Below are 57602 nucleotides of genomic sequence, written 5' to 3'. Positions count from 1 at the left end.
TATGACCACTAGAGGGATCTGTCTCCATTGAAATACACTACCTCATAATCCCAATAAATCAGACATTCCACTAGTTATTAGACAAAAGGGCCATTTTAGATATTAAGTTGATGGTATGTTCACTAAGTGTCTTGTCACATTTCTTTGATTTTGTTGTATATAAAATTTCTCATGCTAGCTTGTGAATGGCTAGTGAGCTATCGCTAGCCATTCCATCGATGCTTGCGTCTCTCCCTCCAGCTCGTTGGGGTGTTTCCATGGCAGCTGATCTCTCGTGGATCCCGAGCTACTGTTTTGCCTGACAGCCTACACCCAACAGTAGTTGCAGTTAAAAAAGCTGCCACACCGCGCTCCGCTCGTTGTTAGCTGCTATCCCGTCCCGAGTCAACTTGAACACTACACTGGCCGTGGCTGCGGGGGTTTTTTTTTTTTAATCATTGCTAACATTGCGCCAGATATATCTATTATGTATGTAGATCACTGCACGAGAGGGAACATTTACTTAGTTAACGTTATTATCTGAATCTTTCAGGTAACATCCTCACTCTAAAAAACATTACATATACTGCAGGTGAAAAAAGAATGAGAGGGAGGAGGAAAATGACATGTACACGGTTATTGATTTTCCTAAATGGTTATGATTTGTTATCCGTGTACATGTTTACACGTGTAGACGTTGACACCCCTAGTTCACATAACGTTTGACATGTGGAGAATAAATTAGAACAAAATGAGGTCAAACTGTTCAATACTGTAAACCAGGGCTCTCCAACCCTGTTCCTGGAGGGCCCCTATCCAGCATGTTTTCCTTCTTTCCCTGTTTCAAACACACCTGCTGGCATCAACGGGCTCGTGACTGGGCTTTGCTCTATGCTTGGTGATTAGAGAATAATTAGATTCAGGTGTGTTGAAGCAGGGCGGGAACTAAAACATGCTGGAGGGGCTCTCCAGGAACAGGGTTGGAGACCCCTGCTGTAAACTGTTTTGTAGCATTTAAATGTTCTGACAGAGTCCTGAGAGTCTGTGCTACACCGGGCTACACAAACCTGCACCAGGCTACACCAGGCTGCACTGTAAACATAAAGCCGTTATCAGGCTAAGATCTGCAAGCGTCAGGCTGCACCAGGGCTCACCAGGCTTCATCAGGCTACACGAGGCCTCACCAGGGCTCACCAGGCTTCATCAGGCTACACGAGGCCTCACCAGGCCTCACCAGGCTTCACCAGGCCTCACCACGCCTCACCAGGCTACATGAGGCTTCACCACGCCTCACCAGGCTTCACCACGCCTCACCAGGCCTCACCAGGCTTCACCACGCCTCACCAGGCCTCATCAGCCCTCACCAGGCCTCACCACGCCTCACCACGCCTCACCAGGCCTCACCAGGCCTCACCAGGCCTCACCAGGCCTCACCAGGCCTCACCAGGCCTCACCAGGCCTCACCACGCCTTACCACGCCTCACCAGGCCTCACCAGGCCTCACCAGGCTTCATCAGCCCTCACCACGCCTCACCACGCCTCACCACGCCTCACCACGCCTCACCAGGCCTCACCAGGCCTCACCAGGCCTCACCAGCCCTCACCAGGCCTCACCAGCCCTCACCAGGCCTCACCAGGCTTCACCACGCCTCACCACGCCTCACCACGCCTCACCACGCCTCACCAGGCTTCACCAGGCTTCCAGTGTGTAATGTTACAAGCCTCAGTGTGCAATAAACCCATGTTGGAAAAACTGTTTGATTCATCCACCCATCCATTTTCTAAACCGCTCCTCCTTCTCAGGGTCAGGGTGGCTAGACAGGTTGCCGGTCCGTTGCAGGGTTAACACGTATAGACAACCATTCACACTCCTAGGGGCAATTTAGGGTGGCCAGTTAACCTGACGTGCATGTTTTTGGACCGTGGGAGGAAGCTGGAGTACCCGGGGGGAACCCACACACACATGGGGAGGACATGCAAACTCCACACACAAAGGCCCAGCCGGTAATTGAACCCAGGACCTTCCTGCTGTGAGGCAAGAGCACTAACCACTGTCCCTCCGCGCAGCCCTTTGCTTCATTTGAAATGCAAACCCTGAAACATGAAGTTTGGCTCCAAGTGCTGCTAACAAGTGAGGGCTGTATGGAACCAGCCTTCCAGCGTTGCTCTGAAGGAACCGTCTCCTGTGGCTCTCCCTCCTGTCCTGAAACATGGGCAGTACCACTGAAACCCTCATTCGAATGTAGCTGAAGCGTTAGAACACACCAAACATATCTCAGAATGCTTCTGTAGACAAAACACACTTTAGTCATGTTTCACACTCTTCTCCAGACATGTGCTGAAAGGTTTGTGTTTCAAACACTTGAAATATGTAAACAACACATATTTCAATGCTTACCCTGTGACAGATTTGGGGTTCAAACCATGTACCAATGTGTGGCGCTCCAGTCCTGACGCTCCAACACACCAGCATGAAGCCTTCACCTTTATTCCAGAGCAGAACGGAAATGGCCCCTTTCCTTTCAAGGTAAAAGCCTCCATGTCAGTTCACATGCAGCCCACTGACGAGAGCAGTCCACTGCATTCTGATGTATGTGCATGCTGGTGAAAGTTCAGCTTGTGCTGAATGGAATGTGATGCCGGTGTGTGAGGGCAAAATCCCGTCACGATTGAACCTGATTGATTAGCTGTTCTGAGTTCAGATGATCCTGAGGAGACACGTCACGCTCCACAAAGTGCTGCTCATCCAATAACTCATGGAAACAAGAACCAGCCACCACTTTAACACATTTTATAGTCGACATGTTCTCCCTGTGTGTCTGCTGAACACGAGGATGTGACAGAGAAGGAAAACTACTCAGTAAAGTGAAAGTGAACTGGACTGAACATGGTTCATCTCCAGCTGCAGCTCACTCACAGGCACAGCAGCAAACAGCTCCACCCATCTCACACCAAAACAGCATCAGTCACACCTCTTCAGGTACAGTCACACTGTCTGGTCCTGGAGACCGACCACAGCTGGTCCAGGTCCAGCTCACACCAGGACCATGACTGATGATCCACCACCACATTTCCACGTGTTTCACTTCAAAAAAACCAAAAGTTGAAACACTTGACTTTATCCTGCATCCAAGGATGCGAAGGTGGAGTTACAACTGAATGCTGCAAATTAGCATGGTCAGCTAGCAACAACACAGCTAGCTAACAAAACAGTGAGAACAAGAGGGTGATGGGGGGAAGACAGAGGGATGTGGAGGGTGATGGAGGGTGATGAGGATGATGGAAGGATATAGAGGGGTGTTGGAGGGGTAAGGGTGGGAAATGGAGGGATATGGAGGGATGATAAAGAGGTAACGGAGGGATGTGGAGGGTGATGGAGGGATGGGCAGAGTGATGGAGGGATAAGGGGGTGAGGGAGGAATATGAATATGACAAGATATTACCAGATGACGGACAGGTGACAGAGGGATATTTAGGGGTGACGGAGAGATATGGAGGGATGATGAAGAGGTGACAGAGGGATATGGAGGAGTGATGGAGGGGATAGAGGGTGATGGAGATATGGAGGGTGATGGAGGGATAAGGGTGGGATATGGAGGGACGAGGGACAGAGGGATTTGTAGGGGTGATGGAGGGACGTGGAGGAGTGATGGAGATACATGAATACAAACAGATGTTACCAGCAAAGACGTCTAGAGCCCCTCCACCCCCAGGCCCAGAGCCTTGCTACCCCCCTCCTATGCCCCAGGCTCCTCCAGGCCCCTCCACCCCCGGGCCCAGGCTGGCCCCTCTGCGCCGGTGGCAGCAGCCCGAGCAGGGGAGATGCTGCAGGTGTGTCGGTGGTGGGCCACACCGGGGGCAGAACAGCCCCCCCCCCCCCCCCCCCCCCCCCCCCCCGCGCCATGTCCTGTCGCCATCCTCCCTGCAGCTCTGTGGAAATCCAATGAGTCACGGGGTGAAGCGGGAAGACAGCAGGGGACTCGAACCATGCTTCCTCAGTGAGGCCCCGGCAGAGCTGCGCCCATCCCGCGCCTTCCACACGTTAGCGGCGGGCGGCGGGCGGCGTGCGGCCGGAGGACGGCTGCAGCCCCGCGGAGCGAGCTGCAGCGGACACGAGCCGGCCATCACTCACCTCAGGTGGCGTGTCGAACCGAGTCCCGCGGAGCAGCCATGTTAAGAATCCACACGAAGCGAGCCCCCTCCCCGGGGTCAGCCGCCCCTCTCCGCGGGGCCGATCCAGCAGGTAGAATCCAGCGGAGGGCAGCTCCCCGAGCGGCCGCGCACCTCGCTCTGTTCCCCGGAGCTGTGGCAGCGGGCTGTCGGGAGGACTGATTGCCGGCGCGACAGCTAGCCGTGCCCGAAGGGAAGAGGGCAGCCCGCCGTCTCCGCCGCGAACGCCGCAAACAGAACCCTGTGGTCGGTCAGCTTCATCGACTTCACCCGCCGGACGACCGCCGCGGGGCCGCTTCCACGGGCGATCCCGTCGGATCCCGATGGAGCTCGGCGGCCAGCCGCGGCTAGCTGGGAGCGAGCATGCTGCACCCGGAGGAAGACAGTCCGCACACCGGAGGCGCAGGCCGGCGACCGAGTCCGCCTACAGGCGCAAGAGGAGCCGCGGGGCGGCCGGCTGGAGGCAGCTCTGCCCCCCCGTGGAGCTCATACCGGTCCGGGAAGAGGGGCAGCGGTGGGGCGGCGGCGGAGCGGCGCGAGCGGACAGGCTGCAATCAGCGCGCACTCCCGACACCCAGCGAGTGTGGCCCGGCGCGTTCTGGAGAAATATCCCACAAAATGGCTGCCAAAACAAATTCACTGCATACACACACACACACACACACACACACACACACACACACACACACACACACACGGACGGACGGAGAGAGAGAGGGGCTGAGAGAGAAAGAGAGGAGCTGAGAGAGGGAGAGGAGCTGAGAGAGGGAGAGGAGCTGAGAGAGAGGGGCTGCGAGAGAGAGAGGAGCTGAGAGAGGGAGAGGAGCTGAGAGAGAGACAGGAGCTGAGAGAGAGAGAGGAGCTGAGAGAGAGAGAGGAGCTGAGAGAGGGAGAGGGGCTGAGAGAGAAAGAAGCAGAGAGAGAGAGGAGCTGAGAGAGGGGCTGAGAGAGACAGGAGCTGAGAGAGGGAGAGGGGCTGAGAGAGAGACAGGAGCTGAGAGAGGGAGAGGGGCTGAGAGAGAGACAGGAGCTGGGAGAGGGGCTGAGAGAAAGGAGCTGAGAGAGAGAGGAGCTGAGAGAGGGAGGAGCTGAGAGGAGGTGGGAGAGGGGCTGAGAGAGAGAGGAGCTGGGAGGGAGAGGGGCTGAGAGAGAGACAGGAGCTGAGAGAGGGAGAGGGGCTGAGAGAGGGAGGAGCTGAGAGAGGGAGAGGGGCTGAGAGAGGGAGGAGCTGGGAGGGAGAGGGGCTGAGAGAGAGACAGGAGCTGAGAGGGGCTGAGAGAGAGACAGGAGCTGAGAGAGGGAGAGGAGCTGAGAGAGGGAGGACCTGAGAGGAGCTGAGAGAGGGAGAGGGGCTGAGAGAGGGAGGAGCTGAGAGGAGCTGAGAGAGGGAGAGGAGCTGAGAGACAGGAGCTGAGAGAGGGAGAGGGGCTGAGAGACAGGAGCTGAGAGAGGGAGAGGGGCTGAGAGAGAGAGAGGAGCTGAGAGGGAGAGGAGCTGAGAGAGAGAGAGGAGCTGAGAGGGAGAGGAGCTGAGAGGAGGTGGGAGAGGGGCTGAGAGAGAGAGACAGGAGCTGAGAGAGGGAGAGGAGCTGAGAGACAGGAGCTGAGAGAGGGAGAGGGGCTGAGAGACAGGAGCTGAGAGAGGGAGAGGAGCTGAGAGACAGGAGCTGAGAGAGGGAGAGGGGCTGAGAGAGAGACAGGAGCTGAGAGAGAGAGAGGAGCTGAGAGAGAGAGAGGAGCTGAGAGAGGGAGAGGGGCTGAGAGAGAAAGAAGCAGAGAGAGAGAGGAGCTGAGAGAGGGGCTGAGAGAGACAGGAGCTGAGAGAGGGAGGAGCTGAGAGGAGGTGGGAGAGGGGCTGAGAGAGAGAGGAGCTGGGAGGGAGAGGGGCTGAGAGAGAGACAGGAGCTGAGAGAGGGAGAGGGGCTGAGAGAGGGAGGAGCTGGGAGGGAGAGGGGCTGGGAGGGAGACAGGAGCTGAGAGAGGGAGAGGAGCTGAGAGAGGGAGGACCTGAGAGGAGCTGAGAGAGGGAGAGGGGCTGAGAGACAGGAGCTGAGAGAGGGAGAGGGGCTGAGAGAGAGAGAGGAGCTGAGAGGGAGAGGAGCTGAGAGAGAGAGAGGAGCTGAGAGAGAGGAGCTGAGAGGAGGTGGGAGAGGGGCTGAGAGAGAGATAGGAGCTGAGAGAGGGAGAGGAGCTGAGAGACAGGAGCTGAGAGAGGGAGAGGGGCTGAGAGAGGGAGAGGGGCTGAGAGACAGGAGCTGAGAGAGGGAGAGGGGCTGAGAGAGAGACAGGAGCTGAGAGAGAGAGGAGCTGAGAGGAGGTGGGAGAGGGGCTGAGAGAGAGGAGCTGGGAGGGAGAGGGGCTGAGAGAGAGACAGGAGCTGAGAGGAGCTGAGAGAGGGAGAGGAGCTGAGAGAGGAGGTGGGAGAGGGGCTGAGAGAGAGGAGCTGGGAGGGAGAGGGGCTGAGAGAGAGACAGGAGCTGAGAGGAGCTGAGAGAGGGAGATGAGCTGAGAGAGGGAGAGGGGCTGAGAAAGCGGGGCTGAGAGAGGGAGAGAGGCTGAGAGAGGGAGAGAGGCTGAGAGAGGGAGAGAGGCTGAGGGACAGAAAGAGCAAGTGAGAGAGGGGATGAGAGGGAGATGCAAAGTAAGAACAAGACACATGGTCAGTGAGTGTGATGTTGGGTTGGGAGTGTGCTGGTCCTCAGTGTTTGGAGGTTCAGTCCCTCAACAAGCGCTAAGAAGTTTAGAAGCAACAGAAACAAGATGACTTTATTCAAAGTGTTTATGAAACAGAAACCCACAGCCTGCGTCCAGACTCACTGTTCTGACAGCTACTAAAAACTACTACAAAAACTGGCTATACAAAGCCTCTGCGCTGAGAGAACACAGGCTGCTTAAGTGGAAGGCCTCAGCGGTCATGTGCTGGGGCAGAGCCACATACGAGTCCGTCTCTGAAGACCAGTCCAGATGGACATGGTCCTAGATGTTCAAAACATGTGGAACAGGAGCATCATTTGAAGGGTTGGGTGAATCAGAGGCAAAGAAAACCAACGCTTGAGGCTGGGCGCAGGTCAGCTGATGGGTCACGGGACAACAGAACGCAGACAGGGTCACAAAGGTCATGTCCACAGCTCACTTCTTCTGCTTAGGAGGAGGCCTGAAAGAGGGGAAAACACCTTCAGACCACATGAAGACTCGTGTCATCAAGTCCAGTAACCGAGAGGGATCTAGCTGCAGACCTCCACTGTCAGCCGGCTAATGGCTGCTCCACTGTCAAACGGATGTGACGTCAATCTTTTTTTTTTTTTTTCCAGTATTACGCATCTTATTGGCTCTTTCACTTCCAGCTCCTCCTCCTTTTCTCAGAGGAGTGTCTATCTACAGACCTCCACTCTCAGCCAAACCGTCATTTTTTTCCTGTTTTTTCCCCACCGTTTATTGAAAACAGCAATGTATACATAACATTTTTGGTGTCGTATCCAAAGTCATTCCACAGTGTTTCAAGTATATTTTTTTACACTTTCGTGCAATAAAGAGATGAAGGAGGAAACAAAGAGGACAGTAAAGAAAGGAAAGGGGTGAAATATGCCACATATCGCTAGGGGGAGTCACAGGTCAAACAAAAACGTCCAAAGCAGTGTGAGTGTTCAGCCGAACCGTCTTGGAGAAACTACACCTCCACCGTCAGAAGGAAGCGACGTATTACTACGTCAACTAAATGAAAACGCTCCAGATTATTGATTTAAACGTTAATTTGGGCAGACAAGTATTTTTCAGCGTATTTGTTACCTTGGTTTCCTTGATTCATTAGTTATGTTGCATTAAAATAGGAATTAAAATGCAGGTTATCAGCAGAGCAACATCAGTGCGTGGGCTCCTCCGTTTCATGTAATGATCTAGAGCGTTTTCATTTCCGAGAGAGAGACACACAATTGTTTTATTTGCCTGACAGTCCTATCATAACCTTTGTTTTTACATTTACTGCTGTTTTAACCGTACAACGGAGATAGCAGCATCAACTCAAGTTTTAAAGATATTAATTTATCATACGCAACACAGGTAACATAATTTCCAGTCTGTTTCAAAATCACTCTTTATGGAAATTAGTTATAGTTATTATGTGATGGTGATTAGAGTAATTCCAAAAATCAAAAATAATCTTCTTAGCCAAAGTTCAAGACGTTTGGGCAGGTACACTTTATCAAATGCTATTGGTGTTAACGACTTTTAATCTCTTATTATGCAAAAGAGTGCTGTTTAAATAGGATTTACAAAAACAGGGACTTGAAGTTTAAGATTTTACTGGGAAGATGTCATATGTTCTCATAATTATGCTCATGTGCAATAAAACTATGCTGAGTGTGAGAGATATGGACAGTTTGTGCCATTTTAACGAGTGGCTGAACCATTGTTAATGTTTTTTGCTGTTCGTAGGCACCCCACATTTGCTTAATTCATATCCTGTGTTTTTGTTTTATTTTATTTCATGGTTTCTGGAAGCACTGAGTGTCCTTGAATGCCTCACAGAAAAACGAGCTGTCTTTGAACTAGACACTAGGAGTGTCGGAAAAAGCAGTTGAAGCTGACGAGGCACGTTATGAAGCTGGATTGGAACCAAAAAATAAAATCTATTAGAAATCCATCCCGTGGATCTTCATTGCCGGGGACTACGGGAGCAACATAACCTAACCAGAAAGTTTTTTTTTTTTTGTTTTGTTTTACCCCAGTACTCAAAAATAGACCTCAATTAATATATTCGCAAAAAAAAAAATAAAAAAAATTAAAGATTTGGGGCAGCCTTGAGCCGGCTGACAGTGGAGGTCTGCAGCTGGACCCTCTTGCAGTAACCCCCCCCCCGTACCTGTAGATGCCCACCACCACAGCGTGGTCCCTCTCATAGGGCTCCAGCGTCAGCTGCTCCTGGGGCTTCATGTTCTCTGCGCTCATCTTCTTCACTTCGGAGGCAAACACGGCTTCCGGAGCTGCCGTGGAGTCGATGCAGTTCGCCTGGAAGACAAAGAACACAACATTTCAGAGCCGCTGACCCCAACCCCCACCCACAGCAAACGCCACTCCGTGAGCCCCTCCAACCTCTGCTTCATCCAGTCAGCAGTGTGTGTGTGTGTGTGTGTGTGTGTGTGTGTGTGTGTGTGTGTGTGTGTGTGTGTGTGTGTGTGGGGGGGGGGGGGGGGGGGGGGCCCCAGACTGAAAAGTCTGGCAGAAACCCTGCCTTACATATCTGTAATTTGAAGAACTGGGTCCAGCTAACATCAGTGAACTAATTCAGCGCTCCAAACCTTTCTTGTGCCACAGAACAGTTTATAAGCCTAAACTTTCGGTGGAGCAGAACGGAGCACTGAAACACCTCGACCCAGCAGTGACTGAAGCTCTCACCCATAGATTGTATATAAATGGACAGACCTTTCGTGATGTCACCCATAGAGTTCCCAACCGCCGTTCTGAAGACTTTACCGAGTCCAGCAGGACGTCTCCACATTGAATATTTGAAACCGGATGTAATGTGATTGGTCCAGCCCGTCACGTGACCGCATCACGTGGACAGAGGAGGTGCTGTGATAGGGCCATTTATGCAAAACTTTAACTAGTAATATAAAATCAACAGATGATTTATGTGAAAACCAGAGTCTGGTGAAGCAGCAGGTTGTAGAAACCAGTGATAGAGACCAGAACCTGTCCTGAAACCGGGCGCTTTATATGTTTATTTGCACTCTGACAATCGGCATTTTTGAATGGGTTCCAATGAGACCGGGGCTCTTTTTGAAACGAGCATCATCGCCCCCTGCTGGAATCTCTCCGGAATTACAGCTTTTTTGCACTTCGGCATTATCTTCATGTTTTATGAGTGGAGGTTGGCGCCTGCTTTCACCCCCAATTTCCACCGCCGCCGTCTTGTTCCTAAAGTCAAAGCACACTGGAAGTGCAGCGCGGCGCCGCCTGGAGGGGGAGGGCTGCTCCTCAGAGAGGCGCTCGTCTCTCCATGTCACACAACACTTGATATAAACAGAAAACAAATAAAAACACCTCATTTCACTTCTACGAGGGGGGACCCAAAAGTTTCCGGACTGATTCTATTAATAAAAAAATACAATGAATTTCCGACTTTGGCCACTAGATGTCGCTACAGGATAGCCTCATGCGTAACTGTGCCAGGTTTGGTCTTCCCCCATGCAGTCAGCTGACAGTCACTGTTTGTGTTGACAGAGTTACACCCCGCTCTTCGGTTTTTCAAGATGGCGGATACCCACTGACAGGCGCTCTGTCAAAACATTTTGTTTTTTATTGGGAGAAACACTCACCATGTTGCAGACATTCTTCAAGAAGGATTCTTAGGGTGTCTGAGTGGTTTGGGCCCTTTAAGAGTAATCAGATTACATCACGAAGACCAGGCACGCAGAGGACAACAATCCACTTCCAGAACAGAGGAAAACGTCACAAAAACTGAAGAAGACGTCCTGGTAGATCCACGCAGGACTTTTGATGACATTGCAGATGTGATGGGAGTATTGTAGAGATCCAGACAGATCATCCTCAGGCGGTTATTAGAAGCAGTGAGACGAAGGCTCCCGGAAATGGCCGCATCATAGCAGACAGCAGACCACAGGACGCCCCGTTACGCACAGAAATAGCACCAGATGTTGTGCGTAAAGCATATTTTTTGACTAAAACCGTGACCAGCCAGCCTCCCCACCGCCATATTCCCCTGATCTGGCCCCGGGCGACGGCTTTTTGTTGTCACAGATGAAACTGGAGCGGCAGCGGAGAGGTAAGGCAGGCATACAGGCGGGGGAGGGAAAATCGAAGTTCTATCTTATCGGCACAGTTACGCACGGTCATGGCGACTCTTCTGAACAGTGAAAATCTCGGGTGCAACGTTGTATTCAAGCCAAAGGAGAGGATTTTGAAGGTGACAATTTCAAAAAATTGCGAAGATTAAAAAATAAAAAGTTATAACCAGAGTCCGGGAACTTTTGGGTCCCCCCTCGTACAAGTGGGCTCTGCTCGTTCAGCCACACTGCTCTGTGATTTATAGTTCTAGCATGGTGAGGACATGATTTATGTTTAGATCTCAAACGAGTGTTTTTCTTTATCCAATAGTTATTTTTGTGTAAAGAACTGCTGTCTGGGACCCGGTTGACCTGATGCTCGTGCCTCCCGACGCGGCATAATAACAGCATATAGGAAAAAATTTACATCTGAGAGGTCATGCATCGTGTTTTATTTTGAATGTTCTGGTATAACTTCCTGTCTGGTGCTTTCTCAACAACACGAAAATTTACAAGGTTTTGAAGCGGCGGCGCAGAAAATGGACCTGCAGCGAATCACCGGCACTGAGCGCCGGCGCTTCAGGGACACAGCGCGGCACGACGCTTTGGCGTGCGGTGGAAATTGGGGGTGAAGTTTCAGTTTGATTTTGCACTGAAACAATCTGTCACTTGGTGATGAAGGCACCATATTTGGAACACAGTGCTTCAGGACCTTCTCTCGAAGTACGCTATCCCCTTGAAAACAAAAATAAAGAAGCCACCAGTTTTCAAGATGGCTCACATTCAAAGCATTTTTTTAACTGGATTTTCTGTGAATAATCTCATTCTGATGCTCTATACATCTAAAATTTAGAGAGGAGAAATTTAAATTAAATATTTTGACGATCCGATGAGTTTTTTTCTCTGATATATAGGACAAAGTTAATTTTGACCGCGTTTTACAAACAATGTAAAAGAAACTGGCTCGTGTGTTGGTTGAGTCTGGAAACAGCTTTCTGCTGACACAGCTTCCATTGGTTCTTTTCGTCCTGACTTTTGCAGACAGCAGTGTTGAAGCAATACCTTTAAAGCCGCGTTCACACTAAACACGATTTTGCATCAAAAATCGCAACAACACGAGAAGTTGAACGCGCGTCAATTTTGAGGTCCGACCATGAACAACGCGGTGCGTCTGTGGTGGGAAGGCGGGACTTCCAGCCTTTTACTGTGTTAGCTTAGCATCATGGCTGACCCTGTTGAGCGAGTGGTATATGCTTAATAAAGCCAGACGACGACGCCGTGCCTGGTGCACGATGTGATCCACAGACGGTTGGAGTTTTGCGAGTGTCACCATTCGCTCCAGGAGCTGCGCCAGAGTCGCTTTCCCCGGCCCCGCCCCCTGACGTCACCATGGACACGTTCTGACTGGTTTGCCGCAAAATCGCGACTCGTCAAAAGTTCAGATTTCTCAACTTCAGCGTCAGCCACAGAATCGCGTCACTGACGCGAGAACGCCCCGACGCGAAGCGAAAAAGCATCCGACGCGTCACGTTTCGTCGCCGGTAGAACGGCGCGTTCCCCATTGTTTTCAATTACATTTAGATGCAAAACGCGGAAATCATTTGGCGGTGTGAATGCAGCGTAACCGTCAGTCTGGCAGCTGTCCTCAGGTCTGAGCAACGAGAACCTGCTCTGCCTCAACATCTTTCTGCCAGTCCCAGTTTCCAACAGGACCGGGACGTGCTCCATGGTGGACTGGACTCCAGCCCGTCACACATGCTGATAAACTTCAAGGTAGTTGAAGTCCGCATCGTCTGTGACAGGTGAGAAGTAACTCGACGCTTCAGACCAAAACTCTCATGCTTGCCATGCAGTTTTCTTGCCTTTACCACAAAAAGCTGATGCAGCATCACAGTCAGTGAAGGTGAGAACGAACAACGTACCACTGGATTTTTCTGGGCCAAGATTCATCGCAATATCATGAACTGACAACCTAATGGCCTGACCCTGACCAAATTCAACCCAAATCACTTCTAACCTTCAACCTGAAGAGTAGCCAAAACCTTTACTGCAGCAACAATTAGAGATGTTCCGATTCCGATACCAGTATCGGAAATTGCGCCGATACTTTTCTGAAAATTCTGGCATCGGTATCGGTGAGTCCTGGAGTCCAGGCACCGATCCGAGACCATGTCATTAATTAAATTAGTAATCTATTTACTGGTCAGCTCCGTTAGCTCAGTTAGCTCCTTTAGCTCCGTTAGCACTGACACTTCTTCTTCTGCAATGTTATACGGCAGCTAGCATCCCATTGGTTGCACTACCGCCATCTGCTGGTCGTTAGCTCTGACACAGTTCTTTGCCGTGCCACTGCTGCAACTTGCTGTTCTTGAGAAGAGGAAGAAGAATGGATCAGGTGACAGACGCACAGCGCCGTTAAAGAAGCCTATTGTTTTGTTTAGAGTGCAGCTTCTGCAGCTGCAGCTTTGGATTTTTATTTTTTAAATGTAACTTCATAGGTTGGTTTTGGACGATAACATTTTGGAAAGTAATCTTTTAAGTTGCTGGTTGAACTATTTTTTTACTGTTCTATTTAAATGCCCTGTTCATTTTACTATGTTATGTTTGCACCCTAATTTAAAAAAAACTGTAGATTTGTTTATTAAGTTACTGTTGCACTGCTGTTATTTATACTGTTTTATCTAAATGCCTTCCTTTTACCATATTGTGTCTGCACTTCCATTTAAAGGGGCACAGCGCAGTTTTAAATATTAAATTATCAATTATTCACACCCACACACGTTTGTACCTTTGCCTGATGGGCAGCAAGAGCTATTTTTGCAAGATCACAGTCGCTCCTATTGTCCTGTGCAGGGCACTGAAGGCACAGCAATATGAGTGATTCGGGTACGAATCGCTCTGAGCCTGATGTAATGCGCCTCCCGCTGGCCTGGTAATCCTTAAGTTTCGATTTGTCCGCCATTACTCCACCAGACGCTTAGCAGCAACAACTGAGCAGTACTGAGGATGAAGCTTCCAGAAGTAAGAACAGACCGGCTTCTAGCACTGCCTCAGCTCCACACAGACCCACCAGGCAGAAGAAACTTACATTTTACTCGAGCGCTGCTAAAAGAGCGAGGAAGGAGTTCCCCTCTTCTGTGCACGTACATGGGCACAAGCCACAGACACGAGCTTTTCACTAAGCTACAGTTACGCCTAAGGCCTGCAGGGGGCGCTGTTTCACATAGAACGAGCAAACTGCGCTGTGCTCCTTTAAAAATGCAACAACATATTTGTAGATTTATTGAAATTGTTGTTGTACCACTGTTTTATATTGTTCTATTTAAATTCCCTTTAATTTAAAAATATTGGGGCTGCACTTTTAGTTATTGAAAATAGTTATTCCGAGATTGATTTAGTTCAGTTGTATTTGCACTGCTGTTTTTTATCCTGTTCTATTTAAAAATAAATGGCTTGAATTTGCTGTATTGATTCATGTTAGAGGGTTTCACCTGAGCCGGGCCTCACCACAGTGATGATCATGTGACAGTCCTGCAGGCGAGGCATGGTGTTATTTTATAATATACTGGTATCAGATCGGTACTCGGTATCGGCCGATACCCACAGTAAAAGTATCGGAATCGGTATCGGGAGGCAAAAAATGGTATCGGAACATCTCTGGCAACAATGTGTGTGTCACATGCCTTTATCGACACACTCAATGTGTTGATCTGCATGAACACAGTCAGCTTCTTCAAGAAAGGACTTCAGCCTTCAGGGCTGATGGGATTGTTTGAAAGAGCCTGCTCTCCTACTGGACAACTACTGCATTGCTGGGATGTGCGGCGACTCTCGTCAGCTTGGAACCCAGTCTTGTTGTCGCTGTGCCACAGGAACCTTTTAGTTTGGTTCTGTCTGTAACTCTACATCAATCTCATTTACCACTACTACAACCAGTTAAACTATTATTTGAGATATATACAGGGGCTTACCAGAGAGCATTTGGGACACTTAACTACACTACAAACTACAGTGAGTGCACCATGACAGCGCCAATGTCACCGGCGAGCCCAGCTTGTGTTGACATCACTCTTATAAAACAACACTCACCAATTGCACCTGACCACAACATTTTAATGACCATGGATTTAGTCCTTAAACCTAATGCACATCTGTCAGACAGCTTCTCAAAACTGGAATTCTGGGTCTTGTAATAGCTGCTACGTTGAAAATTGGGAGACATATTGGAATTTAATTTGACAACCACTTTTTCAGTCACACCACATTCATTTTGAAGTTTGGATCATCAATATATTTCTCTTCATTCAAGTTCTACCTTGAAAGTAGGACTGGGTGGTATGACCTTAAACTCACATCACAGTATAAACAGGCTCTATGCACAACTCAACCACTTCCTGAACTTCAGGAGGCTCCTTGTTCCCTGTCTTTCATGATAGGATGAGCTGAATAATGCAGGTGTGTCTGAAGCTGTTCCAGAGGTCAGACACACCTGCATTAATCAGCTCGTCCTATCATGAAAGACAGGAAACGAGGAGCCTCCTGAAGTTCAGGAAGTGGTGAAGTTGTGCGTAGAGTCCATTAAGTCCTTTCACAGTGACGGAATATATCGCGGTATAAATGTTGGCGTGTAAAACCTATAATGAAGCGTTTCTGAATGGGTTTGTAGTCGTTTAATTCACCTGCATTTGCACTTCATGCCACTAGGGGTGCTGTTTACATGTTCAACCTTATTTTCACACAGACACCACAGAAGAAGGATGGCCCCTGAAGCCAGGCTCTCTCTGCATGTTGGTAGAAAGAGTGTTTAGCAGGAAAGGTGACCAGAAGAAGCTGGAACGTGTTCAATGATGCGTTGCTCCGTTTTTCAGTAAAACAAAGGATTGAGCATCGTTCTGCACATTTTATTTACGTAGTAGCAGTTAAACTGTATCAGGGGAGATGACGGTATGACAGCAGAGCGCAAATCTACCGTGGCCAAATTTATATTGTTTCTACCGTCATACTGCGTATGGCACGCAGCCCTACTTGAAAGATATTTATTTTTTCCATTTAATGCAGCGGCTATATGGGATTTTTAGCTCGATTACATACTTTCCCTTAAAGGTGCTGTAGGCAAGATTTTGCTAGTCAATGCTAATTTTTCTGTTTTCTTTGGATTAAATGTCAGTATCCATTGATAATCCTTTAGGAGTAGGGCTGAACGATATAGGGAAAATATTGAATTGCAATATTTTCCCTCAATATTGCAATTGCGATATAGAATGCGATATTTAATTTAATCTGTTTTAATTATTTGTTTCAAAGTTTAAACATTTCTTTCCCATAGGTTAGTTCTATTTGTTTGAATTAAATATAATGATGTATGACTTGTAACAAAGTGAACTTTATTAGAACTCTCATTTAAAAAACAGAACAAAATCTGTAACTTCAAAATGCAAAAGTCACTAAAAAAAACAACTTAAGACACCTGGAATTAAGCACCTGTGAAATGGCTTTGGCCTGTGCCAGCACTCTAGCGATCATTTTTTCTTTTGATCCCATCATGTTGGGCTCTCTGTAACGAGGTTCTGCTCAGGGATGCTGATCCCTCTGTGTCTCAGTCAGAGCTCTTCTTTTTCCAACTGTGGGAAAAGTGTCCCACCAGCTTCCTGCACATCCTGTTGCCCCTGAGACTCTTCCATCTTTAAGTACATTTTCTAAAATATAAATATGAATAATCACATTTTTGTCATAGGAGGCTACATCAACATAAAACCCTCACATTCTGTCCTGACCACACTGGCTATGTTTACATGCAGTTTACATGCAGGGTTCAGGTCAATATTCTGGTTTCTGAAATATTTGGAAAAACCCGTCTACCTGCTGAAACAGACAGTTATTCCTGTTTACATGATCAGGATCTCCCCATTCAAACCACCACCACAGACATCATGACTGCATTTGCACTTCATGCCACTAGGTGTGCTGTTTGCATGTCCAACCTTATTTTACACAGACACCACAGAAGAAGAAGGGCTGCAGGCGCTGTGCAGGCTCTCTCTGCATGTTGTTTGAAAAAAAAAAAAAGTAAGCAATAAGACATGATGCGATGCACCTTTTTTCAGTAAAAGAAGAACTGAACGATCGTTTCCGCACATTTTATTTACTTAGTAGCAGCTAAAATGGATCACGAGCAGTTCCTGTCCTCAAAAGACAAGGATTCCTTGCGGATAGAAGATGCGCAGAGCAGTATTTAATGTGCCTTTCGACCGGGATATTCCTCTCTGTCTCCCTCTCTCTCACACACATGCGCACGTGCGCACGGAGCACAGCATTCCTTGCAGAGGACGTGTTGCTGTTCCACATCTTTTTTAAATCCGCTGCCATTGTGCAAAACTAGGTTCGGTGATCACGCTGCTGGTACCTTGTTAAACAAGCAGTCTGCATGGCGCGCTCTGATGTAAATTTGCGTCACGTCCTATCGTGTACCTTGCGATATGCAAATCGCGTTTTGTAATATCGCGAGATTATCGCAAATGCAATACATCGTTCAGCCCTATTTAGGAGTGTAGCATAACTGCTCTACCGCGAGGGCGCAGCGTTTCCATCTGTCTCTGTTCTGAGCTGAAAAGGAATCTCGACAGCTCCAGGTATCTTTGACCAATCAGAAGAGCCCATGAGGCTCTAACCGTGATTGGTCGAGGGGTGTTGGTCGCACGTTCTTGTGGGAGGAGCTTAACTTGTGTAAGGGCGTGATGTCAGAGAAAACAGGACAGGATTGGCTGTGCTGGGTTTCAAATCGCCATCTTGCCGAGGTAACCCTAAGCAAGATGGCGGAGATGCGGAATCCTGCCTACAGCACCTTTAACAGTACATCCCAAACTTCATTTTCACCAAGTTTGGTGCTTGTATCGCCAAGTGACAGATTCTTCAGGCATATTGTCATCTGCTTCACTAAAAGGACATTTGGAGGCAGTGGTCGGAGACAGGATGTGTCTCGGGATGCAGCAGCACCGTGACTCACCTTGATGGAGATGACAAAGTGTCCTCCATTCTTCAGGAAGTTGTGAGCATTCAAAGCCACGATCCTTGTCTGGTCAGGCTGAGCCACATCCGCAAAGATGACGTCCACCATACCTGCAGGAAGAAACACCGTCAGCACCCAGCGGAGCTGTGGAGGGCCTGCACAAGGTGGGCTGGGGGAGGGAGACAAGCTAGTTCTGCTCTGGCTTGGTGACGACTTCCGATTCTCTGAGAACCAGACCTACGTACCAACCAACATGCGGTACTTGTGAGGATGACGAGCATCTTCAATGATTGGGATGATATTGGTGCGTTTTTTAGCCACATTGAGAAGGTCCCGGCCAGACCGATGGGAAAACTCCACAGCGTAGACCAGTCCGTCCTACACACACACACACACACACACACACACACACACACACACACACACACACACACACACACACACACACACACACACACACACAGTTAGTGCACGTCAGCCCCTCCACCACACAGCACGTCTGTCCACAGTACTTACTGGTCCCACGATGTCAGACACATGGGACACGGTGGTCCCTGACGCAGCTCCCAGGTACATCACCTTCGCGCCGGGCTTGATGTGGATCTGGTCCACACCTCCCAAGATGGCCGCTGCCAGTTTGGAGCGGAAAGGATTCCAGGCTCTGTATTCAATCTTCGTCTCTCCCTCCTGAGAAAACAGTACCACTCAGGAACAGACAGACTTCTTCACACCAGAGCTCGGTCCAGTCCGCCTGGGTCTGTGTTCGCTGTGGTGCGGTCCACAATGTGAAAGCACAGTGGACTATCTGGCAGACCAAGACAGAGGGCGTGAAGTAGAGTGCAATGCATTATGGGTAGTAAACACAGCTCTCAGCAGGAATGTGATCAAACAGACATGAAGCAGAGAAAAACTTGGCAAATGCCTGGACAGACGGAGAGCAGTCAGGAAGTGCAGGCACTCAACAGGCCACATGTGACTTGTGGCTAACCATTAGCCACCAGCCAGCTAAAGGGACGGGATTTCCATCGTCATTCTGGACCAATCAACGAGCCGTGGTGCTGCTGTTCATTTCAGGTGAAAGTAGGGATGTGCGAGTACCGATACCAGGTATCGGGCCGATACTGGCTTATTTCAAAGTATCGAGTACTCGTGAAGGCTACCGATACCAGCCGCCGATACTCAAGGCAAGAAAATCCCAGGCGCAGTGATCCCTCCTCACCAGCAGATGGCGGTAGTGCAACCGAATGGGATGCAAGCTGCCGTTAAACATGAACGAGGAAGAAGCCCTACTCCAGGAGCTGGCCTGACGGGCGCTGAGCTACACTGCAGCAGGTTGATTCTCCATGAGTCTCATCCAGAGCAGAGACAACAGGATGAATCCAGAACGGCTGCTCGTCACCAACACTTCAGTGGAAATTATTTAATATAAAACAAAAATGTTTGCAGAATGCTAACTCTACAATGCTAAAATAGCTAGAGGAGGTGGCCATCTTGTTCATTTGCCACTAGTAATTTGTTGAAACACCTCAGGGCGAAGCCTGTGGACGAGAGGCTGGCGCTGCTGTGCTGGAAAAAAAAAAGTCCTGCAGCCAACTCGACAGCAAACTCTGCAGAAGACCGAGAAACTGAAGAGCACAGATCCAAGAGCAGCACAAAGAACACCAGCAACTCTTACAGCAACTATTTAAAGGTGCATTAAGGAGTTTTTCAACTTTAAAAACACTTATTTTCCACCATAAATATTAGGGATGTCCCGATCAGGTTTTTTTTTGCCACCGAGTCCAAGTCCGATCCCTATCATTTTGAGTATCTGCTGATTCCGAGTCCCGATCCGATTCATTTCCATTATAGTAAAATATGTACATTATCTATAAAAAATAAATAAAAAGCTTATGAAAACTTCTTTTAATTTCTTACAGTCAATTCAAAAGAACACAGCAGTATGTTGCACATATTGCCATCTCTCTGTAATTACATCTTTTTGTAGCACGGAAAACCTAAATACATCTCATTTAACCCATTAAAGCCGGGCACGCATTACCGCTGAAGCATGCTTCAGTGTGCAGCAGCGCCCAGAAACGTTCAATACAGAGTCAGGAGGCAGAGCAGCAACACGATCTGGACCCGGAAACAGGACCAGTTATGCATTTGCCCGAGTTTGATGCATTTCATTGCCCAAGAAACAGCTGATTAGCGCAAAGAAGAAAAAAAGACCCGACGTCAATGGTAGAACTGTGCAACAGCGCTTCCGGGTTTAATGATAGAATTGCGCAACAACGCCACTACCGTACATGCGTCCCGGCTTCAATGGGTTAAAAAGGAAATTAAAGAAAAAAACAAACATATGTATCCAACCGAGTCCAAATCGGGAGGAAACTTCCGATCCCAATCGAGTCCGTAATCACGTGATCGGGGCCGATTTCCGATCGCATCGGGACATCCCTAATAAATATGTTACACATTTTTAATGATGTGTACAATGTGCCCTGACATATCCATTACCAGTACCTCTAACAGCGCTAAATTGTCGCTTCAAAGTCACAGTGCCGGTCCGGCTCCAGAATTTTTTTGTGGAGAATTTGAAAGGAATGACGTAATGCACGCTCCGGCTGGTTAAGTTTCGCTATGTCCGCCATTACTCCGCCAGATGCTTAGTGAGCAACAACTGAGCAGGATCTTCCAGAAAGTAAGAACAGACTGGCTTCTAGCACTGCAGCTCCACACAGACTCCACCAGGGAGAAGAAACTTACATCTTACTGGAGCGCTTCTAAACGAGCGAGGAAGGAGTTCCTCTCTTCCCATACAAGCCACAGGCACGAGTGTTTCACTAAGCTGCATTACGCCCAAGGCCTGTAGGGGGCGCTGTTTCGCATAAAACGTGCAAACTCAATGCACCTTTAAACTCAGGAGTTGTTCCGTCTTTGACTTTAGTTCATAAAAAAAAAAAGAGTTGTTTGTTTACATCTTGTACTTCGGTTCATTTAAAAAAAAAAAAAAAAACTCAAATTGTTTCCTCTTGCACTTAATTTCATTTAAAAAAGTGTAAAACTCAGAGTTGTTTGTTTTATTTTTCAGTCTATTACTTTGGATTTAAACATAGTGGCTGTGCTGCCTTTTTTTAGAAATCAAAGTCATTTTTCAAAAATGTTCTGTCATTGTATTATTTTAAATTTTATGTATCAAAAGTATCGGTGAGTACTGAAGATGAAGTACTTGTACTTGGCATAAGTCTGAAAAAAAAGTGGTATCGAACGTGCCTAGGTGACAGCACCCCGAGCTGCCCAGCAGCCGGTGGCATTGACCTTGTGCAAACCGCAGCCAGTGTCTGGTGAAGCGCCATACCTCCACACTGAGCCTCTTCTCTCCGTACACAGACTCTCCCACCACCATGTTCCTCGTAACCAGAGCGTCCTCCTTCCCTCTGCAGATAAACACTCCTGGAAAACACACACACACACAGTGGTCTGTAGGAAAACGCCGAGGGCCTCCGTCACCTCCAGGTGGAGCTCGAGGTTCTGTCTTACTGGTCAGTCCCAGTTTTTCTGTGTGTGTGTGTGTGTGTGTGTGTGTGTGTGTGTGTGTGTGTGTGTGTGTGTGTGTGTGCGTGTGTGTGCGTGTGTGTGCGTGTGCGTGTGTGTTGGTGACACAGACCCCCAATACCCCTGGAGCAACGCCCCCAGCTCTCTCCAGTACTGCCTACAGGCCAGACCTCCACCCAGGAGGGAGAGCAGTGGGGCTGGTCTCACCTGGGTTCAACCTGCCGACGTTTATGGTCAGAAGCCAGGCGGGGGTCCCCTGACCTCTGACCTGGATAGCTCTCATCCTCACCTTCATGTCTGTGGGGTTCAATCAACACCTTCTTCCCTCCTCCAAAGCCTCCCCTGCCACCTCCTCTTCCTCCTCGGCCTCCTCTTCCTCGAGGGGCCCCCCTTCCTCCTCCACGACCTCGGAAGCCTCCGTCAGGAGATTTGAAGCCCCCACCTGAGAGAGACGGGCTGCTGCTTTGAATGTTTTCACCACCAGACAGACCACTTCCTGTCAGCTGCTTCCCACTCACCTCTTCCTCCTCTGAAGCCTCCTCTTCCTCGGTCCCCGAAGCCTCCTCGACCCCCCCGGTCCCCGAAGCCTCCTCTTCCTCGTCCCCCTCGGTCTCCACGTGGACTGAAACCTTCAATGGGGACAAGACAGACACTGAGCACATTTCAATACGATTCAGCGTCCATGGCGATGGAGCTGCCGTGTACAGAGGGACACCATGGCAGCAGCACTCAGGAATAGTGGCTTTATTACACTTCAGCCCCGTCTGGACAGCGGTTCAACTCCCAGGCTGACCTGCAGTGGTTCAGGAGGGCTCAGAGCCATGGTAAGGCTCATCCGATAGATAGTAGCAGCGCTCTATTGGTTCAAAGCTCCTGGCCTTCAGCCAGCAGAAACAGCTGTCCCAGAGTCATTTCTCTAACAGAGGAAGAGGCGGTTACCGTGCAGAGCGTCAAGTCTCCACTCAGGACCAACGTAAGAGACTGCAGTACAAGAAGCAGCCCAGTGCTCAGACTGGACGGTACGGCCGTCTGGACTGTCCACCAGGGAGGGACGCTGGGATCAGTGAAGAGCTGATCAGGGTTTCTCCCCAGCAGCTTCACTGTGCCAGTTAAAGACAATCAAATAGTTATAATATCTTTAAATCTCAGCAGCTGATATAAAGTGCAAATAACTGAAGGACTGTAAAAATCAGTCAGAAACGGAAGTTTAGAGATATTTAGAGAACTAACATTCAGTAGCACAAGATTCTGAGATCAGGCCTCTTCATGTTGAACTTAGACACGTGGCAGGAGCAAAACACTCAGGAACAATTAAGATGGTACCACAGAGCCAACAACCCGGAAAATCTGAAACCCGGTACCCAGAGAACCAGTAACCAGAAACCAGGCCACCAACAACCCAGAAAACTGGAAAAACAAAACCCCGGGAGAGTAAATCCGACATCAATCAGAGAGAAAAACAAACTAATCGGAGATCTATCAGAGAGGACAGTTGCCGCTCCACCGCCGCATGGAGCCGTTCTCAGAGAAGACGCTTCAAACGGCCTCAGGACCCGGACTGGGTTCAAGAACGGGTTCTGTTCTCACTGCACCTGGTCTCATGTCGGCTCTGAAGCTGTGGATCCGCGGAGCTTGAAGAGCTGAAGAACAGGAGAGTGGACAAAACACGACACGAGAGAAACGCGCCTGCTCTCACACGTGCTGGTCCGAGCTGAGTGCCACTTCCTGTTTATGTCCTGCAGCGCCCCCTGCGGCCCGGAGGAGGAGCTGCGCTTTACGTTGTAATAAATGGAAGAACAAAAAAAGCCTCCTTTATTTCAAAAATTAGTTTGATCGTTATTTTTTGTCTCTAAAAAGGATGTCGGGCGCTGTTTCCAAAAGTTTGTATATGTTCTTTGTTTTATTAAAAAAAGAGCTGTCCCCCGTGCTGCTGCTGCTGCTTGCTGCAGCGCCCCCTGCGTCCTGGGGGAAGAGCCCCCCCCCTCCCCCCCCCCCCCCCCCCTCCCCGGTTTTTTCTTTTACAAGACTGCACACAAAGAAGACGCTAGGGGGCGTTAAAGAAACGGAGAGCAAATCCCAGTGTAACTACAGTTGTGAAGGAACTGATGGATTACTGGCTCTGATTTATCCTTATCCAGTGAAGGAACATCATGTCACTCTTTGATTTTCATTTTCACTTATAAGGGCTGTTCCAATCCTTAACAAAATACGCACTACGGATAGTCTTCAGCCCCATAAACAGCACTGTAAATACCTTTGACCTTTGTAATTTTTCAATCTTTGTAATTATTGTAAATGATATTGACTCTGTAAAATCCCCGCCAAATTTGTTGTGATTGTTGTTGCTATTGTGTTAGTTTGTCTCTTAATTCCTTTATACTTGTTCCTTTGAAATGTGTTCTTTTTCCTATGTTTCCACCTCCACCGATACAAATTCCTCGTAGGCTACTGTACTCGGCTGATTCTGATTAATTTATCTATAGCCTCAGCTAACTCTGATCTAAAGACTGAAAATATCATCTAAAACCATAATGTATCTAAAATGACCTGCTGAAGGACAGGAAGGACAGGAAGAGAGAGAGAGAGAGAGAGAGAGAGAGAGAGAGAGAGAGAGAGAGAGAGAGAGAGAGAGAGAGAGAGAGAGAGAGAGAGAGAGAGGGAGAGAAGAGTGAAGAGAAGAAAACAATGTGAAACGATAGAAGAATAATCCTTCAATCAGAAGCAACACTCCAGACCAGGGGTCGGCAACTGCATGTGGCTCTTTAGCACCCCCCAAAGTGGCTCCCTGGAGCCTCTTCAAAAATGTGTAAGATGTTCAAGATGGTTCTTGTATCTTGTTGGAAATCTGTGTTTATTGTTTCTACATTTATTTCCATGCTGTCATGTTGGTATACGGGGATATTGGCAGAGGTGTGGCGCCCCCTTGAGTTTTAGATGAGTTTGGTAGTTCAAATGCTTCTGGCTGCTTATTGGTCAGTGGGAACATGTGATGGATGACGAGACGGGTTGAGGAAGTGTGAGGTATGTAGTGGAGGGAAAGTGCGAGTAAAGTAAAAAGCTGTTTGTGACCATCTCTGTGTTCTTCCTTTTGTTTACTCCTTATAAGAGTAAGCCGACCACCACCCATTTAACCCTCACGTTACAAATGTATTAAAATGGAAAAATATGGCGGGACATATTTTTTGTTTTAATATGGTTTCTGTAGGAGGACAAATATGAGAAACATTCTTAGTGTTTTACAATGCTGTAAAGGCGTGCATAATAAATATTCAATTTCAACATTTCTGTCAACGAAGATTTACGTCACAGCCTGCGACGGCGCTGCAGCGCGGTGCGGCGCCAGGCAGGCTTCTGCTGTAAACAAACCGGCGGGTCTGTCATTGCCATGGATCCCAAAGGTAAAAAGAGAAAGATAGATATTCAAGGAAGAATGGACTGAATCGTTTGCTTTCATTGCCAATGCGGAGATTGCCTGCATGTTTGCTTTGTAACGAGAAGTTATCAAATAACAAATTAGTAATTTGGAAAGACATTTTCAGGGAAGGCATGCTACATTTGCAGCCGACCACCCAGTTCACAGAGAGAGAAAAAGTGCTGCTGTAGAAATTAGAGGAGCGCAAAGATGGATTTAAGAAGTGGATTTCATCTCCAAACTCCACTCTTTATTTGATCGTCAACAAATATGAGCCATTTAATTCACATTCTGCCCAATGTATCAAATAGTATCAATCAGCGGTCTATTTCAAAGACCATCATTTGAATCGAAACACTTTTTGTTATTCTGCTGCATAGTTTTGACTTTGTAGACTTCCTGTGAAGGCTATACTTTCACAGCTTTTTTTACAGCTATAAAATGCAGAGTGAGAGGTTAGGTTACTTTATTGCAGTAAGACAGCTAGCCTTCATTAAATGTCAGTCACTTTTATAACCAGTTTCAAGAGAAAGATCATGCTGGTGGACCAGCATTTTACTATACTATACTTGTGGTAATGGTAGACCAGCCTGCTGGTGGTGTTGCTAATAATACTCATCCTCCCAGCATGATTAGCGACACCATGCTGGTCCACCAGCATAGCTATGGTGGTACACCAGCTAAACCAGCATCAATCCAGCATACACCAGCATAGACCAGCATAGACCAGCATGAAAATGATGCTGGTCTATGCTGGTTTTTCTAGCAGGGTACAGTAAACTTCTGTGTTGGAATCAAGTCACAATGCTTGAAATCCGTTGAGAACAGCAGCCAGGAGACCCAGACCAGCACTGGCCGGGTTTTTCTGCAGCTGAGCAGGTTCTCCTCAGGAGAGCTCCTGACCTGGTGACGGGGGACAAGGCTGTTTCTGTCATCAGAAAGTGTAAATGAACTAGAAATCTGTTTGAGAAGGTGAACAGTACGGCATGATCATATCTGACACTGAAAAGTACAGACGTTACTGCATAGCACTTACCATATCTGTTATCTTATATCTGTTATTTATTTCATTATATCTGTCTTAGATCTTTATGTAAATTATATTTAATTTATATCTGTCAGTTTATATCTATTACTTAATTATATATGTCTTAATTTGTATTTAAATTATATTTAATTTATATTTAATACTTAGTTGTGTCGGTCAGTATATTCCTGTTGCTTATTTAATTATATCTATCCTGATTTTACTTACAAATTGCATTTAACTTTTTCTTGTATAGTTGGCTTTGTATTTTTCTATTTTTCTTTCCGCGTTGTTTTGCTGCTGCAACCCTGCAGTTTCCCCATGAGGGACAAATAAAGGACTTTCAGTTCAGTTCAATATGTCAGTGAGCACTTCTGTCATGTCCTGTAAATAAACTTTTCTATTTTTGTTGCTTTACTGTGTTTCATGCTTTCATTTTTCCATTTCTTGTCTTCCTTTGGCTGTTTCACTCAGTCAGTTTTAATTATTCTAGAAATGAGTGTCCATTGTATTCAATGAACCTCTTCCGATTAAATTGACTTCATTTTTTATTACACTACTTACTTTATTTTTTACATTTTACTCTGGAAAACGTCTGTGTATGTTACTGTATTACATAAATATTGTGTGTGTTCTGACTGCAAGAATTGCTCCTCCAGAAACTTTTTATGGACATTTTTGTGGGAGGAAAAGAGCAACCACTCCAAGGTCTGTGGGTCTGAGCAGCTGTGAAAGTCCAACTGAATCATTTGAATTGGAGAAAAATTGTTTAACACACTAACTTTCTTATTCGGCATTGGTTCAAATATTTTTTAGAGCCCATGTAGTGAAACACTGATGCTACAGAAAGAATGAAGCATTTGTTCTGGGCACAGTCACTGCATCAGCATCCAGCAGTCATGACTGTGTGCTGGTCTCTGTCTGCTGCAGCCTCATGGAGGCAGAACGTGTGAAGAGGCTCTGTGTTCATCATGTCAAGATACTTTCCATTCATTATTCGGTAAATAGTCTAAACATGTAATCTGATTCCATGTGTAACTTAAACTGAGATGCACAACTTGTTATTACTTTATTTTAAATATTTACATAATTGTTTCAATATTTTATATATTATGCATGTAACTAAGTTCTTAACAGAGCGAAAATGATAATTGCAAAATGGGTTAAAAAAATCAACTAAGCTTTAATTTAATCCTTACATTTGTTCCTTGAATGTTTTTTTTTATTATTTACTGACTGGAAACTCGGTGGCTGTGTTACGCTTGGTTTCAATGTCGTATTTAAATGAAATACTAAATACGAAATACAGCTGTATTTCTAAATAGAGGCTCTGTGTTTGTTATCATATGAGTGTGGTTGCCATAGAATATGCTTTGTTTTTTCTTGTCTGTGAGGGCTAAACAGCGCTGTGGTCGCCATGACAACGTGTCTAGGACAGAGATTTTACTGTCTGCTAACAGTCAGAGCCATAACATAACATATATTGTCCCATCAGTGATGACCAGCAGCCTTGAAGTCAGTGTATTTACACTGGATTCCACAGCGCCCCTCAGCTTCTTGCCACTACCGGAAGTCAGCGCCGATTTGCCATGGCGCCGCTGCTGTCCGCCGAGCAGTGAGCGGTCTCGTAATTGTTTACGTCATTCCTTCAGCCTGTCAGTCGGAGCTCGGGGCTGAACCGTCGTGCTAAAGAGGCGGGCTGCGGGTTCACGGGTTTCCGTGTTGAGAAGTGACCAACCTCCGTCGGCGGCTGCAGAAGAGAAACAATTCCTGTTAAAACTGGAGCTTTGGTGCATTTTGAAGCTGTCGATCTAATTTGACAGTAGAAGTAAAGCTGTTGTGAAGTGTGTCCTTTCAGTGAACCGCTGACCTTGTGCAGCTGTAGTGGAGGAACAGAAACGCTATGATTCAGAGTTCGGGTGGTTGGAGCAACCAATCCAGTCAACAGGGAACCCAGTGAAGCTGGTCACACCGAGGAGAGCTAGCTTGACCCGAGCTGAAAAAGCGCAGAACACCAGCGAGGTCATGTTTGAAAACTTCAGGGAAAGACTTCAGATGGTGCAGCAGGATTTCACCGCTGGGTGAGTGTTTGGATCGCTCTCTCTCTCTCTCTCTCTCTCTCTCTCTCTCTCTCTCTCTCTCTCTCTCTCTCTCTCTCTCTCTCTCTCTCAAATGAATAGTTCGGCTTATTTACTGTCAGTGTAACGATACTGAGGTCAGACCTGTGTTCGCTGTCTGCTAGTAGAAAGCTTTCTGCTAACTCTTTGCTAACTGTTAGCTCTGTGAGCTGCTAGCTCTCTCCGAGCTGCTAGCTCTCTCCCAGCTGCTAGCTCTCTCCCAGCTGCTAGCTCTCTCCTAGCTGCTAGCTCTCTCCCAGCTGCTAGCTCTCTCCTAGCTCCTCTCTGCTGCGGTCAGGTGATGGTCATGTGAAGGCCTATTTGTTTTCATGGTGGTTCCTGTTGGTGAGGTTCAGTTGGATTAAACACTGAGCTGTGTGGTTTCAAACAGGCAGCCGTGGTGCTGTATCCTTCCAAAGCTTTTATTTCTCACATTCTTAAACTCTGCAGACCTGATTTAACATCAATTCACTGTTTAAATTTCAGTCAAAACAAACAGCCCCCAGCAGCCCTCCTTCAGTGTAAAAGCTCCCATATTAGTTTTTAACAGCTCATAGAAATAAGACATTCATCCTTCAAAATAAAAGCTCCCATAGTACAATTTCCGAAAGTTTGTTAGAGGTGTCCCAGGTTTGATTCAGAACAGATTGGATTGTAATAAATAGACTTTCACCTTGTTTTGTGGTAACCGTCACTGATCTGAGTTCTGTCGTAGTAATTCTCTCTCTTCTGTTTAAACAGACTGTATCATGCAAAATTCACTTTTTGTATGTTTTAACCTTGTTATATAGTTACTAGGGATGGGACGAGATCGAAGTGCCGCGAGATTGAGTACGTCTATATAAAGGTAAAAACTCTTTATTAACTGGAATATTGACGGAATAATACATTACATGGCGCACAGCCATTTAAACACGTGCAAAACCCTGAATATGCTCATATTCATATTTAAAAACCCGGTTGAAAGGGACATGAAATGCTGTTGTGCACATGTTCTATCCGCAAGGAATCTTGGTCTTTTGAGTCCACAAACTACTTGTCATACAGTTTAGTTGCTACGACGTAAAGAAAATGTGCGGAAACGATCGTTCAGTTCTTCTCTTTTATTGAAAAAACGCTGCATCGCATCAATGAACATTTTACCACGTCTTGCCGGCTCACACTCTTTTTCTAACAACATGCAGAGAGCCTGCAGCCTGCAGCCCTTCTTCCTCTGTGGTGTCTGTGTGAAATAAGGTTGAACATGGAAACAGCACACCTAGTGGCATGAAGTGCAAATGCAGTCATGGCGTCGTCTGTGCGCCGCGGTTTGAACGAGAATAGGCGAACTAGGCGGCCGCCTAGGGCGCAGTGTACAGGGGGGGGCGCCGTGGCCGGACAAGGGGCGCCCCGACCCGACACTCCGTGTGAGCACTGCTCTGCTCCGCTCCAACGCTGCATGTGAGTACCGCGCCGCTCTCCACAGCTCAGCACCCCCCCTCTCGTCTCGATCTCGTGGACTCAATGTCGTGAGACATCTCGTCTCGTGGAATTTGTGTCTCGTCCCACCCCTAGTATTGAGATATCTGGCATGGATATCGAGATATGAAATTTTGCCCATATCGTTCAGCCCTAGTTTCCGCTTTAGAAAAAATGGCACCGGACAACGTGTCTGGCAGGTTTTCAATTTACCGGACAAGTGCTTGATTTCAGGTCAAATATTATCCGGGGTGGGGGGGGTGTATACTTTTCGTATGGCGCTGCCCTCGCCTGTCAAATTTTGTGTGGACTAAATTTCAATAGAATGTTTGGGGAATTTATTCAAAGATATATATGCCCAAAGATCAGGACATACGAGGGGGGACCCAAAAGTTCCCGGACTGTAGTTATAACTTTTTATTTTTTAATCTTCGCAATTATTTGAAACTGTCACCTTCAAAATCCTCTCCTTTGGCTTGAATACAACGCTGCACCGGAGATTTTCACTGTTCAGAAGAGTCGCCATGACCGTGCGTAACTGTGCCGATAAGATAGAACTTCGATTTCCCCTCCCCCGCCTGTATGCCTGCCTTACCTTTCCGCTGCCGCTCCAGTTTCATCTTTGACAACAAAAAGCTGTCGCCCGGGGCCAGATCAGGGGAATATGGCGGTGGGGAGGCTGGCTGGTCACGGTTTTAGTCCAAAAATATGCTTTACGCACAACATCTGGTGCTATTTCTGTGCGTAACGGGGCGTCCTGTGGTCTGCTGTCTGCTATGATGCAGCCATTTCCGGGAGCCTTCGTCTCACTGCTTCTAATAACCGCCTGAGGATGATCAGTCTGGATCTCTACAATACTCCCATCACATCTGCAATGTCATCAAAAGTCCTGCGTAGACCTTCCAGGACGTCTTCTTCAGTTTTTGTGACGTTTTCCTCTGTTCTGGAAGTGGATTGTTGTCCTCTGTGTGCCTGGTCTTCGTGATGTAATCTGATTACTCTTAAAGGGCCCAAACCACTCAGACACCCTAAGAATCCTTCTTAAAGAATGTCTGCAACATGGTGAGTGTTTCTCCCAATAAAAAACAAAATGTTTTGACAGAGCGCCTGTCAGTGGGTATCCGCCATCTTGAAAAATTGAAGAGCGGGGTGTAACTCTGTCAACACAAACAGTGACTGTCAGCTGACCGCATCACAGGGGAAGACCAAACCTGGCACAGTTATGCATGAGGCTATCCTGTAGCGACATCTAGTGGCCAAAGTCGGAAATTCATTGTATTTTTTTATTAATAGAATCAGTCCGGAAACTTTTGGGTCCCCCCTCGTATATATAAAGTCTACTCACCTGCAAAGCATGCCTGTAATAAAAAATCTATTCCTGTTATTAAAGCTAGGGTTGGCAATCTTGGAAAACTAGCGTTGGCATGTAGCATCTCCCCAAGGCTCCGCCTAGCTAGCTCCGCCCAGCTCCCACCCCTTTGGAGGAGCTCCCGTTGGGAGCGGAGACGTTCACGCGCGGCGCTTCTGCATCCAGTGCGTTCCTGGCGTAACCTGTCCTCAGCGCTTCGTTTCTTCGTTTTTCTTTATTTGTACTACGCCAAGTTATGGCGCACTCAACGGTAAGTAAAGCCCCAAACATTCGTCTCCGCCGTTCTGCAACGACGCTCCGTCCTTCTTCGCGCACTGAACCAGGGTCAGTGCACGCGTACATGTACGCGCAGGGGGCAGGTCGAACGGTGAAGGGATTTGATTAGTTTAAAAAAAAAGGTGTCCCCTCAAGACTATTGGTTGCTGTTTTTCTCGTTTTACTCCTGCTGTAGATAGCGGATATTTTCCAAACTACTTTAAAAACACGCTATGAATTGCTTCCCATCGGGTCATAAAGATCATTTTGACCAGTATTTAAAAAAATGTATCTCATTCAGATCGCCAACCCGAGCTTTAAGTGGTGGTGTATTTTCAATCGATGTAAACTTTGTCGCTCTACGTGACAAAGCCATTTAAAAACGTAAATAATTTGGTCCTAGAAACATTTGTTCTGTCTTCAAAGTGAAGTTGTGTAACACCCTGAGTGGACTGTTTACAAAAACTGATTATAAAAACCTGCACTGTGTCACTGAGTAATGAGGAGTCAAACAGTGGCGTCCCGGTCAGCTCCCCAATAATGACAGTCAGGATCTGCACCTGGACAGCGACATGACATCTGGCTCTCCAGGCTCTCACCCTTTCTCCTCTGAACTATTTTGTTTATTAAAAAAGTCTTTAAGTTTCGCCTGTTTCCACGTGTCTCCCGCTGTATTGTTGTTGTGCTGCCCGCTTTGTCGGAGTAATGAAACACTGCTACAAGTTTAGTTCCGCCTGGAAAAAAAAAAGTTTTTTTCCACATGGACCACGCCTATTCATAAAAGATAAAATTTGGGGTTTTATTTTTTTATTTATATTTTTTTAATAAAATGACGTGGAAATTGTCTTTTTGAATTCAATTTTTGCTTGGAGACAATATTCAAATAAAAATTGAGCTTGGAGGGAAGATTTTTCTCCGGACATTTTGACCGGTGGCGTTAAAATATGTCTGACTTCGGCAGATTTTACCGGTCAAAGTCCGGTAATTACCGGATAACGGAAACCCTGCACTGAGGGAAACCCTGGTTGAATGTTTTGATGATTATCTTTATTGACCAAGATGATTGTTTTTTATCGGTATGCTTTGTTCTATGTCGTCCAGCTCTGGTCAGTACATCTTAAAGGATTTTGTCTGTTGAATCACTATAGGGCTCGAAAGGATGATGTATGGAGTAGAAAAAACCGCAGTGCATGGCGAGATATCACGTGTCCTTTGGAGCCCTATATTCGTGATGACTCAGGGTGTGTGTGATGCTCTCTCTTTGTTTAACAAACCTTCATTTATATTCCCAACGCATCCAAACTTTAATTCTTTATTTTCGTTTTTCAACAACATGACACCACTAAAGGAACCGCAAATCTAATAACAGTGGAGTGGATCTCAAATCAAGAAACAACATTTAAGTTGTTGGCATGTCTCAGCTTTGAGATTACAAAATAAGAGTTCCCATATGAATAACTTCAAAATGTTGACCTTTTGCTTTGATCATAACATCTTTCATCTTCAGTCTAATTGGACCTGAAACGTTTGGACTGTGGCAGCAAAATGATGTCTGATGGCGAGCCCAGCACAGTGTCTGGTCTCAGAGCAGTGTGTCCTCTCGCTCCCAGTGATAACCCGTCTTCTGGTCTCTCCCATCCAGCTTTAAGACTCTTGGAGAAAAATCCAGAGATGGAAAAATGAAGCGGAGGTCCAGGTAAGCATGGAGCCTCTTGCAGAATGTAGAATATGTAGAGATATAGACACAGTGAGCCTTTTTCAAAGGTCACAGACAGGCTCAGGTTTATCTCCACAGCTTTATGGACATACTTTTCACAGCTTTTGTCAGGGAACAGCCATCTGTCTTTAATATGAAGATGTGACTGAATTCTTCCTTTTTCTCTGCAGGACTGAGGACAGTCTGTCTCATTTCACAGGAGGAATGGAAATCCTGCACAGGTAAACATCCATCCAGAAAGGGGCGGGGTTGGTTCAAGGGAACCCATAGAGTCCCATTAGAACCTATTCAGAAATGTTTAAAGAAATGTTTAGGCAGGATTTTGCTAGTCACTGCTAATTTTTCTGTGTTTTCTTTGGATTAAATGTTAGAGTATCCATTGATAATCCTTTAGGAGTGTAGCATAACTGCACTACCGCGAGGGCGCAGCGTTTCCATCTGTCTCTGTTCTGAGCTGAAAAGGAATCTCGACAGCTCCAGGTATCTTTGACCAATCAGAAGAGCCCCTGAGGCTCTAACCGTGATTGGTCGAGGGGCGGTCGTCACACGTTCTTGTGGGAGGGGCTTAACTTGCGTAAGGGCGTGATGTCAGAGAAAACAGGACAGGATTGGCTGTGCTGGGTTTCAAATCGCCATCTTAGATGGGTCAAATCGCCATCTTGCTTAGGTAACCCTAAGCAAGATGGCGGAGATGCTGAATCCTGCCTACAGCACCTTTAATTTCAAAATGCAAATGAACATATTAAAGTCTGGTTCTAGAACATCATCTGGTCTCTATCACTAGTTTGTACAACTGTGTCTTCTCTCATTTTCACATCCGTTATGTTGATTTGATTGGAGGAGTTAAAATTTGCATAAATCAGCCAGTCACAGCTTTCAGTCACAGCTTTGTCCACATGATGCGGTCATGTGACAAGCTGGACCAATCACACCGCTGTGTTCTGTTCAATACGGAGACGTCCTGCTGGAAGCTTTGCAACGGGATTTCACAACGTTATGAGGGACGCCACGTTCGCTCTGCCCATCTATTATGTGGACCAATCAGTGAGCTGCTTTTCTTCTTCAGGCTTTAGTTCCTCTTTGGTCAGTGATCCTTTAAGGTGAAGGCACCTCCGAACCAGCAGCTGCTCTCTGTTGTGTTGTAGGTCTCGGAGTTGTGTTGTAGGTCTGTTTTGTGTTGTGAAAGTTGTGTTGTCAGTCACAGCTCACTCTAGTTTTTGTGGAGACTGGCCTGCTTCCTGTTTGCGGTTTTTAACGTCTCATCAAGCGAATGCTGCCAGACCACTGAGCCTGGCGTGACCTTTGACCTGGCCAGACTGATGGGGTACGTGGGTGGTGTTCTTGTGTGTGCAGGTATGAGGAGAGCTGGTTTGTTCTCCACAGAAGAACCAAAGACTGTGCTCAGGCTGCAGAGGTAAGAACTGCCAGCAGAATGAAAACACACATGATAACAAGCATGGAGGACAGAAAGCCCATCATGACTTGTTTCCATTTCATCCCAGCTAGTTTCAGATACACAGTACATGGACAAAAGAGTACTGAACACTGCAGAGGGCTGCTTTCCAGACATTCCAGTCCTTTCTGTCATATTTTTGCCTAGTCTGTTCTCACTAAATCGTTGAAACATGCGTCCCAGGTCTGATTGAAATCATGTTGCCGATGTTTTATTGTGTAAGCTATTTTCTCTAGGCGGAGTGTTGTAGATAATTCAGACAACTATCTGCTTCTTTTTGGTCTTCTAATATCTTTCCATGAGCAGCCTACCACTATCACTTCTTTTGCCAGTGATATACTTCAAATCCACGAATACTCATTGCTTTTTTTCTGTTTCTCAGTGAATAAACCGAATATAAACAGCTGTGGGATTAAGGGGAGCTGGAACTGTAAGATACTGTGTTTTACCTCTCGGCAGAATTTTTGAATTTCCGTTCATTGCCAAATACAGAAAGTACCTTTTTTCTTTTCCACATTTTTGACAGGTGTCTGATATAGGGGGTGATGCAATGGTACTTATTGAATTTAGTGTAATCACTGAGAGAGAGACAAGAGTCAAACTGCTGTCACATGACCCAGCAGGGACTTCTGCTCCTGCTCAGTAGTGAGTGTTCATGTTGACAGACAGGGGTGTCTCTAGGTTTTGGTGAGGGGGGCTTGGCTCCCAGGAGATGCACAGGATGTGAGAGAAAACACAAAAATTCACAAATATCTCATGACTGAGAAGTATTTGTCTAATATCATTTCAATTTGTGTTTTGATGGAGTACAACAGCAGCACGTTTACAACAGCAGTTGTCAAACTGTGGTCCCCGGACTGTGTGTGTGTGTGTGTGTGTGTGGGGGGGGGTGGGGGTGGGGGTGGGGGGTGGGGGGCCTGGCTGGATGCTGACCACGCCCCCTGCTGGCCTTGCAGGCGGTGTATGGAGACGTGGTGATGCTGTCGGCGCTCTGGGAGAAGAAGAGGTCCGCTGTGTGTGAACTGCAGGAGCAGCTGCAGAGCCTGCCGGCGTTCCTCACCCAGCTGGACGCCGTTACCACCGGCATCGGTATGGAGACGATTCCCGTCGTCGTTCCTGATGGAACATCAGGAACACGTCAACTTGTGTCCACTGTGGTTGTTTACAGCACATCTGGAAGGTGAATTTGAAGAGATGGAGAGCAGACTAGTGTACTTGGAGATGCTGTGTTCACAGTGTGAACAACAGGCGGTCAAACTTCAGCATCACAACCAAATGGAGAACTACAAGAAGAAGAAAAGGTATGGGACATCACTCCATCAAAGCAGATTTGCCTAAATCTCAGTGAATCTATTAATTGAAGTTGTGATTGTTAGAAATGAAAGTTCTTCCTGAATCTTCTGCCTGCTGATCAGAAGACATAGAAAATATAACAATGAAACAGAGGAGGAGGTGGAGGCAGGAGAATCATATCTGATGGAGACAGTGGAACCACTGAAAAAAGAAAAAGGAGTAAACGGCCGCTTGTGATCAGATGATGTGTCCTCAGTGGACCGATGTGTCCTCTACATGCGAGCATCCCTCGGCACAATTTGGCCAGTAAATAAGCTCACAGGGTCGCCCTCTACATGCCCCCTCGGCTACTGCCGTGCACGGTGCACGTGATCCCGGCAGGCCGCGACACGTCGGCCGTGCACGCCACACCGGCAGAGCGGGAGACGCAGACAGTGCTCCGTAGATTTGATGTCCCCTAACGGTCCAAAAACAAGTAGACTCTCCAAAACTGGCAACCTGCGCTGCTCTCTCTGGGGAGAGGAGAACGTTATGAGGAACGGTCCTGAATCAATGTGTGTATGTAGCTCTTAGCATCTGTCATCCACTAACATGGAGTTGTTAGCATGTCCCATCCACTAACATGGAGCTGTTAGCATCTGTCATCCACTAACATGGAGCTGTTAGCATCTGTCATCCACTAACATGGAGTTGTTAGCATGTCCCATCCACTAACATGGAGTAGTTAGCATGTCCCATCCACTAACATGGAGTTGTTAGCATATCCCATCCACTAACATTGAGTTGTTAGCATGTCCCATCCACTTACATGGAGTTGTTAGCATGTCCCATCCACTAACATGGAGCTGTTAGCTTCTCCCATCTGCTTTTGAGAGTCACTGAATGAAGGAGCTGAGTGTCAGAGTTTGATTGACAGCTGCTGTCAGCTGTGTAACTGCACTGTATGCCCATATATGATCATGTCCGTTAGAGTGGAGAGAGGAGAGGAGGGTCAGTAAAATAATAGACGAACAAACGGACGAATAACAATAGAGACCTTGCCCTCCGGGCATGGTGGCCTGTGGCCACCATGCCCGGAGGGCTCGGTCCCTAAAAATGAGCTTGTAGCATGTAGTCCACCTCACAGCGATGGGATGGAGGTGCCTGTTATGGCAATTTTATTTAATAAAGGGCTTCCGCCGGTGAGTTCGTTTTGGTATCTTTTATTATGCTGTACAGCAGGAGAAGTCACGCAGTCAACAGAGTAACAGAGTGAGTTCTGCCCTCGCAGGGGCGTGCAAGCCTCTAATAACTATCTGCTACGTTCACTCCCAGGGGCCTTGACTGCACCCAGCCGTAGGCTGGACACAGGAAGACTCCCACGAGTGCCGCAGCTGCTACGCTAAGATTATCAGGAAAAGTAAATTCTAGACAAAGCATTCATGGTTCCCCACACATCTGAGTGTGTGAGCTACGGTTGTTTACAAAAATACCTCTGCGAGCACTACAAGTGAGAAAAAGCATGCATACATGAGAAATTTCCATTACATTCCCCCCTTTTGATTAAATCAACCACGGTTTAATCAACTTCAACACAAGATGCCAACAGACACCCCACATCAGTCAATCAACCCCAAATCATCAGCATCATCATCATCAGAATCAGTTCAGTGGAATGAAGCAAAGTATAATGAGCCAAAGTAGTTGTGAACATGCGAGCAACCAGACAACGGACTAGGGGAATAATGCAGCAGGAGAAAACCCCCAGAATCGACAGGAAAATAGCAAGCATGCCAGCAACCTTAGTAAGCCAAGCTCGCCAGCTGCCCTCAGTCAGCCATCCCAGAAGTCCCATCCAGACAAGGGGACACCCATTTCCTGAGAGCTAAATTCAGCAAGCAGGGAAGACAGCTGAGTGTCTACGTTAGTCATGTTCTCTGAGATGTCAGGAACCCAGGAGCAGTGCTGATCACCTATGAGAGGGCAAACCCCCCTTTCTTTTCAAGAAGGAGGTCCAGGGCCACTCTGTTCAGCAGGCCCAGGACACACAGCCTTTTGCTCCTCCATGAGGAGGTCAAATCCATCAGTAACAAGACTAGTGAGGCTCTCATGCTCTCATGCTGGTTATGAATGGTGCCATGCTAAGGGAAGACACCTCCTTAGAATGCTGCTGAAAAGGAGAGGGAAAGGGTAAGGGTAAGACTAAGGCTAAGGCTAAGGCTAAGGGTAAGGGTTAGAGTGAGAACCAAGGATGTTGCAGCTCTGTGCCAGTGCTATTCCTGCCTGCATGCAGAAACGTGTAGAGAATCCTGGAGAGGAACAGGAACAAGGAACAAGGAATGGTAAAGTGTTAGCGGAGGCAGCATAAGTCTTAAAAGCACAAACAGTACAGTTGGCATCATGTGACTCTGGAGCTACCGCAGGGGCAGCTCTCCACCACAGGCTGTCCTGGAGTCCTGTGAGGTCCACCATACGTCTGCAACGAAGCAGGGGGGCCACTGCGGTTTGGGGCAGCAGCACCCTCAGGAGCAGGAACATCTTCACCGTTGCCTGGTGGAGGGTGGACTACCTCACACAGGAGCTGATCTCAGGGATTATTCTGCCCTGTGGCTGGGAGATCAGCTGTTGGAGTCAGGGTGGTGCTGGGAAAGGCTTACAGTGACTCGCCTGGCTCCAGGTAGCTCGCTTTGCTACCTTAAAGGCAGCATGAGTCCAGCAGGACCTGGACCTGGCCACTGCCTGGCCTTCCAGTGTTTCCTGCAGAAGTCCTTCACCTGGATCCAGTCACCTGGGTTCAGCCAGAAGAGTGGAGAGGCCCTTCAGCCAGGAGGGGAAGGGCCCTGTGATGGTCTGTCTGATCTGAAACAGAGCAGCTCCACGAAGTCCACCATCAGGTGGTCACAGGGTACTCAGGTGGCAGTGAGCAGCATTCCCCACAGCGTTCTCCTCGCCTTGCCTTGTGAGCTGCACACACCAAACACTCTATAGTGCTGTTCTGCCACCACTGAGAACTTCCCAGAAAACCACAATGATGTGAGCTGTTGGGAATGATAAGGCCTGATGTACCATTCCCCCCTCAGAACCACCATGTACACCAAGAATATATCACATCAGAATGGGTTAGTCTGTTAATCGAAGCTCCGAGCGAGAAAAAAAACTGTCCTCATTCCCCAGAAAGTTGGTGAGAGTGTAAAGGAGGGGCTGAGCAGTCTGAAGAGACAGCTCCATGAAAACAACCTCAAACACAAGCTGCATGTTATCAACATGTCCTTCAACACCGTCCATTCCCCCGGCGTGAATCCCAAACAACCTGAGCCTGGCGGTCAAAACAGCGCATCGTGAAGCAAGCTGCTAATATAGAAGGAACATTATCATTTTACCAGAACTATCAGAACCATAACATCACAGTTTGTTCAATATCAGAAACAACGAAATGACAGGTCGAGACAGAAAAGTGAAGGAAGACTGCAGGGCCCGGGACGCGTCCAGTGCATCTGGAGTCCAGGAAACCTGCAAACATGCAGTCAGAGACCTAATGGGAGCAATAAAATCAAAATCATTTGGAATAAACTGTCGACAGCAGGAATACATTCCCAGGAAAGAGACAACCTGTTTCCTGGTGAGCGGATTTGGTGTGAAATCAGGTGTATCATATGGACCGTCCGTCTCAACTAAACACCTTCAGCAGTTATTCACGCCATAACATATCCAATACCTGTAACCACTGTCATCGTCCAGGACGTGTTAATGTGACACTTGGCCTCAGTGTTACTCAGCAAGGTTTAGCTGAGCTTATTAAGCTACATAATCTTTGTTCAGTCCAAAAATATTCCAGCTAAAACAGATGGAGGTGGAAGTTCCATCTGTGTCAGTGGATCTTGAAACTGACATTTGATTGAGGGTTCTTGTAGCCAATCATAAACAAACCTTCACTTAAAGGTCTAATACACGATTTTCTCGAAAAGACGAAGCCCCAAGTCTGTTACTCACTTTTTGAACAACGCCATGCGCCAGACCATCCGCCCGGCTGTCCTGCTTCTCCCAGGAAACACGGAAGTGTACGAGTGCGATCTCCTCTTCTCCGACATGCACGGCTCTGTTTACAGTTTCTGCGATCCGCCTCGCTCATAAATAAAGCTTTTTTCCCGAAACAGTTCCAATTTCATTATGTCAGACTAGCTCAGAAGCTCACCGGCTACATAAACATTCTGAATGCGCAAAAGGGAGAAGCTGATTGGGCGCAAGCACGTAGAACCGCCTCGCGAAAGCAGCTCGTCAGAATGATTGACAAAAGGACCCACCAATTATTTAGGTGATCCACCCAGAAATCAAAATTGTGTATTATACCTTTAAATAAGTTCTCTTGTGTGTTTAGCATTGGTATATTTTCTCCATAATACGTACAGATAAACATAAAGTTCAAAATATTAAAGCATGACATCTTAAATAATTTCACTAAGACGATGAGCCTCACAGCCTGTGGTCAGAGCCACAGCGCTGTGGGGGGAGAAGTGACCCATAAGGGAGGCAGCCTGCTGCCTCTTCTTTCTCCCTTTATCAGGATTGATCAGTCCTGTTGACCCATTAATATTTCTCCCTTGAGAGTGACGAGATACAATAAACACATCATCATTTGAAAGTTGCTAAAATAACTTTAGGAATTCCAATTACCTCTCTTTTTCTCTGTCTGTGTGGTGTTGTAAGTGTCCGTGTGTGTGTGTGTGTGTGTGTGTGTGTGCGTGCGTGTTCATGCTCTGACCTCGGCGATCAGCCAGCAGTCAACATGTCGTCATCACGTCGGAAGTTTCCACGTTCGTAGTCAAAACCCCATCGCCTCCACAACCTCCTCAACCGCCAGCCGCCCCGCCTCCAGCCTCTGGAGCAGCTCCCTCCATTATTGTGTCCACTGCTTCCACAGCCACAACAGTTCCTCCTTCTCTCCTGCATTAAAAAAAGTCTCAGCAGAAAGAGAAGAACAGAATCACCGCACATGTCCTCACAGGCTCAGGAAAAACCAATTTCTCCCTAAATCTGTGTCAATCTGAGTCCCTCTAGTTGTGTGTGTGTGTGTCTGTACTTCCCGCTGCTGTGAAGCTGCTCCCCTCAGGTCAGCGCGGCGCGGCTGGCAATAGAGGATCGGGATTGTGGATCGGAGCGATGGGGGTACCTGCAGGAATTTTCTAACAAAACAAACAAATGCTTCCCAGACAAAAAACAAAACAAAAACACATTAGTATATTATTTTGTACTAAATTATCTGATCGGTGCATCTTCAACCTCACATCATCAGCTCACTAGGCTGTGTGTGTGATGCTGTCTCTCAGGCCTCTGCAATTGTTTTATATTCAACTGTCCTCAGCTCCTCAGCTGATAAAGATGCAGCTACTGAATGAACTGTTTGTTTTACAGTTCGCTTTGGAGGGTCTGAAATAAAAAAAAAAAAAAAAAACCCTCTCAAGATTAAATTAATAAGGTTTTACATTCTGATCCTAACAAAGTGAACTTTTGTTCCGTTTGTTCTTGAAAACACAATTTGCATACGTGGTTATTCGAGCATGCTCATTGGAACATGTACTTCAGCAGAGGTCTTACGATATGCTGAGAGAGATGGCGAATATTGGAGGGTTGGATCAGCAGTCGGCTGAAATCACGCGTTGTCGCACGAACCGTCCCAAATCATTCCATTGCCCATCGCGGGATTTGGCAAGGGAACTTTGGAAATATTTGTGAGAACCTGAAACATTAAACAAAGACATCTGGACAGTAGACAGACATACAGACGCTTGCCATTGAGTCCTGTTAAAAAAACATTGATATAGTCAAATCACTGTCAAAGTCCTGGAAAAAAACATTGTTCATAGTCAACATCACGTCCTGTATGCACAGTGCATATAATATGCACTGGGGTTTGTCTGAAGTTTTAAATTTGCGGTTGATGTGAGCACCATCTCCAGTTTGATCATCGACTGTCTGTCAATCAGAGTCATCGGGCAAAGTTTAGACAATAAGAACATGTCGCATCTCAGTGGACATGGAAAGCTTTCTTCTATCACCAGGAGTCAACATCCAATTCACCGTCCCAGAATCAACCAAGTTTATAAAAATAAACTAAAATAAAAATCCCACAGGTTTCCGTGTTATCTTGAGCGTGAGCATGGGAAACCTGAGATGTACATCAGTAATTGTGCATGAAATACAATTAATCAATGTGTTGTTTTTTGTATTCTTTTCAAGTCCTGCTATTCTGTCTTGACCCTGTGCAAGCTGTGTATCAGTGCAAAGCGCTTCTTCATTGCGGTTAGCAGGTTGTGTGTTGTTTTGCGTACGTCACCCATGCCATCAGTGGTGATTTCATCTTCTCAGTCCGAATTTCCTCCGTCAGTCGAATGAGAATTCAGCGTGACCCGGTGTCCCCCCTTCTTGTGCTCCTCTGCCTGGTTCTCCACACCATCGTCCATGTCCACAGTTCTTATGTGGGCAGTTACGGACCCAGTGTCCAGTCTGTCCACCAGCTTCACCCTGGCGTCCTCCGTCCCCGTCAGGGTGGTTCTTGTAGCTTGAGCCCTGAGGAGAGTTGCTTCGGAAGAACCATGAATGAAGTGCTGTTGACTCGGTTTTCACTTCCATCATTCATCCAGGAGGTGGTGCTTTCCAGCGCCGATGTGTTGGGAGTGTCTGACAGACCAGACCACTCCTTCAGTAGGAAGCCGATGCAGAGGTGGAGTTCGACACGTCAGAGAGGGTGGGAGTAGAGTAGAGCAGAGGCCACGGTGGTTGGATGGATGTTTGAAGGGGAGGAGTCCAGTCACTTTCCTCACACATCCGACGTCCAGTACGAATCAACCTCGAAAGAGAGCAGATGGCACGGAGACACATGTATCTGTAGTAAAACCCTTTCATGTCCCTCATGATGTTTTCTCTCCCTGTTCTCTCCCTAAGCGGATGTCCCTCTGCTTTCTACCTCTGCTTCCAGCTTCACTCATCCAAAGTGACTTCTCAATCTTCTTTTTATCCCTGGTTTTCCTGTTTCCCAGTGAACATTTTAGCAGAACCAGTCACTGTCTCATGCTCAAACTTCCCCCCTTTGGGGAACCCAAACCATTCACTCAATTCTCTCACACGTCCCACACACTCGGGCCCATACCTTCCTGACATGTCATTACATATTGGGGTGTCTGGAGGACTCTTCTCTTTAACAGATCTGTTACCCATTTTCAATTGGACGTCTCCAACGGCCTTTTCGCCTCTACGGTCCCAGCCCAGACCCGAGGGTGCAAAAGTGCTAAAAAACCCTCTCCAATCTCTCTCCCACTCCAAACACTAAACACTCTGGGAGGATTGAAGTTTTATGCTGTGTATTATAGTGACCGGCACTACATCAGTCACTCGCCCTCCAACCAGTCCAATATGGAAAGAACTCACCGGGTGCTTGTAGGAGTTTCCCCGAAAAGGAGGGAAACCAGTTCGTGGATCCTAGCGGTGGTCCGGACGGTAGGCTCAGACCCAGTCCCCATAGAGTCCGTCAATGGCGGCGGGGCTGCAGCAATTTGTCCGCAGGATGGCCAATCACCAGGTCTCTGTCCTCCGCCGGATTCCACTCGTAGGATCCTGTTCGTGACGCCAACTGTTATGGCAATTTTATTTAATAAAGGGCTTCCGCCGGTGAGTTCGTTTTGGTATCTTTTATTATGCTGTACAGCAGGAGAAGTCACGCAGTCAACAGAGTAACAGAGTGAGTTCTGCCCTCGCAGGGGCGTGCAAGCCTCTAATAACTATCTGCTACGTTCACTCCCAGGGGCCTTGACTGCACCCAGCCGTAGGCTGGACACAGGAAGACTCCCACGAGTGCCGCAGCTGCTACGCTAAGATTATCAGGAAAAGTAAATTCTAGACAAAGCATTCATGGTTCCCCACACATCTGAGTGTGTGAGCTACGGTTGTTTACAAAAATACCTCTGCGAGCACTACAAGTGAGAAAAAGCATGCATACATGAGAAATTTCCATTACAGTGCCCTTTGTATGTTACTGACATTTTGTTAAAGAGTTATTGAGACCGAAAGTCCGCATCTGTCAATATGCTGCTAACTTTACTGGACTGTTCAGTGAATGTTATACCTAATTCGTGGCCACAATTTATTATTTCGTGGCCAAAAATTAGCTTGTGGAAGCTTGTTGAGTCATATTTACATCACGAGTTCTCATTTTGGAGCTCAAACTCCTGTTGAGCCTGCTAACAGCTGCCTGGATGTCTTCATTCGAAGCGTGTCCCAACATGTGAGCAGCGCCAACATTAGCATTAGCTCAAAAACATTTGGTAACTTTCTCGGAACATTAAAAGCTTTGTCTTCGGTGATCCTCTCTTTTTTTGGTTTTTGGTTCCTTCACTTCGGTCCCAGCTTTTGGTCTTCACTTCAACTACGTCAGGTTGAGTTTAACTCATCCTTCAGGGTAAGGTATTGGTGATGTCGAGTCAGAGCTCCCCAAAACCAGCTGGTCCATACTGAGAGCTCCTGCCGCCCCCTCATCCAGACTCTTATGTCTTTAAGACAAAGTTCTAGTTTGACTATTTGATCAGAGCCATCTGGTTCAGAAGTGGAACTGTTAATGGAAGTCAGTGGAGTGTTTTCTAATGCTGTAGGTTTCAAGACAGAACCCTGTGGAACTCCATGTTGAACTTGAGTCTGACCTGAAGAGTCATGAACCAAGGGCAACCCGTCTGAATGATATGATCCAGACCAGTTTAATGCTGTGCTGCAAAGACGATCTGATCTGATGGCTCAGAGCCTGTCAGTAATCATCCAAACATTACCTTCCATCATTCCTCCAAACAGAAGTAATTGAGTTCATCATGAACTGACTTTGAATGCGTGGTTGAGTTGTTCTGTCTGAATTTTTTTTTATGTCTTAGTAATTGAATAATATAAAAAGTACATCTATAACATTCAATCTGCTTTAGTTCTGTTCCATGATCCCAGTTGAACAAGGAAACTAAAATGTATTATAAATCTTCTGAGATAATTCTTCCTGATCTAATCTGACTTGAAGTTTGTGCTGTGATTTTAAGCTTTCCTCTGTTTTTGTTGTAACAGGAAGGAGCTCGAGTCACTACAAGGTGAGTTTCTGCTATGTGAGCGAGTACGAGTTTGCATTTACATATATGTTCTGTAGTAGGCCGCTGTCAAAGACTCCGATGTGGTGGGGAGATGATCACTAGGAGCAATGTCAAAAGTTAATTGACCTTGACATCTCAACGTTTCCCTGAAGAGCAGAGCACTTTACAAGCTCCTCACTAGAACTGCTCTGCTCTCTGGGATTTGTACCAGCTTTTCAAACTGAAGTAAATAATGGATTTTATTTTTTATTTTTTATTTTATTTTTTTTTTTTTTGAAAGGAGGGTCTCAAAGTCTGGAGGATGTGTGGTAAGGCCCAAGTCAGAGCTGTCATTGCCAACAATTGGCAGCAAAGCAAATTTTCAACTGCCAGTCGACAGAATCATGGACAGGGTCCAAGGAGGTCCGTCAGAAGGCAGTACTCGGTGAACACCGTCAGCTGGAGACAAGTGATTGCCAGGGTCAAACCTCCACCACATGGCAGAGGAGGCTGAATGGCAGGGAGCTTCTACTCTAGGCTGCTCTCATTCTAACTCCAACATGGAATTTTGAGACCTTTTTTAGATTTTCCACAAAACACGGTCAGCCGGAGTGATGTAAACCATGACTAAACTGTTCTCCAATGCTGTGTTTTCAGTGGAGCTGAACGTGGAACATGAGCAGAAGTTGTCACAGCTGGAGCAAACAATTCAGCAGAAACTGAAAGAACGACAGAAAGCATACGAACAAGCTTTCAAACAAGACGTAGACCAGTACCTGTCCACTGGATATCTCCAGTCTAGAGGTAGGCTGTTAAATATGACATAAGGTCCACAACTTCTGTGCCTCTGGATTTTTCAACATACTTTCTTCAATTGCTGTATTATTTTTTTTTTTTTACATAGAATGTTGAAACAGTCAACAAAATTAATTAGCCACAGTGCCGCAGGGCGGGGCGGAGCCACACTGCCGCAGGGCGGAGCCACACTGCCGCAGGGCGGAGCCACACTGCCGCAGGGCGGAGCCACACTGCCGCAGGGCGGAGCCACACTGCCGCAGGGCAGGGCAGGGCGGAGCCACACTGCCGCAGGGCAGGGCGGAGCCACACTGCCGGGCAGAGCCACACTGCCGCGGGGCGGGGCGGAGCCACACTGCCGCGGGGCGGGGCGGAGCCACACTGCCGCGGGGCAGGGCGGAGCCACACTGCCGCAGGGCGGGGCGGGGCCACACTGCCGCAGGGCGGGGCCACACTGCCGCAGGGCGGGGCCACACTGCCGCAGGGCAAGGCGGAGCCACACTGCCGCAGGGCGGGGCGGAGCCACACTGCCGCAGGGCGGGGCGGAGCCACACTGCCGCAGGGCGGGCGGAGCCACAATGCCGCAGGGCAGGCCGGAGCCACACTGCCGCAGGGCAGGGCGGTGCCACACTGCCGCAGGGCAGGGCGGAGCCACACTGCCGCAGGGCAGGGCGGAGCCACACTGCCGCAGGGCAGGGCGGAGCCACACTGCCGCAGGGCAGGGCGGTGCCACACTGCCGCAGGGCAGGGCGGTGCCACACTGCCGCAGGGCGGGGCAGAGCCACACTGCCGGGCGGAGCCACACTGCCGCAGGGCAGGGCGGAGCCACACTGCAGGGCAGGGCGGAGCCACACTGCCGCAGGGCGGGGCGGAGCCACACTGCCGCAGGGCGGGGCGGAGCCACACTGCCGCAGGGCGGGGCGGAGCCACACTGCCGCAGGGCGGGGCGGAGCCACACTCGTACTATAAAGCACTGAGGATAATTTTTAATAGGAAGTGTGTTTGTACAGACAGGAAGGTAGAGTCTGTCGAGTTTGACGAGTGTGTCTGTCAGAGTCCACAGGAGCTGCTGTCTTCACTCTGGATCAGATGACGGTCGCTAACATGTCAGACCAGGATGCTTTGGATGACTTCCTGAATTCCTCTGAAGAAGATCTCAGTGCTGGATCCTCCTTGACTTCTGGTAACTTCCCTGACCTCTGGTGACCTCCCTGACCTCTGGTATTTTCCCCGACCTCTGATATTTTCCCTGACTTCTTGTGACCTCCCCAACCTTTGCTAGCCTCCCTGACCTCTGGTATTTTCCCTGACCTCTGGTATCCTCCCTGACCTCTGGTGACCTCCGGTGACCTCCCTGACCTCTGGTAGCCTGCCGGACCTCCGGTGACCTCCATGACCTCTAGTATTTTCCCTGAGCTCTGGTAGCCTCCCTGACCTCCCTGACCTCTGGTATTTTCCCTGACCTCTGGTAGCTCCCTGACCTCCGGTGACCTCCCTGACTTCTGGTAGCCTCCCGGACCTCCGGTGACCTCCCTGACCTCTGGTAGCTCCCTGACCTCCGGTGACCTCCCTGACCTCTGGTAGCTCCCTGACCTCCGGTGACCTCCCTGACCTCCGGTAGCCTCCCTGACCTCTGGTAGCTCCCTGACCTCTGGTAGCTCCCCTGACCTCTGGTAGCCTCCCTGACCTCTGGTAGCTCCCTGACCTCTGGTAGCCTCCCTGACCTCTGGTAGCCTCCCTGACCTCTGGTAGCTCCCTGACCTCCGGTGACCTCCCTGACCTCTGGTAGCTCCCTGACCTCCGGTGACCTCCCTGACCTCTGGTAGCTCCCTGACCTCTGGTAGCTCCCTGACCTCTGGTAGCTCCCTGACCTCTGGTAGCCTCCCTGACCTCTGGTAGCTCCCTGACCTCTGGTAGCCTCCCTGACCTCTGGTAGCCTCCCTGACCTCTGGTGACCTCCCTGACTTCTGGTAGCCTCCCTGACCTCCGGTGACCTCCCTGACCTCTGGTAGCCTCCCTGACCTCTGGTAGCCTCCCTGACCTCTGGTAGCCTCCCTGACCTCTGGTAGCTCCCTGACCTCTGGTAGCTCCCTGACCTCTGGTAGCTCCCGGACCTCTGGTAGCCTCCCTGACCTCCGGTGACCTCCCTGACCTCTGGTAGCCTCCCTGACGACCTCCACACCAGCTGCTCAGACCAGCAGTGGACCAGCCCTGCTCCTTCTGGCTGTCAGGGTCAGAGGTTAGGAAGGTTACCATCACTTGGGAGGTTTTGTATCTCTGGATGATGTTTTTAATTGTGTGAGGAATTCAGTGGAATAAATGGAAGCTTTGTGGCTTTTACATTTTTTCCCCTCTTCACTTTTAACCAATGACTTGGAAAAGAGTCACATTTCACTCTATTTTTTGGAGTTGAATGAAATATCAACCTCTCAGGTGTCAAGAACTCCAAAAGCCTTCTGGCTTTACTGTTAACTTTGGTAACTGTTAACAGTTTATTATTATTGTGAATTGTTTAGTGTGTCTTATGAGACTGAATCATCTCCTGTTAACAGGTGGTGCCCGAGCTTCATTCAGTGATGGAGAAGATGCTGTTTCTATGGCAACAGTAATCCGATTGCATGCAATACGAGGGCGTACCCAAAAGAAACCGGAATTAGGTCATAAAATACTAATAATAATGAGTTTGGACTTCTGGCCGTCAGATGTGCTGCAGGTAAGCCTCGTGCACATCTGTGAAAAAGCTGAGCTCCCAGAGTGACACTGACGCCTGTCAGGCGCTATTTATAGTAACAGAGTGCAGCTGCGGTCTGCACTTTTCCAAAATGGCGACATTGACTGGAAAGCCAGAGCAGCGCAAACATTAAATTCTGCTTTTTGCTGGAAAAACAGCAGCAGAAACACTCAGCTTGTTGCAGCAAGCCTACAAGGATGCTGCTCTGGGGAAGACTCAGGTCCATGAGTGGTCCGGGGGTCTGAGAAGGGCCAGATGTCGGCGCGTCAGGTCCGCTCAGCCGTGAAAACAACGCTGAGCTGCTTCTTGGCTGTCCAGGGTCTCGTCCACAGCGAGTCTGTCCCTCCAGGTCAGACTGTAAACCAGGACTACTACAGGAAGTCCTCAGACGCTCCGTGAGGATGTGAGGAGGAAGCAGAGCGTCGTGGCGGAGTGGAGCCGGTTGATCCACCACCACAGAGCGCCAGCGCACACGGCGCTGCGCCTCACGCAGTTTCTGGAGAAGAATGAGATGAATCTCCTCTCCCATCCGCCTGATTCTCCAGATGAAGCCTCCAGTGACTTTTTCTTGTTCCCCAGGTTGAAGAAGCAGCTGAAGGGACAGCGGTTTGCAGATGTGGAGGAGGTGACAGAAAAATCGCAGCCGGCAAAAAACGGCACTTTTACGCGCAGTCTGACGATGCATTGGTGAAGTGGGAGACACGGCTGGAGCGCTGCATTAAAGCGGATGGAGACTATTTTGAAGGCGACGGTGGTGTTTTATTTTGAAATGTCAGAAATAAAAAGTTAGTCAAATTGCGGGAACTTTTGGGTACGCCCTCGTATGGTGTCAACAGCACTTTAAGGTGGAGACTTCAGAACAATACACTCCAGGGAGGCAGAAACAAGTTCAGCAGATAAGGAACAGAATTTAACTTTGTCTGCTCCTCAAATAGAAGTGGAACTGTCAAGTTCAGCTGACGAGATCTCTATTTATTCGTTCGTTCATTTGTTTGTTCATTTATTCATTCATTTGTTCTTTCGTTCAGGTTTTTCTTCAGATCTTCAGTGTTGTGCTTCCTGTTCTGACAGGTCCAGATCTGGGGTCCAACTCTTCGGAATCGGTGAGCCAAGCCCCTCCCACACACAACCTACCCCCCAGCTTGGAAGCAGCGTGGCCCCCCCCGGAGGACGGGGGCAGTGAGGACAGTGACGAGCCGGTGGTGCAGTCTGATGAGGAGGAGGTCGAAGCTGACGGTCTGCAAGATGTTCCAGTAGTTCAAATCAGTGAAGACAGTGACTCTGCTGGAGATTTCCCCTCTGGGTGACCAACCCGTCCTCTGGGTGACCAACCCGTCCTCTGGGGAACCAGCTGAGCTCCATGTGACCTCCCTGTGTTCTCCGTTCAGCAGGTTTCATCTCTTGTTTTTTTTTTGTGAAATTTTCATCTCATGAAGGATTTCTGAAATCGTCCATCCTGAAAGATTAAAGATCTCCAGAAAGACAAGAGCGATGCTGAAGTTGTTTTCTGTCAGGACTCCCTGTGAAGAGCAGCTCAGTCTGCTGTGGTCTGCACTGCACACACACATGGGATTCATTGTTCAAATTAACCACAGAAATGAAATCGTAGAACAGCCACCATGATAACGTGCTGATAGGACATCTCCATGACATTCTGATAGATAGGACGTCACCATGACAACGTGCTGATAGAGACAGCATCACCATGACAACATGCTGATAGATCTCCTGCTCAGGCCGCTTCAACCAGCGCCTCGGAACACAGACTCCACCATTGTCGACCCCAATGCCATTCCAATTCGTCCGGATTCCGCAAAAATGGAGAATATTCTTCCAGTCCGCCTCCACCACGACTTCACCGGTATGTCCCTGGCGCACGTCCACCGCGTCACTGGCAGTGTCGTCATCAGAACTCGACCACAACAAGGACCAATAAACATCGGCAACATGGAAAATGTGGGGTGGATTTCCGCCTCCTTCGCACTCTTCCAAAATGTAAGACCATATCTGACATAAAAATAGGACTCTTTAACTCCCAGTCTTTAACCAATAAATCTGGCTTCATATTTCAACATATCCTTGATGAGCACACAAATATTGTGCCTCACAGAGACTTGGCATAAACCACAGTCATATCTTGCTTTGAATGAAGCCTGCCCACCAGGATACACCTACCTTGAGAAGGCAAGGACCACTGGTCGTGGTGGTGGCCGGCTGTCATTTATAACAATAATTTAAATATAACTCCCCTCCCACTGCCAGAGTTGACAACATTTGAAGGTCTTCTATTCAAGTTTATCACAAAAAGAATCCACAACATTCCTCCTCATTTATCACCCCCCCAAACCACACCCTGGATTTACTTCTGAATTGCAAGATTTGCTGACATCACTCTGTATAACCTCTGATAGAACAATCATACTGGGAGATTTTAATTTGCACGTTGACTCCCCCCGCAAATCGCTCCATGGCAGAATTTCTTGAGGTCCTGGATTGCCTACAGCTCACACAACATGTTACAGAACCCACACACACCAAAGGTCACATTCTTGATTTGGTCATAACCGACTGCCCCAATTACAAACTTACAAGTCCGTGACTTAGGTGTATCTGATCATAAAATCATATCCTTAAAACTACTGTTAACTGGCCCATACATTAAAACAAAACGTCAGATCCAATTTAGAAATCTGAAAGAAATAGACCCCGCCCTCTTCAATCAGGATATTGACAACATTTCACAAGTCACACAGTTAACATCAGTAAATAACACCAGCCTTAGCAGTATCCTTGAAGCACACGCACCAGTCAAAACAAGAACTGTAACATTCTCTCGGTCTGCTCCTTGGTATACAGCAGAGCTCCGGAGCATGAAGAGAGCTGGTCGCGTCCTTGAGCGGCGGTATGTCTCCGGCGGCCTCCTTGTTCATAAGCAAGCCTACCGTGATCATCAAAAATCATATTCAAAAGCACTCACTACAATCAGGTCCCAATATGTCTCTCATAAAGTATCACTTATCACTGGTAATTCTAAACAGCTCTTCTAAACAGTAAACAAGTTGCTCAAACCTCCCACATACTCGCATGCCGACTCCAGCACAGATCAGTGTAATAAATTTATGGACTTCTTTATCAACAAAGTATCTTCAATTCGGTCTGCCCTCCCGCCCTCAACCACACCTCTCTTGGACATTTCTCTTCCTGAGCTACCAAACACTCTCTCTCTATTCTCAGATGTCACCAAGTCGGAGGTTGAGAGGGTTCTGAAAAGCATGAGGACCTCTACATGCCCACTGGATCCTCTCCCAACACAGTTACTTAAATCAAACATCTCTGCCATCAGTCCATTAATCACTGCCATCATCAATCAGTCACTTCAATCCGGTCATGTCCCCCCACCTCTCAAAGCTGCTGTTACACGCCCCCATTTAAAAAAGCCAACTCTCGACCCAAGCATTCTAGTCCGTTATAGACCGGTATCAACCCTCCCGTTTATATCACAGGCCCTGGAAAAAGTTGTTCATGCCCAATTCCTTAATCATCTTCACCTTCATAATCTGTATGAAAGATTTCAGTCTGGATTCCGTCCATTTCACAGTACGGAGACGGCCCTGGTCCGCGTTATCAATGACTTGCTGGTGACTGTGGACCGGGGCTCACCGTCCCTCCTCCTCCTGCTAGATTTGTCGGCCGCTTTTGACACTGTTGATCACACCATCCTGCTCCATCGGCTCCGGACCACGGTCGGACTCTCTGGTACAGCACTAAACTGGTTCAAATCATATCTCACTGACAGAACAGAGCATGTGGCCCTTGGACAATCAACATCATCACCGCACACCGTCACCTGTGGAGTACCACAAGGGTCTGTCCTTGGTCCAACCCTGTTCACCATCTATATGCTCCCCCTAGGACAGATAATTAATAAACACAAGGTTTCTTTTCACTGCTACGCTGATGACACACAGTTATATATGAAAATGGACTCCACGCTCCCTCCAGCTCTGCCAGCTACATTTCAAGCCTGCCTGGGGGAGATAAAGGCATGGATGGCAACCAACTTTCTCCAACTCAACAGCAATAAAACTGAAGCCATTATCATAGGCACTCCACATCAGACCCAGTCTCTCTCCCTCAACAACATCCCCATTTTTGACCACAACATTCCCCTGTCCACCTCTGTTACAAATCTAGGAATTAGATTGGACTCTCATCTCTCATTTGACGGCCACGTCCGCCACCTCTGCAAAGTCTCTTTCTTCCATCTCAAAAACATCTCCAAACTCCATCCCTCCCTCTCCAAACCGGATGCTGAGAGGTTGGTCCATGCCTTTGTCTCCTCCAGGTTGGACTACTGCAGTGCCCTCCTCGTCGGGATCCCTGCCGAGAGCCTCCAAAAACTCCAGTACATTCAGAACTGTGCTGCCCGGATCCTGACGAGGAGGCGCAAATACGATCACATCACTCCTGTCCTCAAATCCCTTCACTGGTTACCCATACAATACAGAATACAGTATAAACTCTGCCTCCTCACCCATCGGTGCATCCATGGAGCTGCCCCTGCCTACCTCAGTGAGTTACTCACCATCCACACCACCACGCCAAGCCTGCGCTCCTCCTCCTCCTCCACCTACTGCCTTCACCTACCAAGGATTAAACTCTCCCCCAGGGGAGACAGGACCTTTCAGGCAGTTGCCCCTCGGCCCTGGACCATCCTCCAAGAGACCCTGAGGGCTCCACAAAGTGTGGAGGTCTTTAAAAAAGGCCTTAAGACCTTCTTATTCAAAAAGGCCTGTTAGAAGTCTTTCAGTGACATTGTTTTGATTTTCGTATTGCATTTTAAACTCTGTTATTTGTTATTGTTTTTAACCCTGGCACTGTTGTAGCACTTTGAGATTTCATTGAAATGTAAAGTGCATTATAAATAAAATTTATTATTATTATTATTATTTATTATTATTAGATCTAATGAGATAATCTGGACTCAATGGGTGTGAACAGGTTCCTGAACCCCGGCTCCTACCATGAGGAACCGGCTCCCAGTTCCGCTTCACTTCTCTCCTTTCTTTCTTGCAATGTTTCATAACTTCGTGTTGTTGACCATCGTCTCTTTTCTAGTCAATGAGCTCTCGATCTTGATCCACCTGCTTGAGATCCATTGCTGAGTTGATACAGGAAATGTATCTGTCTGTCGCAACTCTCTCTCTTTCTGTCCCCTCACCCTCTGAGCCTGGTTCTCAATCTTTATTTGAAACAGCACTTCTCATATTCATAGCAAAGTGCTGAACAGTAAAATCAGTCATAAAAAAAAAAAACAGCACCAACGATCACAGTAGTACACACACACACACACACACACACACACACACACCCACCCAGTTTGTTTAGCACCAAAGAGGGGACATGCAATGGCACTGAGCATCATGCGAAACTCCACAAGTGCCCACACCAAGCCCCCAACCCCGTCAGACCAAGGGAACCCCCATACCAAGGCTTGGAGCCCCCCAGGCCAGTCGGGACCAGAGGACCAGAGGACCGGAACCCCAGCAGAGGACTGGAACCAGCTCCCGGTGTGAAGGCCCTACTCAGTGTGAAGGACCCCCCTCAGGAAAACTGCAGTTAAACAGCTAAAAACTGAAGAGGATACGATACAAAGTTAATATAAAATAATAAGATAAGTTGATAGAGTAAAAAAGTAAAATAAGTTAGAAGTTCGTAGTAAATAAGAATAAAGTTACATAAATAAGAGGACTATAAAGGTCAGTTAAAAGCCTGATTAAAACGGTGTGTTTTCATCCTCACTTTAAACATATCAACGGTCTTGAGGTTCTCCGGCAGGCTGTTCCCCAGGCGGGGGCCACAGTGGCTCCAGGCCGCCTCGCCGGGGGTCTGGGTTCTGGCTTTAGGAACACACAGTAGGCCGCTGCCAGAGCACCTCAGGGCCCCGAGGGTCCGGATGGTAAAAACAGATCAGCTGAAGAAGGAGCGAGGACGTTAAAGGGCAACTCCGGTTTTTTGACACCTGGACCTCATGTCTAGGTGTGTCATGCTCATATACTCACTCAGACAGACATGGTGCAGCTCGGAGTCCTCCAGAAGTTATTTAGATCCAACCGATGTAGCCGCACTTAGCGGGGGCCACGGCAGGGGAGCTTCAGCGCGGGACATCATCTCTGCAAAGTCGCTCATTTCGGCTATATTTCTTCATCCATCGCCAGTGTTATCATAAAGCCAGCTCGTCTACCGTCTTCAGGTGAGTCAGCTGACAGTTTTCGCTAACTTAGCCACAATTAGCTCGGATGGGAACGTTGGAGCTCCTCTCCGCCTCCGTGGTTATGTGGCGGGTCCCTGTGTGCTCCGCAGCCGGCACGGAGCGCGTCTCCGCCCGGGAGCAGAGATCCGGAGCTCTCCCGTCAGCCTCGGTGGAGCAGCTCCGGGCCGTTTACCCAATCGGCCCCAACTCGGCCCTGGAAGTCAGACGCCCGGGCGCCGTGACAGCCGAGGCCGACTCAAAGTGCCTCTCTGCTGGGGAGAGGAGCTCCAACGTTCCCATCCGAGCTAATTGTGGCTAAGTTAGCGAAAACTGCTAAAGCTCCATTGCTGTGGCCCCCGCTAAGTGCGGCTAAATCGGTTGGATCTAAATAACTTCTGGAGGACTCCGAGCTGCACCATGTCTGTCTGAGTGAGTAGCTATATGAGCATGCACACACCACTCAAAAAAATGATTTTTCACTGTCATAGGTATTACAAGAACAAATTCACTTGATTTTACCCAATTACACTTATTTCACACTTTTATTGGTTATAAATTAATACAACCTACACAATTCTTTTTAATTTAAAGTTAATTCAAATGAAACACATAAAACAAATGAGATCCGTTTACATAACGGTTCGGTCAGTAGGGGGCAGTGTTTGTACCAAAGTGTTGTCGTCTGCAGGTAAGACCAAATGAAGAAGAACGGCACTTTCACCACACCACAACCATCCACCATCGTCAGCTCCATTATCATACTTGAAGTTGGTAAGAGTTTTAATTTCTTTACTTTTTGCTCATTATCATTATTTATAGGATGCGGTGGATACAAACACCATGATGATGCTGATGAAAAGCCATCTAATTGAAGTGAAGCAGCCAGCGGTGTCCAGCATCTTTAATTGCAGGCTGTGGGTCCACACTGTATAATCTCTTGCCTGTGTCAAGTCTGTGGCTCAAACGTGCTATGTTCATCTCAATAAGATTAAAACATGGCTTTTGCAGTTTCATTGGAACAATAGATATGCACATTTTAGTGAGTTGATTTTGTTTGATTTCTAATGCAAATATTTTCTCTCTAAGTACAAAATAAATTCACTCCCTCTATCCGTCTGTCTTGCTCGTACTCATCTCCTCAACACCTGACCCATCATAAAAACTTCAAAGTGCAGTTACAAATGATCACTGGGACTAAAATGTTTGACATTTGTCACCAGTTTCTTCACAGACAACCAGATGATGAAGATAGCAACCATAATTTTATTGTTTGGTCGTATGATGAGGACACTTTGCATTTTTTTTTCATTAAAATCCTGCAAAATACAACGAAAACAGAAGTTCAGTTGGATGTGTTGTTACAATCTCCGTCTGTTTGAGCGTCTGTTCCATCTAAATTGTGGACACAGCACACAAATCATGTAGGACTGCTGGGTATGGAACCTTATCAAGCAACAATTAACTATGCAAAATATCCTGTTATGTTAAAACAGTATCCCTGATCAAAGGAAAAAGAAATGGGGTCAGACCAGTGGTTGAATCACTGCTGAAACGAGGAGTCATTGTGCCATGTGTGTCCCAAACAACACCCCAATAAAAACCCAATTTTTGAAAGCAGGGACAAAGAAGTACAGATTCGCACAGGATCTGAGGGAAAAAAAATGACAGCGTCATTCCTTTAACTCCGGTTGTACCAGATGTTAATGCTATCTTAGTATCAATAGCAGCCAGAGCGAAATGGTACACAGTTGTGTATTTGTGTTCTGCTGTACACAGGAATACATAGGATTTGTTTAGTTTCACCTTCTGTGACCAACAATATCGCTTTACAAGATTAACGTTGTTTGTTTGTTTTTTTGGACAGTCCAACCGTCTACGCTGCAGCTGTGAGACAGCAGCTTTCAGAGCTGACATGACCTGCTGACTCGGTTTTGTTTGGCGTACATCGACAACATCATTATTGTCTCTTATACAGAAAATTGAATTTGAGTTTATAAAAATTGTTAACCAGTTATTCTGATTTTATTGAAGGCTGTGTCTACGCTTCCTGATTAAGTTTGTGTGGCTTTATTTTGAATATTTTAGAATGAGACTGTCTTTGAAGGATTTCATTATTCATTTATACCTTTTCTTGTATTTTATACACTTTATAAAAACCTTCCCTCCTTTTGAGAAAATTTCACGATGCTTATCACAAAGGACACTACATGTTTCAAAGTTTTGAGAGCAGTAACTTAAAATTTCAAGTTAGGAGCAGATTTGGTTATCTTCAGGTCACAAGTAGAAACACTTTTGATTATCTGCTTTCTATGTTAAGATGAAACCTGAGTTTTTTGTTTGGATCATAATTTTTAGGTTCACCTCTGGAGAGCTTTAGAAAGGTCATACAACCATCTAAAGTGCTACAGACATCCAGACGTATCTGTTTGTAGTAAAATGTAATATCTAACAGACTGCTTGAAAATTGTATGATTGAAAAATGTTAATGAGTCTTTTTTTCACTTTCTGCAGCTCCGGCTCACAGAATGAACCTTCGATCACTTCGCCGTCATAATCTTTGAGTTTATATACGTGGAGTACATGGAATGCATTCTGACACTGTAAATACTTCATCCGTGAAACTCTGTATTTTTTTTTATCGAAGGCCCCTCGCAACTTGGATATTCTGACAACATCGCCGACCATAAAACCTGCCTTTTTTTTTTTTTTTTTCCTCTTGTCTCGTGGTTTAGGCGTACCGTACAAATTGTGAAACACACGGCGGGTATTTTCCTTAGTCACATCAACCGGACGCATTTTTATACTGCTGTGGTGAGTGTTGTTATAGCTTTTTACTAAGTCTGGCAGGACTTCCACGTATCATCTGGTGTTCTTAGCGGTGAAATATCTCCACATTCTGGTCTTTAACGTTCGGTTAAATCTTTCAACCATGCAGGCTTTTAGATCACTGGCTGTGGCAAAATGTATGATGTTGTGTTTCCTCATCAGAATCTCAAAACTTTTGTTGAAAAATTCTCTTCCCGAATCAGTCTGTAGTTTTTCAGGCGTCTGGCTCTCGCGAAAGACGGATTCAAAGGCAGACACCACCTCAGCCGCGGTCTTCTTTCTCAAAGCTCGCACGTACGCTAATTTGGAAAACACATCTATGACCGTGAGTAAATAACTATACCCATCA

General features: G+C 47.4%; 2 protein-coding genes across 3 annotated transcripts; one reads left to right on the top strand and one right to left on the bottom strand.

Moving 5' to 3' along the window:
• Positions 1-6888: 6888 nt before the first annotated feature.
• Positions 6889-23198, bottom strand: fbl (fibrillarin). The gene is made up of 9 exons (XM_030103549.1): positions 23069-23198; positions 21995-22105; positions 21766-21918; positions 21280-21374; positions 18453-18623; positions 18182-18314; positions 17934-18046; positions 9007-9152; positions 6889-7302 (listed from the first exon to the last, which is right to left on the bottom strand). The coding sequence occupies exons 1-9, from the start codon at positions 23076-23078 to the stop codon at positions 7278-7280; spliced, it is 957 nt and encodes a 318-aa protein (XP_029959409.1). The 5' UTR covers positions 23079-23198; the 3' UTR covers positions 6889-7277.
• Positions 23199-27572: 4374 nt separating this feature from the next.
• Positions 27573-49660, top strand: LOC115397303 (dysbindin-A-like). 2 transcript variants are annotated; one of them, XM_030103546.1, is made up of 11 exons: positions 27573-27996; positions 32263-32355; positions 32757-32810; positions 33002-33052; positions 34185-34245; positions 35241-35373; positions 35453-35585; positions 44647-44669; positions 45306-45452; positions 46498-46626; positions 49246-49660. In XM_030103546.1, exons 1-11 carry the CDS (start codon positions 27941-27943, stop codon positions 49479-49481), a joined length of 1116 nt encoding a protein of 371 aa, XP_029959406.1. In that variant the 5' UTR covers positions 27573-27940; the 3' UTR covers positions 49482-49660. The 2 variants fall into 2 exon arrangements, with proteins under 2 accessions (XP_029959406.1, XP_029959407.1); XM_030103547.1 differs by lacking the exon at positions 32263-32355 and having other exon boundaries at positions 49246-49481.
• The last annotated feature ends 7942 nt before the right edge of the window (positions 49661-57602 follow it).

Source organism: Salarias fasciatus, chromosome 11, assembly GCF_902148845.1.
Source record: "Salarias fasciatus chromosome 11, fSalaFa1.1, whole genome shotgun sequence".
Lineage (NCBI taxonomy): Eukaryota > Metazoa > Chordata > Actinopteri > Blenniiformes > Blenniidae > Salarias > Salarias fasciatus.
Note: the sequence above shows the minus strand (reverse complement) of the source record. Positions and strands in the feature narration are given on the sequence as shown.

Bases quoted from the DNA above. Each gene is read 5' to 3' on its own strand.
- fbl (XM_030103549.1), bottom strand. The intron at 18,315-18,452 runs GTAAGTACTGTG...GTGTGTGTGTAG, and splicing joins TGTCTGACATCGTGGGACCA to GACGGACTGGTCTACGCTGT. The intron at 7,303-9,006 runs GTACGGGGGGGG...CCCCTCTTTCAG, and splicing joins GTGGTGGTGGGCATCTACAG to GCCTCCTCCTAAGCAGAAGA.
- LOC115397303 (XM_030103546.1), top strand. From the start codon at position 27,941: ATGTTTGAAAACTTCAGGGAAAGACTTCAGATGGTGCAGCAGGATTTC. The intron at 32,356-32,756 runs GTGTGTGTGATG...TCTCCCATCCAG, and splicing joins TATATTCGTGATGACTCAGG to CTTTAAGACTCTTGGAGAAA. The intron at 33,053-34,184 runs GTAAACATCCAT...TTGTGTGTGCAG, and splicing joins GGAATGGAAATCCTGCACAG to GTATGAGGAGAGCTGGTTTG.